The 72,089-nt window shown below is 38.6% G+C and overlaps 2 protein-coding genes across 3 annotated transcripts in view; one reads left to right on the top strand and one right to left on the bottom strand.

Moving 5' to 3' along the window:
• The window catches only part of ATP6V1B2 (ATPase H+ transporting V1 subunit B2), a 24,939-nt gene extending 12,337 nt beyond the window's left edge, over positions 1-12,602 (bottom strand). Inside the window, exons 1-4 of the mRNA XM_026006365.2 lie at positions 12,310-12,602; positions 6,016-6,071; positions 841-939; positions 1-81 (exon numbers count right to left, since the gene is read on the bottom strand). The exon at positions 1-81 is cut by the window's left edge and continues 13 nt beyond it. Coding sequence (XP_025862150.1) covers positions 1-81; positions 841-939; positions 6,016-6,071; positions 12,310-12,445 — 372 coding nt within the window. The 5' untranslated portion in view covers positions 12,446-12,602. The remainder of the gene's footprint in view (positions 82-840; positions 940-6,015; positions 6,072-12,309) is intronic.
• A 19,866-nt stretch (positions 12,603-32,468) lies between these two features.
• SLC18A1 (solute carrier family 18 member A1) lies at positions 32,469-58,181 on the top strand. Of its 2 annotated transcripts, none has more exons than XM_026006166.2 (16): positions 32,469-32,718; positions 34,723-34,943; positions 35,650-36,007; positions 36,627-36,685; positions 39,731-39,814; positions 40,893-40,985; positions 43,193-43,282; positions 43,751-43,794; positions 45,809-45,869; positions 45,962-46,057; positions 53,151-53,229; positions 54,172-54,223; positions 55,808-55,871; positions 56,330-56,449; positions 56,667-56,800; positions 57,619-58,181. In XM_026006166.2, exons 2-16 carry the CDS (start codon positions 34,820-34,822, stop codon positions 57,730-57,732), a joined length of 1,572 nt encoding a protein of 523 aa, XP_025861951.1. In that variant the 5' UTR covers positions 32,469-32,718; positions 34,723-34,819; the 3' UTR covers positions 57,733-58,181. The 2 variants fall into 2 exon arrangements, with proteins under 2 accessions (XP_025861951.1, XP_072575521.1); XM_072719420.1 differs by having other exon boundaries at positions 32,636-32,718; positions 35,800-36,007.
• Positions 58,182-72,089: the final 13,908 nt, after the last annotated feature.

The following is a 72,089-nucleotide window of genomic DNA, read 5'->3' as shown; positions in this document are numbered from 1 at the left end:
AGACACTGGTGTTCGGAGAATATCCCCAGTAAACTCACAGGACGTTTTCTTGGCATCTATACCTGATGTTCCCTCAAATACCTATTGAGAAAGACAAGTAATCAGAAGGGCAAAAGGAATTTAGACTGTAAGTACTTAAATGTTATTTGTCTGTTCAACAGCCCATATAAAAAAACATAAAGGGATACTATTTTCATTATAATGAACAAAGAGATGTCCATGGTGATGAACCAAACTGCCAACTTATAGACCAAGGATCATGACTAGTCCACCTCCATAAAGCTAAGAATGTTTTCACATTTTTAAAGGGTTTAAAAAAACAAAAAAGGAAAAGGAAGAAGAATATGCATCAGAGACCTTAAGTGGCCTCACAAAGCCTAAAAAAATTACTATCTAGCCTTTTAAAAATCTTGCTGACCCTTGCTCTAGATCACTTTTTAGGGGAATACGTATTTGAGAAAACTGGCATTTCCTATAATTCGTAACATTAAAAACTAGGTATTATAAGAGACAACTTAAGGAAACAGACTCAGACCTTGTTTTGTTTTCATCCCATAACCTATAAATTCTGCCTTTCATCTCTCTCCTTCCATGTGATTATCTGCTTTGTTTTACCCATTTAAAAAAAAAAAAAAAAGGTTATTTGCCAGTGGCAGTGGAGCTGTTGGGCTAGAATGGATACAGGTAGCCAACATTAGGTAAGACAACAAGAAAAAATATTTTCTCCCCACAGCCAGTAATCAGTCTCTAAAGACAGACTTACGCTACGATCTCTAAAAAAGGCAAGAGGTGTTCCTTATGTTTTTGTTCAACTGGCCAGGTTTTGAAAGTGATACTTACCTGAACCACTGCTTTGGAACCACTAACTTCTAGAACTTGCCCACTTCTCTTCGTGCCATCTGGTAATGTCAAGTGGACAATCTCAGCATATCTGGGAAACTATACAGGAAAATATAAAAGATCAATAACCAATATTTTAAAACTCCCCATATTACTCTATATGCTCCCCCACCCCCCCAAACCACACAGATATATACTAAGAGTCTATAACATCCACAGGTAACATCTTTAAAATACTTAAACACTGGCACATAAAATGGTAAACACAGCATAAGGTCCAGAGAAAGCTCCATAAAAAGAGCAATTAAATTTTTCTCCCATGTAGATGTTTTAAACTCTGAGACTAAAGAAAAGGCATAAAACTTAACAATAACCATGTTCCCACTACTCAGAACTGATGTTTGCTTCTGGGCGGTTTGTATACTCACCTGTATACTTTGTGGGGAGGCAATAAAATGCCAATTAAAAATACAATAATTGCTATCATAAGATAAATGCTCACCTCTCAAATTCTCCTAACCAAATATATATTCCTCTTCCACTTTTAGTATTTTAAAATACTAAAAGGTTTTCAAAAATAGATTTTAGTGTTCTATTTACATAAATGGCAACATACTAAATATATCATCCTGCAACTTTTCTTTTTCTTCACTTGGCATTTTATAGATTCTGTTATGTATGGTAATATTTACCTCATTTTTTTCAACATAATCTGTTGAAAAGTGCATCACTACTTTGAGTGATATGAGGGAAAATACCTGTCAATTAAAATACGGTGCACCACTGTGAAACTTTTGATTGTGGAGATGCTAAGGTGAATAAATGGGTATCTTAGAATTAATGTTAAAACAAAACAAATGTAGTTGAAATCAAATGACACATTTTATTTAATTGTTCTCTACCAATGGAGTTCAAGGTTGTTCCAAATTTACACTATACAAACATGCTACGAGAGCATTCTAACACGTGGCTCCTCATGCCATATGTGTTTTCCCTAAGGTATCTGGTTACCAAGTGGTGGGCTACATAAAGGCTATGCCCGTTCTTTAAATTTTCAAATTACTCCGCAAAGGAACTGTATTTACAGTTTCCTGAGCAGTATACAAAATCATCTTTTCCTTACATTGATGCCAATCTTGTATTATTAAACTTTAATTTCTGCCACTTTGATAAAATAAAAAAAAAATAGCCTCTATTCAACTTGCATTTTCCTATTTTTCCTAATACTGAACAGCTTTTCATGCTCACTGACAATTCAAACTTCATTACCTACGACTGGCTTATATCTCTTATTCACTTTTCAAGTGGATCTGCTTTTTCTTTAATGTGTAGGAGTTTTATAGATTCTGGATATTAATCCTTTTTGTAAAATATGTGCTTCCACCGTTTCTTGTCTTTTAATTTTGTTTATAGTATCTCATCATACAAAAGTTTCAAAACCTTTTATGTAATAAAATGACTTGTCTTCCTTTATGATTTGTGCCTTTTGTGCCTTGTTTAGGAAAACCTTCTAATCTAAATTCATACAAATGGTCTTCAGTTTTGTCTTCTAATAGGTTCTTCAGGTTTAGGCCTTTAATCCAATTGGCTTTGTTTGTGGTATGCAATTTTATTTTTCTCATTTTCATTCTTTCTCACATAGGAAGCCAATCACCCCAATACTATTTGCTAAGCAGCACAACATGTCCCCCATTGACTTGTAATGCTGCTTTTACCATTTACCAAGTCAAATATCCAGCGTGACAAGACCCGGTTTCAGGGTGCTTAATTTTGCTCCAGTGATACAACTGCTTATACCTGCACCACATCTTTAATCTTAATTACTTTATCCCTAACTGATTCTGTTGCCTAGTGGAATCAATATATTTACCACTCAGTCTTTTCATTCATGAAGGAATCTCCAATTATTTTAAGTCTTCCTTTTGCCTTTCAACAAAGTTTTATGGTTTTCTATAAATAATGAGTTACGGTATACACAACACTCCTGATTTCTGTAGACTGACTGTGTCCAGCAACTCTGTGTTATACCATTGTTTCTAATAGTTTGCCCACTGAATGCCTTGGATTTTCGTTAATTTTAAGACCAAGATATGATGACAGCTGGCCCTTTTCCCTCCTAACACCTTTATTTGGTTCCAAATACAAAGATGGACAGTGGTGGTGACAACCAGACATCCTCATCTTACTGCTGATTTAAAGGAGAACGTTAACCAGAGTCTCTCCTTAAGTATGTTGTTTGCTATAGGTTATGGCTGGATATCTTCTAAGAGGTTAAGGATATTCTACTCCATATTTCCAAAAGATCTTTTCTTTTTTAAAGAAATGAGTAACTTTATCAGACACTATTTTTATCAAGACCACAAGCTCTTAATGAACTGAATATTAAGCTAAGTTACTGATATATTTCCTAACATCAAATCATCTTTGTATTACTAATTCTATTTGTCATAATTCCAGTGATTTTTTTTTTTACATAGTTATTTTTGCTTAACTCCAATATATGGCTGTACTTTTATTAAGAATTTTGGAATCTGTGTCTCTAAGTGAAGATAATTGTCTTTCTTTTCTAGTACACCCTTTGCTTTGGAAAGCAAAGATACGCCAACTTTATAACATGAATTCAGTAGCAATCTCGGTCTTCTACTCTGACATAATTTGTGAAAGATTATCTACTCCTTGATCTTTTAAGTCAAAAACAAAGCCACTCTAAATCTGGTGTTATAAAGCCATTCCTACAACTATATGTAATTTATTTGTGAGTTTTCCTCAGCTGGAGCTGTACTCCAAGCAAACATTCAACAAAACTTTTTAAGCACTCTTAAATGTTTTCTAAAGTCCTTCTCACTACTCTCACAGCATCCCACACTTAGCCTTCATAGCACTTGCTTATTAGACGTGTTTATCTGCATTATATTTGCTTCTCCACTACATGATGTTCCACTGGGGGAGAGTCCACTGTTAACCATTATCTTCTATTCTAAGTGTTTAACATAATTGAAACATGAATATCTGGGGGGCACGTGTGAGGCTCAGTTTGACTCAAGCTAAGATCCAGATCTCAGGATCCAGGAATTTAATTAGCCTGTGCTAGACTAAGCAGGGAGTCTGCTTGTCCTCTCTCCGCCCATCCCCCTGCTCGTGCTCTTTCTCTTCTCTCTCAAATAAACAAAATCTTTAAGATTTCTGCCCGGTGCTGTGAAGAAGCAGGGCTGTACTTCCCCACATCCAGGAAAGTGCCGGAGCTGAGGTCTCCAAAATATGGTTTAGACGTCGTTTGAAGTCAACCCTTAATCAGTAACACTGACCGGGTACCTGCCATTCAGGCGTCTGATGCCCAGTGATGGGCGGTTGTCTCAGTGAGGTTTTTGTTCTGTTTTGTTTTTTCAGTAGAATCTTTTTTATTCAGAAAAAAGAAATCCAAAAAACTAAAAAGTTTTCCAACCACACACAGGAGGGGTTTGGGTAGGGGGAGGTGTCTGTCCATCCAGCCCCAGCCCCCAGCCCATGTGGTTTTGGCAGCAATAAGGGGTGTGGGGTAATGGCCCAAAAAATAAAAATGGTGTACGTGTGTGTCTGGGGAGGAGAGGGGTGCAAAAGTAGTGGGGAGTGGTAGAGGGCGGGGACGGACGAGGTCAGTACTGGGAATGCCACAGGTGGGAAGCCATTTCATAACATTTCTTGTTGATCATACCACCGTGGACACCTTCTTTGCCCATTAGCAGGACTAGCATCTTGGCAGTCATGGTGACAGTGATGTTGAAAGTGGATGCTTGTTGAAAGTGGGGAATATTTTTGTTTTCAGTAACATACTAACAAAAAAGTTTCATGTTTTTAAAATATGAACCAAAAATGTTATCTAATAAAGATTATAGGAAAAAAAGGAGAAGGATTAAAAAAACAAAAAAGAAAGCTTCCTATTTTTCCCTCAAAATTAAAAGTGTAGGATCTTCTCTCTCACAAAACATTAATGTACACCTGCCTAAATCTTGCACAAATTGCACTATATTAAGACTTTGAATCAAATTGTAGACTAGTTGGAGACTGTGGTCAGGAGGTAAATTTGTTCTGTTTAATCCTGAGGTTAATTTGCATAGGTAGCTCGTGGGGGTTTTTTGTTTTGTTTTGTTTTAAAGATTTTATTTATTCATGAGAGACACAGTGAGGAAGGCAGAAACATAGGCAGAGGGAAAGGTGGGTTCCCTATGGGGAGCCCGATGGGTGACTTGATCCTGGGACCCCAAAGGCAGACGCTCAACCACTGAGCCACACAGGTGCCCCTGTATAGGTACCTTGTGATACACAGAAATATAATCTTAAGTGATAAAACTGAAGAGACAATGCACTTTGCCCTTTCTTTTTAGAAATGTTTTTCATTTTCTGATTCCAGAGGAGTCACATCTCAAACATACTTCCATCATTACTTTTCTCAACAAACTAATAATTGTGTGCCTTTCCCCCTAACGCACCCCAACACTAATCAGTATAGAATTACTGTTCTAGAGAGCATAGTATATAAACTATTTTTTCCTGAAGATATTTTGTTCATAGAGCTCAGGTAGGAGGCTTTTCCTAGGGTATTCAATTATGGTCTGTAATCTATGATAACAGCAATAGTGTTTATAATTCTTATGTATAGGTGAGGCTAAAAAGCCAACATATAACTAAGGATCCTTACAACAAACTAAGTAAAAACTGTTCTTTGCGTGAAGATTTTTAGTTACTGTTGAGATAATTTCTTCTTGTTTATTTATTATTTAAATTCCAGTGTCAGGCCCTCAAAGATAAAAGTAACTGTTCATTCACTCAAAGACCTTAAAATTTAGTAAAAGGACAAATACTATTAACAAATAATTAAAACTCATGGCAGTCTGTGACAAGAGCCATAAGATGCCACATAGCTATATAATAACCTAAAAGTTATAAAACACACTCACAGATTATTATTGTTTTTCCTCAATAAATCTATGAAGTACAACTGACACCCCCCCTCAAATTTTTATAAATTTGCATATCCACTACTGGAATACAGTCTTCTGACTTTCAAAACTCATCTCCTATATAGCACTGACATTCAGACTAAAGAGTGGGTTAAAAATCATTAACATGAAATTTAAAGGACTTAGTGCCATGTTTTTAACTACATAAATGGTGAAATGATAATCATAGTGGTATTACCTTAACATGATCTAAGATCACTAGTGGACCATTGACTCCTGATACTGTCTTGTATGCTGGAAAGAAACAGAAGAATCAGCTTTAGTCAAACAGGACAACAACCTCCAATTATCTCTGCAGTATTACCAAAAAGCTCCTCTCTCTACCGCACCTATTATAAAACAGAGAAAACAAATACAAAAATTTTTTATTGAATTTATAAAGCATGCCTGTACCTGTACACCTTTTCACCATCTACCCTCATCCAACCAAAGCATTATGCATTCTTACCATACGTCAGTCAGTCTTAAGGACCCAGGATACAAAAACAGAGGCACAGAGGGGCAGAGTTATTTTAAGAGTTCCCAGTTTTATATGGAGAAGGGGGACAGAGTTAAGGTCTGCTTAACAGTGGTATAGAGGGTTTGTGGAGCAGAGCAAAATCCTAGCAGTAGTTCTTACCTAGAAGAGAAAAGGAGATGCTTTAGAGGTGACACTTAGCAAAGTAGGTAAGGGAAAGGAAAGCCTCAAAAACTGTAAGCATAAGTGACAGAACTCACAAAGGAAATCTGAGAAAATGTCGAAATCTGAGAAAATGTCATCTGTGAGATAAAAAGCCATCATTAAATGAGGTCATAAAAACCACAGGGAAAAGAGCTTTAGGAGAGGGGAGTGAAAAAAGAATGAAACACCAGAGGTCAAACAAGATCCTTTAAAAAAAAAAAAAAAAGTGTTACTGTCAGTTCAGAGGCTTCTATTTTCACTGCAAATTACTCTCTAGCAATAACTTATCTATTAGTCTATAAGGAACTACCCAAATCCTTCATTTTAGAAAGGAGGTAGCTATCCTGCAATTCTACACCTACAAACATGTCAAACATAATGGTGATCAGGTATAAAACAGAAGACTCAAGAGACAATCTAACAGCATCAGAATTAACCACACTTCATAATCAGAACCGCTAAAAAAAGTAAATGTCTAAAGAAAACTTACTAGAAGGCTTTGAATAGGTGATGAAAATCTGTCAACTAATTGAGAATTTTTCACTTGTTTGATTTCTTATGAGGTCTTGGGATAGAGATTTCTGGCACAAATGTAGACTCCCGAGAATGAGGAAACCATTTACTATAACCATCTGTCACTCAGGGGGCTTACGAACTTAAAAACAATTTCTCCATCCAGGAAGCAAGTGCCCTGGTACAAATGTGGGGAGTAGGAAAGCAGTATTGGGGCACGCACTTGTTATTCACACTCATAGGACATTTAAACTTAATACCAAATATTTGCTTGAATATCTGTAATTGTAAATATCTCAACAGAGGCTCCCAAATTATTTTTTAACCTAGATAATAAAAGGCAAGTCACAAATTTAAAAAGTACTTGAATGTATGGTACTGTAAAAGAATTAATCATTTGTTCCCTTTAAATTATAGAAAAATCTAAGCTGTTACATTTACTTTTATGAAAATCCTTCCCATTGCATGAAAATAATCTAATACTTTGAAAATAATTCCCACCTCTAAAAAAATTTATTTGTTATTCTCATTTTTAGTGTGTTCAAGCATTCAGTTTTTAAATGACTTTCTAAAATTGCTATATAGAAATGCAAAGGGATCTACATTTGAAACATACTTTCTTAGAACCTAGTTTTTAAAAATATAGAAACAACATCTCAAAACCTTCACTTAAACAGTCAGGGATAAGAGTAGGGTGTGGGCTGGTGAGGTTGGGGAGAGGATCTACCTTTGAGATTTAGAGGCAATTGTCTTGAATAAAATCTAACCAACAAAATCCTTCAGGTTCTGAGAATTCTACTTTTTCCACCATGATTTGCACCTCCTTTGAACTTTAACCTCTACAACAAAGATGCTTCAGAATCTCATGTTTAAATTCAAGCTCATTTAAATTATGAAGTTTTGCCAGTCACAAGCAAAAGCATGACCAAGAGAAAGAAACTAGTCATTGTCTTTGCTGGAAACACTGAATCAACCTGACTCCTATTACAGAAGATTCTACTTCAATCAAAAGCAGTCTCTAAATTTGCAACAATGTATACAGCCCTTAAAAAGCCTATAAATAATCATCCAAATTAACTGATTAATACCTATACCACTAATATATATTTAATAAGTATTTGTCAGGAATTCTCACTTAATCTCCATAACAGATCTATGAGTTAACTAATATTCCAAGTTTTAGAAGAGAAAAATGACTCTCAGAAATCAAGTAACTTGCCCAAGGACCTGAACTTACATAGTCTGGCTCCAAAGTCACTTGTTCTTTTAACTCTGTACTACAGCTCAAATTCCAAAACTGAACTGGTTGTTTTTTGTAGTCTGGTACACTCTTGTAATTATTTGCAAGAGTTATGTAGCTATACCACTCAAGATTAATTTCATGAGTCTGCAACTTTAGCTATGAAAAAAGAAAAACTAACTAATGCACTGGACAGTATTTCTCTTGTGTCTACATTTTGTCACTACTGCTAAACAATGTTTCTTTAATGGTAATATAGTTGCTGGAAGTTTTTAAGCAGAAAAGGGAGAACCTAATGGAGATGCTTACTTCAGCAGCTTCCCCTCACTGCAAAGCATGGAAAATGCAAGGAGACTACTTCAGATACAAATCAGAGCTTAAGCAACACACTTGATTTAAATTAAACTGACAAAACACAAACTGAGCCAATGTTATAATTCAAACTAAATAAAAAATATCACCAAACTTTACATCTGAAGAGTGCTTTACACTTAACACAGAGTATCTTCAGACAGATTACCTCATTTCAGTTTCACAAACTGCTGGGAGGTAGGCAAGGCTAATACACCACTCTACAATAAGGCTCTGAGAAATCTGTTACTAAATAGGAGAACCAGACTTAAAACTGGTTTTTTGTTTGTTTGGCTTCTCCCCCCCAATTCTAAGGTTGCTAATCTATGACCTTATAATATTTCTGAATTTAGTTTACAATATAATTAAAAATATAGATGACACAGTTCCTAACATTTGTATTACAAACAGGTACTAGAAGACAGTTTATATAGCAACTACAGCTCTTTTTCATGATAACAAAACTATTTAAAAAAATACAAGAAGAGAAAATGATATCAAACAATACTTTTTAACTCTCGACAATATTGATATGGACTTTCTCACCATTACCATTAACAGCCCAAAGCAGAGAGAACAGTTTCAAGTAAGGCAGCCAAAGACATTAAGCTGCTCTTCTAAAAAGTCAAAACCCATTCACAAAATATACAAAAATTTCTATTTACCAAAATAATGACCATTCTTCATTATGAAAATTTCCAAAGAGTACGAAGTTAGGTCTGCAAGGAATATTCAGAACTTCTGACAACAATGATACGTATTTACTTTACATGTGAACACATTTTACAACCAAAAAGTTACATCTTTGATTCTGATCAAGGAGACAATAAATATTTATGGACTAATATTTCAAAACCAAAACCTACAAAGGTTTTAAGAAGCACATGTTTTATCAGATGACATCCTCTTCCTCCTGCAGGATATGAGATTGTTCAACACTAGAAACACCACTTAATGATTGTGAAATTTTCAAAGAGAAAATTAGGCGGTTATTGCACAAGAAGAGATTCAGTGCTCTAGCCTCCACCTTATTAGCAAAACAAAAACCCCAAGCAATCATCTTCTATTGCACAAGAACAGCACAGACCCACACCCTGACAGGTGGGCAATGAGGGAGAGGTTCTAGAAAAAGTAGGCCTTATGATTTACTTGACTTTTTACTAAGGCTTTCTCTGCTTCATGAAATAAAAAACCTAAGGTTAGTTCTGATCTAAGGTCTCAAGATTATCTGATTCAAACTGTTCAGTGTCTAAAAGTTCTATATGCATTACTGAATTTTGCTCAAAGTTTAAATCACAATTAAGTTTTCTTTCCTTATAAATTTAGAAATTCAACTAAAGTGCTCAAGATTATTTTAAGCCTGTGGATCTCATTTTCCATTTCTTGTTAACAGACTATAATCATGAAGTTGTTTTAAAACAGGATCCAGTTTGTACAGTGGTACTGCCAATATTATTTGTCCCATTCCTTCATTCAAAAGCTTACATTAAACAACTACAATAACGTACCACCTAAGATGGTATAATCAATCTTTAGAAAAATTGAGGTTAAACAAGATTTACTCAGAAGCAATGAAAACTGTGGAACTAGAATCAAGAATGTGACAAATTAGAATGATATTCAAATGTAGTTAGCTGTTAGTCTAAGTAGAGTATCATTTATGCTTTTTAGAATAACCAGGATACAGAAAGGCAACTCAACCAAGTGTCCCAACTCCCTATTCTGATTCCATCCACATTAAGAATAAATTATTAGAACAAGGGGTTTAAAGGCAAGTGATAAAACAATTACAAGACACCTTCTATGTGTCAAGCGCTGTACTAGGCACTGAGGATACAAAAAGGATTCCTGACTTTCAGTATGAAACATTGTATTGCAACAACTCTGTCAGGAGCAATCTCATCTGGAATTCTTTAGCCACCGGCTAAACACGCAAAGAATGCTGAAAAACCAAACTCACTTCTCTTAAGGGTTAACAATCATAGAGTACTACTTTAAACAATTGTATTATTTCAGTTGATACTCTCTGAATTGACACAGGATGAATAATTATAGGGAAAGTGGCTACTGCACCCTTATCATCATCTCCTAGAAGCACCACTACGTCTATCTATTCAACCCAAAGAAAGGCAAAGCATGCAAATGCAATTCATAAAAGCAAATATGAATCGTTAGTTATCAATTTATTGTCAAAATCTATGTAAGAATGCAACATCTGCTCATTTTCCTGAAACATTCACTTCAGCTTATATAAGCCTCCAGGAGGCATTCTCTCAGATAATTCTCAGTGTAAAAATCACATCTCAGCAAACCATGGAATCAACTGTGTTTTCCTTCTTCCTCACGCTGCAGTGCTGTCATATGACCCAGTGACAGATCAGGATGGGATTAGTCAGACGGGAGAGCGCCTGGACTGAAACCCTTCATCTGAAATTCTTTTTAACCAGTTTGCCACCCACAAACCGGCATTCTGGCTACTAACCAGAGCAAACATAGTCTCACCACCTGGGGAAACACCAGCTTTCCCAAGTTTTGAAAAGAGTCTATTTCCAGGGCTCATCCCCAATTCCTTAAGGAAGCTGCAAAGAGAACCGATGCCCCACAACTGTATTGTTTGGTAATAAAAATCCATTTCTTTCAGAACAGCTGGGGAGCCCACTTAAAAGGCTTATTTATTAAGGTAGGGTTTTTTTTTTTTTTTTTGGATTTTTTCTTTAAATAATCACAACATTTAAACAAGCATATGATAAGTTTTGCATATAATAATACTGGCAAAGCTGCTTGGCTTTCCCAAGACAGCCTTGCATTTAACTGTGATAGGTTGAACTCCTCTGTAAATGAAGAGTCGAAGGTTAAAAAAAAAAAAAGTGATAATTAAATGGAATTTTAGGGGCCCCTGCTGGCTCAGTCCATCGAGCATGTGACCCTTGATCTCAGGGTCGTGGGTTGAAGCCCCGGGTTGGGCTCAACGCCCAGCGTGGAGTCTAGATTTAAAAAAAACAAAAACAAAAACAGATTTTTAGTTTCTGCTCTGTCAATAATTAAGTGTTTAAAGTCTGGCAAGTCCCCGTCCCTCCCAGAACCTTAAGCTTCCCAATGGTAAAACGAGAGGGTTAGACTAGATAACCTGCAGGGTACTTTTCAGCCGTAGCTTCTCTGCTATCAAGGTGTGCTCCGGCGCAGCGGCCCCTCCGCGGAACACCTCCCTCGGGCTGCGGGCCTGGCCTCCGTCCACGTCAGCGATCGCACCACGCCGGCCCCCCCGCAGGGGCTCCTGCCCATCCCTGGAGGTCCAGGCCGGTGGAGGGAGATGGGAAGGGGCGTTCCCTCGACCCCACAGACCCAAATGAGGTCAGGGGAAGCTTGAGACTGAAGGGGCCAGGCCGCGGCCTCCCCTCGGAGACGAGAAGCCACAGGGCCCAGCTCTAGGCTCCAGCCCAGGGAAGTTGGGGAGGGCGGGGCACGGGCCGGGAGCCCACCGACCCCGGGAAAAAGTTCTCGCCGCGGCTCCTGCCCTCGACCCACCGAGGTTTACGAAAACACCAGGTACACTCAGATCTCCTCCTAGAGACAGACTAAGGGGCAGGGTGGGCGGGGTGAGGGGGGGAGAAGCAGACCCCCCTCCCCCGCCGAGCAAGTGAATGGGGAGCAAGAGGCTGAGCTAAGTAAGGAGCAAGGCAGGAATCGTCTCGTTCTCTGATACTCACTGAGGCGAGGCTGGGAAAGGTAGTTCCGGCTAACCGCCAGCGCTTGCTCCCGAGATCCCGCAACCGGCCCACTGGTGGGCACGGGTAGCTCGGGTGCGGCCCCGTTCACGATCCCCCGCATCGCCCGCAGCGCCATCTTGTCTCCTCCGTCCCGACTGGCCCCGCAGCTGCGCCGCGCAGGCGCAGATATAGCCGCGGTGGCCTAGGCTCCCGGCTCCGCCCATGCGCGCTGCGGAGCCTCGGCCTTGCCCCGCCCCTGCCCCGCCCATCGCCCCGCCCATCGCCCCGCCCCCTCGCGGCTCCCCTCCTGCAGCCTCGTGACTCCGACTCCGGGTGGGCGGGGCTGAGTCCGCGCACTGGCGAGGGGAGCTGACCAGCGTGCTGCGAGGGAGGGCGCGGGGCCAGGGCGGCAGGGAGAAGCGTTGCGAGGGTCCCGGGAAGGCAAGACTTAATAAGAGAGGAAGAGAAGGAAAAAAGGGAGGCGCATGAAGGCACGGAGGGGGAAGAAAGGCGAGCGCAGAGAAGAAAAGGTCAACTGGTGTCCATTTCCATGACCTTGAATAACGAAACCTCAAAGCACTTTGTAAAAGAGAAAGATGCTCTAGGGGCACCTGGGTGGCTCAGTGGTTGAGCATCTATCTGCCTTTGGCGCAGGGGGTGATCCCTGGGTCCTGGAATCAGAGTCCCGTATGGGGAGCCTGCTTTTCCCTCTACTTGTGTCTCTGCCTCTCTCTCTCTCTCTCTCTCTGTCTCTCATCAATCAATAAATAAAATCTTTTAAAAGAGAAAGAGAAAAAAAATGAGTGAATTTGTTCTAGTGATTGACATAGGGCACTTTGTGCCATCATTTCTTGCACTTTACTAATCCAATGAATTCATTTATGCATCTATTCAGAAAACAGGGTGAAATATGTAGGGTACTGATAGCAGTGTGAAACAAAGTGTGACATATGTCGATACTATTTAAGAGATAGAACTCATATAAGAATGACTAGGTGGTTGTGGAGGTTGACAAGCCAGGCTTAGGTAGGGCCTGAATGATTGAATTGATTGTGGTGCTTTTTTAAGGTGGGGAATAGAGAAGGAAGTGAAGAACTTTGCAGGTGGTGGTGGAGGAAAAGTGAAAAGCTAATTGGGGATCTGTTTAGTTACGTTTCCAGTGGAGTATTCTGAATGAGATTTCTATTTGATTATATAGGTAAATGCCTCAGGAGACGATACCTAGGCTGAATGAGATCAAAATTCATGACTTATCACCATGTAGGTAATATAGAAATAAAAGAAATAAGTCAGAGAATGGGTGTACTGTGGGGAAGTGCTAAAGGCCACTTCTATGGGATCACTAAGATTAAGGGATGAACAAATGTAGAGTATCCTGCAATCAAATTTGGGATGATATTAGAGTTGGAGAAAACCTAGAACACATGTCCTAGAAGCAAAAGGAAGAGAAAAGCTTTAGGACAGATTATTGTATAATGCCAAAAACCAAAGAGAAGGCAAGTCATAAAAGTATTACAAATATTCATTGTATTTGGCCATTAGAAAACCATTGTGATGTGATGAGACCATGGATGCTTAAGAATGAAAAGCTTATGCTTTTTCACATATGCGAAAATTTTAGGATTTGAACCATATGTCATGATGGTATATTACAAATTAAGTGAATGTTACTTGGTTATTTAAAGTCTATTTTAAGTGAATCTCATTTTCATGCCCTTTGGTATAAATGCCCACAGCTCTTTTGAACCATACCACTGAAGCAAGTGTTCCTTAATTTTGAGTGATATTGAGCATCATTTAGTATGTCTTAATAATTAAAGAAAAGAAAGAGAAAACAGTATGACACATAATGTTGCTTTAATTTCTGAGAATGACAATAATTAGGTTGGCAAAAACATAAGGAAACAAGAATTTTCATATTTATTGCTAAAAGTATAATTGGTATGATATCTAAAAAGCAATTTGGTGGTGTCAGACTCACCTATTTACCTATATCAGTATATATGATGAATATTTTCAATTATATATGATAAACATCACATAGTATTATATGATATGTGATCTATATTGATATACATATACATGGATATATACAGACATATTCATTGAAATATTTTAAAATAACAAAAATCTAGAAATAATCTAGATGTCCATTCCTAAATTATGGCCTATCAAGTCAAAGGTACTCCTTAACCTTTGAAGAATTCAGCATAGACTTAAGTGTTGAAATTAAAAAAATATATATATATATATATCAAATTAAATTAGTAAGTTTTTTAAAAAGCAACTGCAAAGTAGATAAATTTGTAGGCATTTTAGGTAGTATATAAATATGAAGTATTATAAGTATATATATGTTTATATAAGCACAAATGTAGAAAAGTACATATATCTACATATAAGTATGTATGTATATATGTACATATATAAGTATATATGGAGATATATGTGAGAGAATTCTACCTCTTAATTTTTTTTTATTTTATAAAATACTTTCTTTCTTTATTTTAGAGAGAGAGCATGAGAAGGGAGGAGAGGAAGAAGCAGGCTCCCCAGGAGCAGGAAGACTGATGCAGGGCCCTGAGATTATAACCTGAGCCAAAGGCAGGAGCTTAGCTGACTGAGCCATGCAGGGGCCCCTCTACTTTTTTTTTTCAGGATTTTATTTCTTTATTTGATAAAGAGAAAGCACAAATGGAGGGGGTGAGGGGGAGCAAAGGGTGAGGGAGAAGCAGACTCCCTGCTGAATGGAAAGCTTAACATGGGGTTCAATCCCAGGACCCTGAGATCATGACCTGGCCTAAAGTATTTACCTCAACATTTATTTAAAAATTTTTTAATTTAAATTCAATTTCATTAACATTAGCATTACATTACATAACATTAACATTCATTAATATATATAATATATATATTAGTTTCAGAGGTAGAATTCATTGATTCATCAGTTGCATATAACACCCAGTGATCATTACTTCAAGTGCCCTCCTTAATACTCATCAACTATTTATTCCATTCCCCCACTCATCTCCCCTCCAGAAACCCTCAGTTTGTTCCCTATAGCTAAGAGTCTCTTATGGTTTGCCTCCCTCTCTGTTTACTTTTATTTTATTTTTCTTTCCCTTCCCCTATGTTCATCTGTTTTGTTTCTTAAATTGCACATATGAGTGAAATCATATGTACTTGTCTTTCTCTGACTGGCTTACTTTGCTTAGCATAATACCCTCTAGCTTCACCCACATTGTTGCAAATGGTTCATTCTTTTTGATGGCTGAGTAATATTCCATTCGATATATATACCCTTTCTTTATCCATTCTTCTGCAATGAACATCTGGGTTCTTTCCATGTTTTGACTATTGTGGGTATTGCTGCTAGAAATATCGGGGTACATGTGCCCCTTCAAATCACTGTTTGTATGCCTTGGATAAATGCCTCATAGGGCAATTGCTAAGTCACAGGGTAATTCTATCTTTAACTCTTTGAGGAAACTCCACACTGTTTTCCAGAGTTTGCATTCCCAATAACAGTATAAGAGGGTTCCCCTTTCCCTGCATCCTTGCCAACATCTGTTGTTTCCTGAGTTGTTAATTTTAGCCATTCTGACCAGTGTGAGGTGATATTTCATTGTGGTTTTGATTTGTATTTCCCTGAAGCCTAGTGATGTTGTGCATTTTTTCATGTGTGTGTTGGCTATCTGGAGGTCTCCTTTAGTGAAATGTGTGTTTGTGTCTTCTGCCCATTTCTTGACTGAATTTTTTGTTTGTTTTTTCGGTGTTGAGTTTGATAAGTTCTTTATAGATCTTAGATATTAGCCCTTTATCTGACAAAACATTTGTAAATATCTTCTCCCATTCTGTTGGTTGTCTTTTAGTTTTGTTGCCTGTTTCCTTTGCTATGCAAAAGCTTTTTATCTTGATGCAGTCTCCATAATTCATTTTTGCTTTTGTTTCTCTTATCTCCAAAGACTTGTCTAGCAAGAAGTGCTGTGGCCAAGGTCACAGAGGTCGTTGCCTTGTTCTCCTCTAGGATTTTGATGGATTCCTGTCTCATATTTAAGTCTTCCATTCATTTTGAGTTTATCTTTGTATATGGTGTAAGACAGTGGTACAGTTTCATTCTTCTGCATGTAGCTGTCCAATTTCCTCAACATCATTTGTTGAAGAGACTTTTTTCTTTTTTTCCCATTGGATATTTTTTCCTGCTTTGTCAAAGATTAGTTGGCCATAGAGTTAAGGGTCCACTTCTGGGTTCTCTATTCTGTTCCATTGATCTCCGTGTCTGTTTTTGTGCCAGTGCAATATTGTCTTGATGATTACAGCTTTGTAATATAGCTTAAAGTCTGGAATTATGATGCCTCCAGCTTTGATTTTCTTTTTTTAATATACCTTTGTCTATTTGGGTTCTTTTTTGGTTCCATACAAATTTTAGGATTGTTTGTTCCAGTTCTGTAAAACATGTAACCTCAAAATCTATTTAACAAATATTTGGACAATTGATTTTTATTTACATTTAACAAATATTTGAACAAATATGTACTGGGTACTGTTCTAAGCCCTAGACATATACCAGTAAATAAAGTCTCTGTCCTCATGGCACTTATAAGAGTGGGAAAGTCGGGATGCCTGGGTGGCTCAGCGGTTGAGCATCTGCCTTTGGCTCAGGACGTGATCCCAGATCCTGGGATCGAGTCCCACATCGGGCTCCCTGCATGGAGCCTGCTTCTCCCTCTGCCTGTGTCTCTGTCTCTCTCTCTCTCTCTCTGTGTGTCTCTCATGAATAAATAAATAAAATCTTTAAAAAAATAAAAGAGTGGGAAAGTCAGAAAACAAGCAACAGATTAATAAAGTGCCTAGTGACAAGTATGATGAAAAATAACAAAACAAGGTGAAGGATAGAAGATTTTAAGTGGTATAGTCAAGGTCTCAGCCATCTGAGACCCAAATGAAAAGAGAAAGGATGTCATGGGAGCCCAGAAGATGTGTGAATCACGTAGAGACAATAGTAAGTAGAAAGTCCTGAGGTAGAATTAAAGTGCAGCCAGAAAGAATTTAGCTAAACAGAGAGTAGTAGGAGAGAAGGCTGGGCCAGGTCAGATAAAGCTTTGGAAGATATGGATGGGGGTTTGAATTTTATTAGGGTTAGCAGAAAGTTGTTTTAAGGAATAATGTTATCCAATTAGACTTTAAAACATCTTGTTCTACTGGGTGAAGAACTGAGACAAAAGACGAGAAAGAAACTGAGAGATCAGTTAAGGTGTTATTGAAATGGTCTGGGTGATCAGGAATGATTCAAACTAGACTGATGGCTCTCCTGCAGCACTTCCACAGCACTCTGGCTTTATCTCTGTCACAGAACTCAGACCTCTAATGACAGCACTGATAAGTGTCCATTTATATTTTTCTCCTCTGCTATACCTTTCAGTAATCTCAGATACAGAGCAAGGGGATTGGCAATGGGGTTGAGAAGAGTACACTTAGGGGAAACATTATGAAAGGAAAAATAATAGAGATAAGTCTAAGATTGCTGTAAAACAGGTGTAATTATCTGGGAATAGAATCCTTATACAAAATAAACATTATGCATATGAGTATTTTTCATGGAAATGACTCATAAATTTTTATCAGATTCTCAAAGGAACCTGAAATTCTTTGTTTTTTTTTTAATTTTTTTTTTTTTACCAAAGGTTTCTAATTTTTTTTTAATTTTTTTTAAATTTATTTATGATAGTCACAGAGAGATAGAGAGAGAGGCAGAGACACAGGCAGAGGGAGAAGCAGGCTCCATGCACCGGGAGCCCGACGTGGGATTCGATCCCGGGTCTCCAGGATCGCGCCCTGGGTCAAAGACAGGCGCCAAACCGCTGCGCCACCCAGGGATCCCAGGAACCTGAAATTCTTAAAGAAAAAATAATTAAGCATCACTGAGTAATTGGATAAATGAGATATCCATTTATAGATTCACAGGTGTTAAATTTCTATATGATTGTGTCAGGTAGTTGGTATTACTTGGCACCATCTCCAGCTTCTTGGACAATTATAGTTATTTTTATTTTAAAATTCCTTAGGTTTTTATGATATAATTGACAGATAACTCAAAAATATTAGTCAATTGAAATTGAACATGAGAGTTCCTCAGTTCATTAGAGTATTAATATTTAGACACTTGTCCTCATGTTTTAAAAAACATTTTCTTCATATAAAAAAACAAAAGCCAAAATAAATATTTTACATATAGAAAAATAAAGATAGGAAAATCCAGAAAAGTTTTAGTTTCCCTAATAATGAAGAAATTCAAACTGAAACAACCATGAGGTTTCACTGCATCAAAGTTATCAGAACTAACCAAATGATTTTTTAAAATGTTGACAGGATTAGGGACTAAGAGGTACACCAACACTTTTCTCCTAGCTTTGTAAATTGGCCATTCCTTCTATAGAGCAACCTGATATGGGTTAGGGAATCACAAAATTGTTCATGGTGTTTGATCCAATAATTTGTTTCAGTAATCTCAAGAATGTGATTATTAAACAAAGTTAATACAACCATGTTTATAGCTTGTTACAGTAATACTATTATTCATCATAGCAAAAATGAAATAATAACCCAAATGTCTAACAATAGTGAACTGGACAAAGAATTTGTATTTATATCTGTGTATGGCTATTAAAAATTTTATTTTTTTAATTGAGATATAGTTGGCACACAATGTTACATTAGTTTCAGGTGTACGACATAGAGATTATGCTATTTTCACCAAAAGTGTAGCACCATCTGTCACTTTACAATACTATTGCAATACCATTGACTATGTTCCCTATGCTGTACCTTTCATCCTCATGACTTATTCTTCCCATAACTGGAAGACTGTACCTCTCACTCCCTTTCATCCATTTTGATCATACCTATACCCCCTTCTCCTTTGGCAACCTCTGGATCTGTTTCTGCTTTGTGTGTTGCTTGTTTTATTTTAGATTCCACATATAAGTGAAATAATATGGTTTTTTTTTTCAGTCTAACTTAGTTCACTTAGCATATTACCCCTTAGGTCCATCCATAATTTCACAAATGGCAGGATCTCTTTCTTTTTTATGATTGAATAATATTCTGTCTCTCTCTCACACACACACATACACACACATACAAATCATGTCTTCTTAATTCATTTACTGATGGACACTTAGCTTGCTTCCATATATTGGCTGTTGTACATAAGGCTGCAATAAACATAGGGGTGCATATAACTTTTTGAATTAATGGTTTTATTTTGGGGGGTAAACACCCAGTAATGGAATTGCAAGATCATACACTATTTCTATTTTTAATTTTTTGAGGAACTTCCATACTGTTTTCCACAAGGCTTCAGCAATTACATTCCCACCAACAGTGCACATGGAGTTTTTCTTCATATCCTCATCAACACTTGTTATTTCTTGTCTTGTTGATACTAGTTATTCGGACTGGCGTGAGGTGATACTTCATTGTGGTTTGATTTGCATTTCTCTGATAATTAGTGATGTTAAGTATCTTTTCATGTGTCTGTTGACCATCTGGATATATTCTTTGAAAAAATATCTAGGGGATTCTTTGAAAAAATATCTTGGGGGGAATCGGTGTTGAATTTTATAAGTTTTTGTATATTTTGGATATTAACTTGAATACATCATTTGCAAATATTTTCTCCCAATTTAGTAGGTTGTCTTTTTTGTTGTTGTTGTTGCTGGCTTCCTTTTCTGTACAAAAGCTTTTTTTTTTTTTTTTATTTTGGTGTAGTCACAATAGTTTATTTTTGCTTTTGTTTCCCATTCCTCAAAAGACAAATCCATGAATATGTTGCTATGGCTAATGTCAGAGATGACTGCCTATGTTTTCTTCCAGGAGTTTAATGATTTCAAATCTCACATTTAGGTCTTTAATCTATTTTGAGTCGATTTTTCTATATGGTGTATGAAAGTAACCCAGTTTCATTCCTTTGCATGTAGCTGTCCAGTTTTCCCAACACTATTTATTGAAGAGACTGTCTTTACCCCCACTGAATATTCCTTCTTCTGTTGTTGTAGATGAATTGACCTTATAAGTGTGGTCTTATTTCTGGGCTCTCTATTCTGTTCTGTTGATCTATGTCTATTTTTGTGCCAACACCATGCTGTTTTGATTTTATAGCTTTGTAAGATATCTCAAAATCTGGGATAGTAATACTGCCATCTTTATCTTTTCTCAGGATTGCTTTGGCTATTTGGGTCTTTGTGGTTCCCTACAAATTTTAATATTATTTGTTCTAGTTCTGTGAAAAGTGCTATTGGTATTTTAATAGAGATTGCATTGAATCTGTAAATTGCTTTGAGTAGTATGGAAAGTTTAACAATATTAATTTTTCCAATCTATGAGCATGGGATATCATTTCATTTATTTGTGTTATTTTCAATTTCTTTCATCAATGTCTTACAGTTTTTAGAGTATAGGTCTTTGACCCCTGTGATTAAGTTTATTCCTGGCTGCAGTTGTAAGTAGAATTGTTTTCTTAATTTCTTTTTCTGCTACTTCATTATTAGTGTATAGAAATGCAACATATTTCTGTACATTAATTCTGTGTGCTTTAGTTTTAGTAAGTTCATTTATTACTTCTAATAGATTTTTGGTAGAAGGATTCTATATTTAATGGATACTGGTATACATATATAGCTAGTGGATTTTAAGTATATGGAACTATTTGTACAAAATAATAGTGAATAAAAAGAGCTAGACATAAATATAGACCAATTGCAATAGCATAAAACACTTTTGTACCCTGATAAAAATCAGGAGACATTGTGTAGTGAAATAAATAATTGATAATTGCAGTTTTTTAGGGGGTATCTTTTTTTTCCCTTTTAAGTGGACATTAACTATCCAAACTCACATTTACTCACACAGGGAGTGTAACTTCAGGAATGGTTTAGAGGCTCTGGAGCCAGACAGATTTAATTTAAGTCCTGATTTTATTAGTTCTATGATCGTGGACAAAAATTTGTTTATTTATTCTTTCCAAGTCTCATTTGTAAACTGAGAAACATGAGACTACCTTCCTCATAAACTTGTAAGCCTTAAGAGATATTAGTGCCTTAAAAGGGATTAATTTGACAAACAACAAAAGCTAAATATATATCAGCTGGCATTATTATTATATACTTTGATTGATCAAACATTTACATATTAATTGCTATGTGTCAGGTTCTTTTCTAAGAGTTTTTATAAATGGCATGTCTCCCTAACTAGTTTGTATTAAGCAGACATTGTATGTTGTAATTTTCCAGTGTCTTATATCTATAGTACCTAGCAAGGCAAATTGCACATAGCATTTAATAAATGTCTATTAGATGAACCAAAAGTGTCACTCCTTTTCTAAGGATGAGCAGCTTTTCACCAATCTCATACTTCCACGTGGAAGGATTTTTTTTCTCCCCTAAGGTATATTCATCCTGCATGCTGGTTATTGTTCCTTTATTATTTGTTGAAATCATGTCCTTACTTTATCCCCAAGGAATGCAAGACCAGCCGGCCCCAGCATTAGCGAATGTGGTCAAAACATGAGATTCAGAGTCACCAGCTACAGTCTCAGTATGGACTATCTTCTAATGCACGGCGTGACTCAATCCCTTCTTGTCTCTGAGCATCCAAATGTCAGTTGGGAAGATTTTATGTGATAGTTCTCTACGATTTAAAAGAAGGTTTCTAGAAATCAACATCTCAAAAAAGAAATGCAAAAGCTTATTCTTTTATCACAAATGATTTTGGGGGAAGAAAATCAGAGAAGGGAAGTGAAAGAAAAGCTCATGCCAGTGATCTAATTTTCCCCATATGCAGTGTTTCTCTCTTGACTTGCTGGAAATTTTTGATCAAGGAAAGCATTATGAAGACAAACCACAGCAGTTTAAATAAACAGAGCTGTACATTTCCCTGTAACATGGCAAAAAACCAGTATAAAATCATCAATATAAAATTTTTGGTAGCAGTTGGGAAAGGAAGCTAATTAACTCCTGCATGTGTGTATGGGTGTGTGTGTGTGTGTGTGTGTGTGTGTGCATTTTCTCTTTGTTGTTGATGTGTTGGTTATTTTGTGTTTCTGACTATCAGACAGAAAAGTGAGCTTTATAGGCTGAAAATTGTATTGACCTCCTGAAAATATATCTCTAATTTTATTCTATGTTATTTTCATTGTCACTGGGGTCGTTGATGTGTTTGGAAAGAGAGAGAACAATAGAGGGCCCCCTATAATCAGTACAATGGCTACTGAACAAATGGTACAAATGTTTAAACATGTAAATCCATGAAAAAGAAATGAAATTCTTTTACCAGGTAGTGGCTGTATCATGCCTTCTAGTGTGAAGTGGGAAAAAGTTTGAAACTCTCGATGCCCTTTGTCAAAGCCTTTCTTAAAAAAAAAAGCCTTTCTTTTTCTGCCCTTTGTCAAAGCCTTTCTCATCCTATATGTTCCAAACAAAAGGAAATCAGTTGGATAAATGCTGATGTGTCTATGTGTGGGAGTACTATTCAAACATTAAGACAAAGAGAAATATTTTAACCATAGGAAATTTTTCACAATACAGTATTAAGTTGAAATTCTACATGAAATGGCATGTACAGTATAATCTCTATTATCTACACATACCTTCAGAGGAAATATTGGAAAGGAATATGAACACATATTATCAGTGGTAGTCTCTGAGTTATGGGAGGTTTTGTATTCCGTCAATATTTTTCTTTGCATGAGCCTTCATTACATTTTTAATCAGCAATAAAATTAAGAATGTTAAGATGCTTCTGGTTAAAATGGTAGAGTTTTTATTTTAACAGGCAGAGGGTGGTAAAATAAGTATACAATCAGGCAAGTGGAAAGTTCTGTATTACAGAGACCTGGAAGTAATCTGGGTTAAAGTAGTGACATGACACAGAATCAGCATTTAATGAGAACTCACTGTTTTACCTCTAAGATTAGTTCATGATTATTTGGCTTAGAATAGACCTTAGGAATCAACTAGACTTTACTCTCCATTTTTTAGGTGAAGAAACTGAAGTTCAGGGAAGTACAGTGATTTTCCCAAATTCCAGAAGCAAGATAGTAGCAGGGCTAAGAAGACAATCTAACCTTCCTAAACTTTAGAATCTTTTTTTTTTTTTTGTCCATAGCTTCCATAGCTGCTCAGTTCTAGCTCTGTCACCTATGTATACATTTCTTTAAGTCTGGGAAATTACCTCTGATGAAGGGTAATTGTAGATGGTCTATTCCATCCCTATTTAGGGATCCTTTGAAAGACTAAATTATTTCTCAGAGGGGCGGGGGATTCTAATTCTCTAAAATAAGAATCCAAGGCCCAGGCACTGAATTAATGTCTGCCTAAAGCTCCTACTTTGGCTGCAAAGATGACTTGGGGACAAGCTAGACTTAGAACATCTGGGATTCTCAGGAAAAATTCTAAGGATTTATTCTGATCTGGACCATCCCTATTTTCCCACTCGTTGTCATGACAACATACCTGTACTATCTCAATGTCTGAATCTGACCATCCTAAATGGGAAGGCCTTAAGTCCTGATTTACTTACAATGTACTCATTAAAGAGGTGCAGTTAAAGCCTGAATAAAATTTTCTATCAACAAATGCATATTGAGTGAGTACTGATAATGAACTCAACATGGTGCTAGGCACTGGAAAGCCTTGGGAGAACTAGAGGACATGTTTCTGTTCCGAAGTGGTAAGCAGACTGGACTCCATTGAATCAAGCCTTGTGCTTTCAGGCAGACAGTTTCTTTGGGCCAGTGTCGCATTAAAGTAAAGGTGACGTATCTAAAATCTTATTTCTAAGAAGCTTAAGTTTAAATGGTGGAGACAAGGTTAACACATTTGATTTGACAAAAGAACGTGCAAAACAGCATAAAATGACACACTGATTGTCTGTCTAACTGGTAAGGGAAAAGTCACCTAAGATTTACTTAGGTTACATTGGTCTTCATGGAAAGGCAGATCTTTCCAGTTAGAATTTGGAGAGCATTTGGATTAGAGGAACATTAATTCAGTGTCTGATGACAGTCTTGAGCGAGGCATGTAAATTATCATGGTAAACAAGAACTGCAGTGAAGCAGTTCATGGTGGATGGTCCATTAAGAAGAGGAATTTATTTTAGGGAACTTAATTGTTTGTAAATTCTACTCCAAAATAGAGTTCAGTTGGAGCAGGGTCAATGTTTTACTGTTTCTCTGATAAATAAGTTCACAGACTCTAGTATTATATGACTACTATGTGCTAGGCAGTCTCACAGGTACTCCTTGTTAATCTACTCGTTGAATCTCCACATGAATTCTATAAGTTTGTGAACTGAGGCACAAAGAAATCAAGTAGTTTATCCAAGGTTTCATACCCGGTGAATAGCAGAAGTAGGCCCCAAACTCTGCTAATTCAGGTGCTTCTTTTCTGTTTCCTGGTATTTATAGAAAGATATTTATGGAAAACATGGCCCTTGTTTTTAAGAGACAATACCATTCATGAATATTTCTACAGACTCTGATCCACTGCAGTTGTGCATGAGATGGTAGATTTTCCATCCCGGCTCTATGAATTATGGCTAGTAAGGAGCTATTGCTGAGGCTAAGATCCCAAGAGCCAGTGATAGATGTCAATACTCTCAACTCTGCTTGTGGAATTCTGCTCATACAGTCAAAGTGAGTGAGATTGGGAGCTGAATTCCATATGGAAGGTGGAATTCCCTTATTTCCATTCTTAAGCAGTGAGGTTCTGAAAAGTGCAAGTCTCCTTCAAGGCATCTAATACCTTGCCAGTCTTAAGTGATACTCAAAAAGGCAAGAAAGTTCATCGTCATTGTCATCATCATAAGAACAATAACAACAAATAGTTATCAGTTACTTCTACTGAGCAAGATGCCAGGTGCCACATGGAATGCAAAGATGAAGAAGATAAAACCTTGCCCTTAAGTAGTATACAGTCTAGAAGCAGGTAACTGCGATCAAAGAAAAATGCCATAAGTGTTATAAAATATCATATCTCTGCTCTGGCTTTTGGCCAGTCTTGTTCTTAACCAACTCCTGCATAACTCCAAGGTAGGCACTAAAGAAAGGAGATGGAAACACTGACTGGTAAAGGTAGCTGGGGCTGCATTTCCTAAGCATGGTGGGCATGAATCTAGGCATAGAGGATGCACCCTGATAATCAAGGGGGAAAACAGCAGGCTGAGACTTGATGGGAAGATTTTTGAAATGACATACTAAAAAGCAATAAGAAACTAGAAAAGGAGAGACATTACCAGGTTAAGGTAAAAGTATGTAAAAAGTACAAGATAGGCAGGCCTGTGGGTATGAGGCTTAGGTCTATACTGAGGAAACAAAGGAAATAACTGAGATATCGTTGAAAAGCCACAGCTAGAAAAGCCCCCTAAGGGCAAATTCTACAAAGGCACTCTAGTATTGTCAAGGGACAGCTAGCTGCAGGCTCCTCTGGTAGGCCTGGCTAAAGGCAAGGCAATTTGAAGGCACCTGGCTCTACGGATAAGGAAGCTAGTTTCACAGGGGCTAGATTTTATATCTTCTTTGGTTTTAAACATTTCTGAGTTTGCTATCTCCATAGGCAGGGCTATGTCCTCAAGAGCACTAGGGATCAAGAGACGTCGGTTGGGAATGGGGCAGTGCTGAATTTTCCTAATCTCAAGTCTACTTATTCGTTGATTATCCAGTTTGCCACCAGGGTCCCTACAATACAATTATTCAATGAAGTTCCAGCTTATTTTGAGTTTGGTTTTAAACTACCTCATTTTCCTTCATCTGAAATGAGCTCTTTTACTAGGCACAGCAATTTACTAGGCACAGCAATTCCCTGCCTTTTGGGACATAAATCCGCCCCTATAGGGTCTACAATGTCATGTAAGTCATAGCCATAAAGTAACATCTTCCTGGCCTTCTTTTCAGAAGCCTGTGACAGAGAACCAAACCCCTCTAGTCTGAGGCCGGAACACTGACATAGACTTGATATAAGAGGAAGTCTGAACTGATTGTTCAATATTTCAACAGTGAGGAAAACAGGAAACAATGAGAAACAAAAGCACCCTCTAGGTTTGAACTACAGGACCATCTGCTCTGGCAGGCCATGTCAGTCATAAGCAAAGGTAGGTATAATTAGGTTATACATGTTATTTGATCTGGAGAAAAAACTGTCTGATGATGCTGTGTGCCAGCCACTTTAACTGGAGTGATAACAGAACCACTATCAAAGGGCCTTAAACTTCCATTTCAGTCCCAAATTGCTCTCAATAGGCTGCTCTGGCTAGAAATCATTAGTCCATATCAGGGACTCAGAGTTCTCTAGTCCAAAAATATATAGACTGAGCTATTATTTTTTACTGGCAATTTTTTATCTTTACATTTTCCACATAACTTAGATAATAAATTATCTCCCATAATTTGCCATTTAGCATAACCACTAATATAAGTGTATTTATCCTATTTGAGTGGAGTTTTTACGGGTATATAATTACAGTATACATAAAGTTTTGAACATTTTTTAGTTGTGGTCAAATATACATAAAGTTTATTATCTTAAAATTTTTTTAGGTATACAGTTCAGTGGTATTAAGTATACTTACATTGTATACTTATACACCTCCAGTTTTTCATCTTGCAAAACTGAAACTCTATTAGTTTAGTCTATGAATTAATAAGAATTCCTCATTTCCTCTTCTCCCCCAGACCCTGGAAACCACCATTCTACTTTCTGTTTCTATGAATGTCACTACTCTAGATACTTTCTATGAGTGGAATTATACAGTATTTGTCTTTTTGTGACTGGCTTATTTTACTTAGCATAATGACCTCAAGATTCGTCCTCAAGATGAGCATGTGTCAGAGTCAGAATTGCCTTCCTTCCTTTTTTTTTTTTTTTTTTTTTTTTAAGATTCGTTTATTTATTTAGAGAGAAAGAGCATGGGGGGCGGGGTAGAGGGAAAGGGAGGGGAAAATCTCAAGTAGATTCAGAGCTGAGGGTGGAGTCTGACTCTGGGGCTAAGTCTCCCAACCTACAGGAAATCTTCACCAGAGATGAAACCAAGACAGGGTTGCTCAACCTGCTAGGCCACTAAGTGCCCCAGAATTGCCTTCCTTTTTAAGGAAGCACTGTATGGATATATCCCACTTTTGATAGCCCATTATATGGATATACTACTTTTTGTTTAGCTATTTATACATCAATGAATATTTGGGGCTACCTCTACCTTTTGACAATTGTGCATAATTCTGCCATGAATATATATAAAGTGTTATGTCCTACCTTTCACTTTCCATTATAATATCTATGTATATGCATAAATTTTTCTAGGTAGTCTTCATAATAATCTTTTCTTCTCTGTTTTAATAGCAACTAAAGTTCTTCAAGCCCACATACTTACACGATTTTTTATAGTTGGATATTTGATGTTTGATATTTTTAATTTTTCCCTAAATGCTAAGATAAGAATTTTGTACCTATAATATTCCCTGCATATTTTAGCTTATTTTCTTAGAATAGATTCCTAAGAAGTGAAATTGCTGGGTCAAAAGTTATGAACATTTTATGACTTAAAAGACAAAAGATAGAAACCCAAATTGGTTGATAAAAGAATTGTATCTGTTTGTATAGCTACTAATAGCATGAATAGTACATTAATTTGCATTTCATTGTATATACACCAGCTTTATTTTTTTTACATTAAGAAATTTAAAAAGAGGATGAAAAATTGATAAATGAATTCAGTAAGGTTGCACGATACAAAATCAATGTACAGGGGACCTGGGTGGCTCAGTGGTTTGAGAATCTGCCTTCAGCTCAGGTTGTGATCCCAGGATCCTGGGATTGGTTCTGTATCAGGCTCCCCAGGGGGAGCCTACTTATCCCTCTGCCTGTGTCTCTGCCTCTCTCTGTGGGCCTCTCATGAATAAATAAATAAAATCTTTTAAAAAACAATTTAAAAAAAACCAAAATCAATGTACAGAAATTCATTGCATTTCTACATGCTAACAATGAAGCAGCAGAAGGAGAAATTAAGAAAATAGTTCCATTTACCTACATTGCACCAAAAATAATAATATGTCTAGGAATAATCTCAACCAAAGAAGTGAAAGACCTGTATTTTGAGAACTGCAAAACACTGATGGAAGAAATTGAAGACAACACAAAGAAACGGAAATCCCCAGTTGAGGATTGGAAAAACATATATTCTTAAAATGTCTATACTACACAAAGCAATATGCACATTTAATGCAATCCCTATCAAAATACCAACAGCATTTTTCACGGAGCTAGAACAAATAATCCTAAAATTTGTATGAAAAAAGACCCCAAATAGCCAAAGTAAACTTGAAAGAGAAAAAAAAACAAAAAAACAAAACTGGAAGTATCACAATTCCAGACTTCAAGTTATATTACAAACCTGTAGTAATCAAAAGAGTGTGGTACTGGCACAAAAGTAGATGCATAGATCTATAGGACAAAAGAGTGTCTATAAATAAGTCCACAATTATATGGTCAATTAATCTCTGACAAAGGAGGCAAGAACTATGCTATGGGAAAAAGACAGTCTCTTCAACAAATGGTGGTGGGAAAACTGGAGAGCTATGTGCAAAAGAATGAAACCGGACCATTTTCTTATACCATACACAAAAATACACTCAAAATGGGTTAAGGGGGGGGATCCCTGGGTGGCTCAGCGGTTTGGCACCTGCCTTCTGCCCAGGGTGTGATCCTGGAGTCCTGGGATCGAGTCCCACATCGGGCTCCCTGCATGGAGCCTGCTTCTCCTCTGTCTGTGTCTCTGCCTCTCTCTCTCTCTCTGTGTGTCTCTCATGAATAAATAAATTTTAAAAAATGGGTTAAGGACCTAAATGTGAGACCTGAAATCATAAAAATCCTAGAAGAGAGCCCAGACAGTAAATTTTCAGACATTGTTCATAGTAACATTCTTCTAGATATATCTCTTGAGGCAAGGGAAACAAAAGCAAAATACACTATTAGGATTACATCAAAATAAAAAAGCTTCTGCCAAGTAAAAGAAAACAATCAACAAGACTAAAAGTCAACAGACTGAATGAGAGAAGATATTTGCAAATGGCATATCTAATAAAGGGTTAGTATTCAAAATATAGAAAGAACTTATAAAAAAAAACAAATAATTCAATTAAAAAATGGACAGAAGACATGAACAGACATTTTTTTCCAAAAAAGACATCCAGATGGCCAACAGACACATGAAAAGATGCTCAACATCACTGACTATCAGGGGAATGCAAATCAAAACCACAAAGATATCACCTCATACCTGTCAGTATGGCTAAAAAAACCCTCAAGAAAGTGTTGGTGTAGAGAAAAATGAACCTTCATGCACTGTTGATGGGAATACAAAGTGTTGCACCCACTGTGGAAAACAGAATGGAGTTTCCTAAAAAAGTTAAAAATAGACCTACTCTGCTATTCAGTAATTGCACTGCTGGGTATTTTCCCAAAGAATATGAAAACACTAATTCAAAAACACTAATTCGCCAATGAGGAGAACCACAAGTGGGCTTGTGACACAACGGGCAAAGCCAAGAGGAGCAACCCAGCGTCTTTGGGTGGGGGCGCATTGCAGGCATCAGAAGGGGGTGAGAAGTGGCTGCTGCAGAAGTCCAAGGTGGAGCAGAGTGGCCCAGCCTCTTTTGGTCTTTATGGCAAGAGGAGACATGGACACTGGAATCCTATATATATGGACCCCCTATATATAGGGATATATATATATCCCTATGTTTATTGCAGCATTATTTACAATAGCCAAACCATGGAAGTGGTTTAGCCCAAGTGTTCATCGACAGATGAATAGACAAAGAAAAGATGGTATGTATATATATGCAATGAAATTGAATGTTATTCAGCCATAATAAATGAAATCTTGCCATCTGCAACATGAATGGATCTAGAGAGTAAAATGCTAAGAGAAATAAGCCAGCCAGGGAAAGACAAATGCCATATGATTTTACTCATATGTGGAATTTAAGAAGTAAAACAAATGCACAAAGGGAGGAAAAAAGAGACAAACAAAAAAAAATAGACTCTTAACTATAGAGAACAAACTGATGGCTACCAAAGGGTAGGTGAGTAAGGGAATGGTTGAAATAGGTGAAGGGGATTAAGAGTACACTTATCTCGATGAACACTAAGTACTATATGGAACTGTTGAATCACTATATTGTACACTTGAAACTAATATAACACTATATGTTATCTACACTGGAATTAATATTTAAAAAATTAAACAAGAGGAAGATAAAAGCTCATTCCTATTTAATAGACAACACTCTGAATATTAACAGTGATGAGCATTTGTGAGAAAAGCCCAGACTTGGCTAGCCTGTGAGTACTAATATTGTCACAATCTATATAAATACAAATATATACATGTATTAGAAACGTACCTTACATTGTAGATGCTCAAAAAATGATAACTATTATTATTATTATTGCTGTTGTTTCTATTAGTGCACAAAGTATGATGATTTTTAACCTGTACCTGCTTTCTCAGGCCCTCAGCTTTCATAAGCCATGGCTTTCCAGTTATGTGGGGCATCCCCGGTTTTTTGGGAAAAAAACTCAGAACAGTTTTTTCTTCACTGTGGAGGTGCTCCAACCAAGCCCTCTGCTGCTGGTGTTCACTATTAGTCATAGCTTTGCTTTGCTGGTAGCTTTCCTAAGCCCTCAGTGTACCAGAATTGCACTTAGGGTAGACATCATGGTTGCAGAAGTGTCCCCTGGGTTTCATGTAGGACACTACCTTATGCCTGGAGTCTTGTAAATGTCTAATAAAGACATTTTAATAAATATGTCTCCTCCATTTTTTGGCCCCAACCCTCTCTCTTCATAAAGACTCAGGCCACGGCATGTGTGAGGGGGTAGTATGCTATGCTCCCTATAGTAGGCAGAATAATGCCCCCAGAGATGTCTACATTCAAATCCTGGAACCTGTGAATGTGTTGCCTTATGTGGTAAAGAGCCTTTTTTGGATATGACTAAGTTCAGGATATTTAGATGGAGAAGATGATTTTGGATTATCTGGATGGGCTCAATGCAATTACTTGAGTTCTTGTAAGTGAAAGAAATAGACCGGAAGCTAAGAATTAGGGAGCTAGAGAATATGTGTTAAATGAGCTGACGCCTTGCTGCTGACTCGAAGGTGGAAGGGAGCTGCAAGCCAAGAAATACAGGTCTCTTCTAGAAGCTCAAAGAAAAAAGGCAAGGAAACAAATTCTCTCCTAGAGCCTCTAGAAGAATTGCAGTTCTGCCAACACCTTGATTTTTTGCCAATACAACCTATTTTGGAGTTCTGACCTCCAGATCTCTAAGATAATAAATTTGTATTATTTTAAGCCATTAAATTTGTTACACAGCAATAAGAAACTCATATGCTCCCTTAATTTCCTTGCCTCTTCCCCTTATTTCTCTTTCTAGGTTTCTTTTAAAACTCCTTTCTTGGCCAAAAGTAAAAGTCTCCAAGTTGTTTAAAACAATTAGGAGGGGGCATAAGTTGGAAACCTCTACTGCTGCTCTTGTTCTTTGGTGAATTGTTTATGTCCTTTGCCCCACTAATGATTCTTTTTGTTTGTTTGGTTGTTTGTGTTTTTTTGTTTTGTTTTGTTTTGTTTTGTTTTTTGCCCACTAATGATTCTTAATCTCAGAAAAATAAAGAACTGTAGTGGTACTCCAAGAACCTAACGATGAGCCACACTCTCTCCTGTAGCCATTAATTCAGTCATTCATACAAGGAGTATTTACTGGAGGCTACTATGTTCCAGGCAATCAGCTAGCATTGAGATGCAAAGATGCAGCACAATCTATGCCTTACAGAGGATATAGAGCTTGGATTTTTATGATTTGAGAACAACATGCATAGATTTATTTTTTTTTTTGTTTTTTCTTGCTTTTGGTCTGGTGGATGTTTTAAGATTTGTTTCTTCCCGGAAAGCAACTGGAGTACATTGAAGTCTCTTCGACTAAATAGCAAGGGATAGGAACTGTACTCTGGCTTCATTCTCTCTTCCAATTTATATTCAGACCTATGCAAGAGTTAATGAATTCAATGATAGATAAGCACAGATGAAAAACAACCCAGCCCAGTCCATCTTTGGTTAGAATAATTTCCCCCTCTCTTTATCCTCTCCAGTCCTGCTTTCCTGCCTCTGACGCAGGGAACTAAGGCTCTGAATGAAACCTGTTGGAAGTTCCAATTAAATCATTGTGGACAAAGGGCACACATGACATCTTCAGATAACAGGTGGCAATAAATCCATCAGCACAACCACTCAGAGAACAGAGTCCCTGCTATACCGCTAACAGCTGCCAATATCTGAGTACCTCACACAAGATGGGCTCTAAGGTAAGATGTTTCTTTCCCTGGACACATTTAATTCTTCCTTATAATTTGTGTCTCTTAACAGAGAATTTTGACTCTACGGTAAAGTTTGGTTGGCAAATTCTTGGTTTGGTTTTGTTTCGTTTGGTTGTGGTTTTTTGATCTGTCTTTATCGTACTTATCCATTTTACATCTTCTAGTTGCCTATTGCCTTTTTTTTTCATCTCTTATTTTCTTCCTTATGTATCCGAGGTAAATTTGCATTTAGAAACACCTTATTTTTATAAAGAATTAAAAGATCTGAAATCACTGCATGCATTTCCCTGGTTAAAACTTATCTGGGATTTTGGTTCGGTGGGGACCACTTAGTCACTTACAACTGTAGTGTGGATGATGTTTCTCTCCTAGCTCTGGTCTTAGAATAGAACAGAGTAACCCAGGGCTTAGGACACTCCCAACAAGGCTCACTATTGAACTCCAGTGATAATCATTTAAAATTATTTACTACTTGTATTAAAATAGTTAATTAAAGAATATTTAGAAATTACCAGAAAAGCAAAAAGAAAATAATTTAAGCCAGTGATTATACTAGCTGATTCTTGAGTGTATATTTTTTTAGCCTTTTAAAGTATACACATAATTTTTTTTATATTATTCAGGTCAAGCTGCAAAAACAGTTTAATACCCTTTTTTACCTTAATATTTTATTGGGTATTTCTAAGACATTGAAATTATTTTTAAAAATTGATTTTAAGAGCTGTTTATATTCCACCACTAAAATGTTTGCTTTTACTAATATAAATAATTATAATTCTAATATACTAGTTACTAATATAAATAATTCAGCAATTCATAATTTTAAACATAAATCTTTGGCCATATTTCTGAACTTTTCCTTAAGATATGTTCTTAGAAGTAGAGTTATTGAATCAAAGGTTACATAAATTTTAGAACCTATGCATTTCATGACAGTAGTATATTTTAAAATGTATATGATTAGTATTGTTGATACCACAACAGAAGCCAAAACAGAAATAGTCTTCCCTGAAACTATTACCTGAAGGTTTTTTTTAAAAGACCTTATGTATTAATTCATGAGAGACACAAGAAAGGCAGAGACACAGACAGAAGGAGAAGCAGGCTCCTCACGGGGAGCCTGATGTGCAGGGGCTTGACCCCTGGACCCGGGATCGTGCCCTGAGCCGAAGGCAAACACTCAACGGCTGAGCCACCCAGGCATCCCCATTACCTGAAGTTTCACAAAATACTGTGACTTAATGCTGACTAATGACATGAAATCCTAAGTAGAGAACTAATTATGATAGTATTTCATTTACACACAGTAACACACCTTCCTGAGCAGGGATTTATGGTTCAGACAATAGAGAAGTGTTTTAAGTACCACGGAACAAGAGAAGGTGGTGGAACATAACCCTGCAAGTTAAAAAGCTTGGAGTCTCATTCCAGTCTGATACTAATTGTATGAAACAGCTCTTCTAGCATTCTGAGTCTCAGATTTCTCATCTGTGAACTGACAGTGTTGGTCTAGCCCAAAGTTTCTCTGTGGGCAGCACAAGTAACACTTGTGGCACATGACATGTTTGGGGGTGATACAGACCATATAGGCTATAATTTTGGGTTGGTGCATGCACACAAACCATAATTTGTTTGGTATGGCACATTTATTTTTTAAAACAACAGTATTTTGGTTTTTAAAAAGAATGGATTTAGAGGAAAGGTTGAACAAGTAATAATACAAGTAGGCCTCAGATATCTACATAAACCATTGAAATGATAGGCATTTGAGACACAGAGCTAGGTGAACAGGGCTAGATTCTGCTTAGAATTCCAGATACAAAAAGCTGGTAAGTGGTGCTTTCTTAGAAGGCAATCTGAGAACCAGGTGGAATTATTGAGATGTATAAGAAGTGAGCAGAGACACAGGCATAGAAATGGTTCAACACCATCCTAGTATTTGCAACTACTTGTACCTTTCACTCTAATAGTGAGTTTCTTTTGTCCCAGCAGGATTTCTCCTTTCTTCTATAAAGGCTGCAGAAGACCTATAGCTGTAACAGGACCTTTCATAAGAAACTGGAGAAGACGCCCCACCCCAGCTGTCACCATGCTCAGGATGTTTTTGGACACTCCTCAGCACTTGCTAAAGGAGGGGAGAAAGTCACGGAAGCTGGTACTGGTGGTGGTGTTTGTTGCTCTGCTCCTGGACAACATGCTGCTAACTGTAGTGGGTATGTTTGGGTGTTTTTGTATCAATTCATAATTAATAAATTATAATTAATTTGGGTTAATTTGCTCTGGGCCCCAGCAGGCAACAAACACTTTGCTAAAACTCAGCAGCAAGTGGACTTGAGAATTTCTATTTTTATGCTTAGAAAACTCAAAATAGAAAATGAGGTTCAGAAATGTTATGTGATTTGCCTTAGGTGCCAAGTTGGGGTTCAAGTCCTGTCCAACTGACCCCAGGGCTGGTGCTTCTTGCACTATACTTTCTTGCTTCTACCATTTTCATGCTGTCATCTCTGTATTAGAGCTGAAACAGTAAGACAGAGCCTACCTTCTTTGCCCTCGGCTGTGGAAGTAAACATCTGATGACTTGAAATTTCCCCTATTCTGTATGTGTGTCTAAGAAAAATTATGAAAACTCTGTGAGTATTGATTTGTGATTACAACTAAATGTTAGCAAGTAGCTGATTGGCCAATACAGAATTTTGGAGAATGAGGATCAATTGTATACAGGTTGGAATTTGGGCAATCTTTTTTTTTTTATTTAAATTCAACTTACCAATATATTGGCACAGTCTTTTAATAGACTTCAAATCATGTCACTTAGACACTTTCCTTGACCATGAATATAAAGCTCATAGTAATCCCCCTGAACCAATTAGTGTTAAAAAGTATCCTTAGTTCTTATTACTTGTTCTTCTTGATTTTCAGTGCCCATTGTACCCAACTTCCTATATGCCACAGAGTTCAAAGAAATCAACACTCCTCTGTACCTTGGCCCCACCACAATTTCTCAGCATGTCCTTACTTCTGCCTTTTCCACCATCTTCCCCTTTGATAACAACACCATGACTGTTGAAGAAAGTGCACCCAGTGGCACAACATGGACAGATGACAATTCTGGCACCATCCCCCCTCCAGTCACTGCAGCCATCCCAGTACAACAAAACAACTGCTTCCAAGGCACAGAGTTTTTGGAGGAAGAGAACGTACGGGTTGGTGTTCTGTTTGCTTCAAAGGCTCTGATGCAACTTCTGGTCAACCCGTTTGTGGGACCTCTCACCAACAGGTATTTCAAGGGTGCAATACTCTATATGATACTGGCTCAGGAATAAGAAATGATGGGCTAAGGTATCATAAAGGTAGTTATAAGGGAAAACTCATTGTCTCCAGGGAAATCAGCTGTTTGGAAAGCTGGCTGCCCAAAAGATAACATGATATTGATGAAATGCCATGGGCTTCAAATTTTCTTGGTAATATAATGACTGTTGAGGATCCCCCACCCCACCAAAAAAAAAAAAAACAGTGATCAGAAGTACACTGCTGATGTTATTTCAGTACTCTGGAACATGGCTTGAAGGCAGGACTACTACAATCTAGAGCAATGGCTTATTAGCAGTGTTTGAGATTATCCTGATGTTTCAAAGGGATATACACTCTGACTAGGCCATCCTTTCTGGAAATGAGGATTTTGATCCTGGTCTATGGGTAAATATGCATGTTTGTTTGTTTATTTACTTATACACATTAATGTTGTCATATCCCATCTGCACACTTGCATTCAGAAATATATTTTTATCATGTACTCAAATAACTGCATTTCTGCTCCAAATTACATGAAAAAGTATAGTTTCAGTATATGCATGCCTATTGGGAGTGTATCCTTTTTCTTTTTAATTCTCTTTTAGGATTGGATATCATATCCCCATGTTTGCTGGCTTTGTTATCCTCTTTCTCTCCACAGTTAGTAAGTAATTTGCTTCCTCTTTTATTTCTCTCACTGATTACCTTTGATTTTATCACATGCACTACAGTGAAGAGAGTAGGGTCAAATTAGCTAATTAGACATTTGACTAAATGGCCTATGACACTGATTTAAATGGTTTGCAGTTTGGGATATGGGCATTAGAACACTAATGGCAAATCAGTCTAGTTGGAATTTGTATATTCTGCTGTAGAAGAACAGCTACTTTACTTCCTTCAGCTGGGAAAAATTGTAAAAGCTGTCTTAATAGATATGACTCTGTGTGTGTGTGTGTGTGTGTGTGTGTGTGTGTGTGTGTATCAGTAGTCCCTTGAATGAGGTTAGTACAAACATCCTATCTTTGGGAAGAAGTTTTATTATTTTGATACACAGAGGTAAAGAGCCACCAACAAAGAATCTAAATTGGATAATAGCAACTGGGTAATACCAAAAAGTCTACTGCCTTCAAGTAAGGACATTAAAGGTTATAGCTTAGAGAAATAAATTTGCTAAAAAAAAACAAAAAAAACAAAAACAAAAACAAAAACAAACAAGACAGAGAAAGACAGTCTATCCAGTATCAGATAAATGTCCTAATAAAATGCAGATGGAATAACAACAGTAAGTAAACATATTGTTTGGAAATTGACCCTGAGAATTAAAATACGAAGGAATGATGTGGGGGGTTAGAGGTTAATTGAAAGAGAAGGCCGCATCTGGAGCCATTAGTGGCTCCCTGATGCCTCTGCTGACTCTGCTCCCAATAACATACCTCCTGCTTTTCTTATCATCTTTTCGTTACATTTCTGCTTTTTCTATTCCTCCTCCTCAAGTTTTCTTCCCTTTCAGTGTACAGCTTTGACTCTTATCAACCAATGCTTAACAAGAATCCATTGCATTCAGGGCTGGAAAGAGCAGAAGCTTGATGTGTAAAGTTCTGAGAACTGCAGCTTACTTGTGAAAATTCTAGGTAAATCAAAGAAAATGAGGCAATTCAAGTTAGAAATGATCACTGAAATTCTAAAATCTCAGCCCATGCCAAACAGTAAATTAAAAACTAATAGGATTCTCCGTTTCATCAAAGAGACTCGAATTCTCTCTAAAAAACTTTATGAGGCACGCATACATCTTGATGGCAAAAGTCACTGGGGAAAGATAAAGAATGAAATGACTTGGTTCCAGCCTAGGAATTTATGATACTTGCCTGGGGAGATATAACAAACACCCTGCAAAATAAGTTAATGCTAGAGTATCCCAAACTCTTTAGCTTGAAGTCCTTGCTTAAGTCTATGCAATTACATTATTTCTGCACCATAACCAGTGTCACTATACTGAATTGGCCTAATTCTAACAAATGTTTGGTCTTTAGGGAATCTTATGTGGCATGTCTTTAAGATTTTTAAAATACTAAAAAGGGACAGCCCAGGTAGCTCAGCCGTTTAGCACCGCCTTCAGCCCAGGGCGTGATCCTGAAGACCTGGGATTGAGTCCCACATCGGGCTCCCTGCATGGAGCCTGCTTCTCCCTCTGCCTGTGTCTCTGCCTCTCTCTCTCTCTGTGTGTGTGTCTCTAATGAATAAATAAATTAAATATTTAAAAAAAAAGAAAAAGAAGTTGCTGATGTCCATTACTACCCTTAAGGGCCCCCAGCTGAGAGCCATAAGTAATGTAATTAAGAGCAAAATGATAACCAATGTTAGGGGGTAAAGTGAAAAAGAAATTGTTTTGGTTTTCCTAAATAGGGTGACCAGCCATCCTACTTTGGAATTCAGGGACCTCCCAGAATGCAAAGTCCTTGGCAAACTGAGACAGTTGGTCACACTATTCTCAAAGGACATAGAAATAGGGGCACCTAGGTGGCTCAGTCAGTTAAGCAACTATATTTGCCTCAGGCCATGTTCCCGGGGTCCTGAGATCAAGTTCTGGGTTGGGGCCCCTGCTCAGGCAGGAATCTGCTTATCCCTCTGGCTGCTGCTCCCTCTGCTTGTGTTCTCTCCCTCTCTCTGTCAAATAAATAAATAAAATATTTAAAAGACATTTAAAAAAAAAAGGACATAGGAATAGCTAACCTTGAGCAGACTGGAAATCAGAAGTCCTAGGAGAAAGCACTGGAAGCTCAGCAGAGAGAAACCAAGCATGTGCATGTTTGGGAGACAGTGTGATCATGTCAGGAAGTAATGGGAGAAGATTATAAGACATCAAACAACCAAATACATCTGTAATGAAAGGGCAAAGGGATTCAAACTCTGCTGATTCAGATACTTTGGGAGGAATTCTTCTTTCTTTCGAGGGCATTGTCCTGAAATGGAGATGAGACATGTCTGGATTTACCAAGCTTACCACCAATGCCCTGTAATTTAGTTTTTGATAACATATTCCTGTTTGGTACTTAGTCTTGTGTATGCTAGTCTTGAGTGGATGGAACATCTTAAAGAGCATGAACTGAATATTCTCTTTATTTCACATCTTCTAGTATAGTTCCATGTTTGATATTACTTGCTACATACTCACTGATCTGATTTAGCTAAAACATTTTCCAGTATAAGATAAGAGGAAATATCTGATTGGATCTCAAGATACTGTTTTCTACCCAATGCCTGTGGTCCTTCAATTACATATAGTTTTTGTTCCCTCACTGTAGATGACCCAATGAAGCCCAACAATGGCAAAGGTCAAATTGGAGTGTTGAATATGAAGAATTGAGAAGTAGGGTCTAAGGGCGTTGTACTTTTCAGACAGCCATGATTCCAGTGGACAGGATGTTGTGAGCTTTGGGCAGGAAATGTGAAAATCCAGACTTCCATCCACTGGAAGTGATGAATTGGCTTATGCTTCTGTGGTTTCTCTGTCTTCACGTCAATTAAAATGCAATCCTGATTAAGGTGTGGGATATTAGAAAGACAACTCCAAAAACAGGAAGCAGTTATCATGCTTTATTAAAACATATGATGGTGGCTCATATCTACAATATCATGGGCATATTTTCTGGTGGAAAGGGAATAAAGACAGTTTGCTAACTGGAGCATTCTTACTATTCTCTATACACAGTGTTTGCTTTTTCTGGTACCTATACCCTACTGTTTGTGGCCCGAACCCTTCAAGGCATTGGATCCTCATTTTCATCGGTTGCAGGTAATGCTGACATCTTGCACACACACACACACACACACACACACTTGCACACACACATCTCTTACCATATCTTACTACCCTCTAAGATTTGTATGAATAGATAGGAAAGTATTCTGGTAGGCAGAAATTATGATTCAAAAACAAGATAATTATAGAGTTGTCATCAGTGTTCTAAATCCCTAAGTCTGACATAACTTCCTCTGATAATATTTAGATACAGCCAGCTAAGGTCAAGGCAAGCCCAAGGTAAAACCAAAAAGTAAGCCCAGCTTTTATTTAATGCCCTTCTATGACCTTTTCTCTTCCTCCTCCTTAACATTTTATAAGAAGAATAATGCTAATACTACCAGTAACACTATCACATTTTGCAAAGTATCATCAAATACAATATTTAATGTAATCCTATAAAAGTAGCTATTCTATGCCATTTTACACATGAGTAAATGACATGAGAGCCCAGTCCATACTGTCTTGTACATGTCTTCTGTACTTTCTTCTTCATTGGGCACCTCCATTGAATAGAACAGTGTTCTGTGTTTATAGAATTTCCTTTGACTTACTCCATATCCATTCATTCAGGGAAATGTGCTAGGAAATACAATGAAATGCTGAAACAATGGACAGCGGTATTTTATATTACCCTTGCCAAGGACTTTTGCAGTTCCAACAATATTGCGAACAGGAGGGAGCAATATGGGTGTTGGGGGGGCAGCCCGGGTGGCTCAGTGGTTTAGCTCCACCTTTGGCCCAGGGCGTGATCCTGGAGACCCAGGATCGAGTCCCACATCAGGCTCCTTGCATGGAGCCTGCTTCTCCCTCTGCCTGTGTCTCTGCCTCTCTCTGTGTCTGTCATGAATAAATAAATAAATAAATCTTTAAAAAAATATGGGTGTTGGTGGGTCCAATATTTCTAAAATACTATGGGTTAAGTTTTACAAAATCCTTCAAACTGCAACTGTATCTAAGATGATCCCTGAAGACATAATAGGGATGGTGGACTAAGGACTAGCAGATCAAGGATTCAGTGAGAGAGGCAGACAGAGGTCTCCTATATGCTAACTCCATACTCTCCTTTCAGGTCTTGGGATGCTGGCAAGTGTCTACACTGATGACTATGAGAGAGGGCGTGCCATGGGAATCGCCTTGGGGGGCCTGGCTTTGGGAGTGCTGGGTAAGTGGCACCTGGCTGCAAATCTAGGTTCAGAGGGTAGGATACTACATATTCTTCGAAGATGGCTCCAGGAGACCAGTGTCCCTAAGGTTCATGGAAGGCAGTATTTTCTTTCCTTTTCTGTCCAATCCTGTTTTGAGTCCTTCTGAAATTTTTTTCCAGGAAAGGAAAAATCTCTTTCCCCTTAAGAAGCAAATAGCCCGTGAGGTCCTGGGAATGGAAGAAACCTAGTCTATTCCAGTGAGCAGATAGCCCCATATTAGCAGCCACTGTCTCACCTCTACTTCCACACATGGTCAGTGCTTTCAAAATGAGAGGAGTGCTTTGTCAGGTTTTATGCTAAGTACATTGCTGATATAATCTTTTTAAATCCTCACATCATTATGAAGGAGGAATGATTGTCTCTATTACAGAGATGATGATTAAAAAGGTTAAATAGCCATCTAAGTTTACATAGCCAAAAAATGTCAGAGCCAGGATGTAGACTCAGATTTTCTGGACTCAAACCCCAAGCTCTAAACCATAACACTTTCTTTGAAGTTCATCCCTCAGATATATTGACTGACTATACCAATAAGTAACATTTTGTGGAGCACTTATTATATGCCAAGGACAATGTTAGCACACAGGGGATATAGATAAAAGGCCTCACACATGGTTCCTTCCCTCTAGGGGCTCCACAAGCTAGTGGAGGAGAAAACACCAAAGGTCTCTTTCCCAGTCCATACCCACCCACCCCTCCACCACAACCATGGGAGAAGAGGGAACAAAATTCCTGCTCTTTGTTAATATCCATTTTCCCAAACACCCAAGCTAAAACTTTGGTATGTCCTTGTCTCCTTTATCACTTCTCACTCCCAGATTGGCAAACCCATTATATTCTCTACAGCCACTTCCTCAAGGTTGGCTCCTCATCACATCTCAGTTGGAACCAGCCTACTGCCTGATCTCTTGTGCCTTGACTCCTTCCCTCAAGGTGCCACCAGAAGAAGCTTCCTATGCCCAGAGCTGGTGGTATTTCTCTCTTGCTAAAAGACATGTTTCTCCATTGCCCACACAAAGCCAAGTAGATGCTTTATCTAGATATACAGGGCCCTTGACTATTTGGCCTCAACATTCCCCACCTCTACTCTCCCTCTCCCAAATACTTATATTCAGTGACTGAACACCAAATCCTGATTTTCTTCTATTTGTTATCCAACCACACTCTCTCTTATAAATTTTTTATTTAAATGCAATTTAATTAACATATACTGTATTATTAGTTTCAGAGTTTCAGAATTCATTGATTCATCAGTTGCATACAACACCCAAGTGCCCTTCCTAATGGCCCTCACCCAGTTACCCCATCCCTCCCAACCCCCCCTCCAGCAACCCTTAGTTTGTTCCCTATAGCTAAGAGGCTCTTATGGCTTGCCTCCCCCTCTGTTTTCCTCTTATTTTATTTTTCTTTCCCTTCCACTATGTCCATCTGTTTTGTTTCTTAAATTCCACATATGAGTGAAATCATATGTATTTGTCCTTCTCTGGCTGACTTATTTTGCTTAGCATAATATCCTCTAGTTCCATCCATGTCATTGCAAATGACAAGGTGTATATATATATATATATAGATATATATATATATATACATACATATATATATATATACCATCTCTTTTGTCCATTCATCTGTCATTGGGCATCTGGGCTCTTTCCATAGTTTGGCTGTTGTGGACATTGCTGCTGTGAACATTGGGGTGCATGTGCCCCACAGAATCACTATGCTTGTATCCTTTGGATAAACACCTAGTAGTGCAATTGCTGGGTTGTAGGGTAGCTGTATTTTTAACTTTTTGAGGAGCCTCCATATTGCAACCACACTCTCTTTTATGATTCCTCAATGCTCTTCACTTATACTTCCTCTCTACCTGTCATATCCACTTGACAAAGTCCTTGTGGCCATCTGAACTCATTGCACTGTAATCTGCACAGTACTTTGCAGGTTGAACCTTTATTGTTGAACTCTACTTTTTACCGTGGTCTAATTATTTGCATCCTACCACATGCATTTTCTCTACTAGAAAGTGAGCTCCGGGGAACCAGGTCTTCTTCGTTTCTGAATCCTCAGAACCTCATGTGGAAGTTCATTGGGTAAATGGGGACAAGTCACACAAATTAGGAATTTGTGCTTACTCCTGAAATCTGTACCTGTTTTGCTTTTCCAGTGGGAGCTCCTTTTGGAAGTGTGATGTATGTGTTTGTTGGGAGGTCTTCACCTTTCCTCATATTGGCTTTCCTAGCACTACTGGATGGAGGTAAGTCACCATAAGAGGTCACCAGACAGGGACACCTGGGTGGCTTAGTGGTTGAGCGTCTGCCTTTGGCTTGGGGCATGATCCCAGAGTCCCAGGATCGAGTCCCACATTGGGCTTCCTGCATGGAGCCTGCTTCTTCCTCTGCCTATGTCTCTGCCTCTCTCTCTTTGTGTCTCTCATGAATAAATAAATAAAATCTTTAAAAAAATAGGTCACCAAAAAAAAAAAAATAGGTCACCAGACAAATGATAGCTGAAGTCAGGTTGGGAATGCACTATGCTGAGTGTCTTGACATGTGTCTTGACATGCTCAAAAGATCGAGGACTCCCTCATTCTGGGAAAGAAGGAAGAAACTCAGGGAGTTAGACCTGTGCATGATAAGGTGATATCAATGTGCCTGTTATTGGAGCCTCCAACTAATCAGTAGACAAACTAAGCTGTCTCTTTCTCTCCCATTTTCTTTCTTAGCACTCCAGCTGTGTATCCTACAGCCTTCCAAAGTCTCTCCTGAGGTAAGTAGACACAAAGCTCCATTGTCAAAGAATATATAGAATGGCTATGTACTAAGACTTCTCGATTATCCCTGTCAAAGCATAAGAAGAAAGGTGAAGAGAATGGAGTCAAGGAAAGTAAAAACATACTTGGAATCCCAGATGGTGTCGTATTTAGGGTAGCATCAGGGATGATGGGGGAGTCTGGCTTGATGTTGGACAAAGATGGAGGAAGGGCCTTTTGAAGAATCAAGGAAACGTTACAAAATTTATATATATAAACTCAGAACCAGAAGACAATGACAGTGGGACTTGTATGTTCATAGTCATAATACCTCAGAGCTAGAGAAGACCTTAGAGGATGTTTAGATAATGTCTCCCCCAAGAATATGTTTATAGACTATCATTCTATCATGGTTAAATGTCAGAGTTGGTATTTGTCTGACTCTAAGCCAAAGATGGCTCTGGGAAATCCATATCAAACCACAAAGAATGAAAGATAAGGAAATACAGAAAACAAGGGAAAGTTTGATCTAAAAACCTTGTTTTTACAGCCAAGTCAGACAGAAGTCTGGGTAACCTGGGAACCCATTATTTGCAGTTAGGATCTGGAAGGGGAGCAGCCTTGGGGGACTGAGCCCTTAACCTGTGGGGTCTGTGCTAACTCTAAATAGTCAGTGTCAGAATTGAATTACATTATAGGACACTCGGTGCCCACAGAGAACTGAAGAATTTCTTGGTGGAAAACCCCCCACATTTAGTACTAAAAGTGTTGTGAGAGGAGAAATGATTTCCCTTTAATATCTTTCTGAATAGTTTTGACTTTGATGGTAGTGTTCTACGTATTCAAAAAATCCAATTATTATTTTTCTGGCTCTATGAAACACCACTGTGTCCATACCATATTTTATTCAATCCTCTATGTTTGAACATTTAGGTAGTTTCCAGTTTTTTGAAATTACAAATAGTGCTGCAATTAATAACCTTATGTATATGCATTTTTTATAACATTGGAGGTAATCTATAGAATAAATTCCTAGAAGTGAAATTGTTGGGCCAAAGGGCTAATTGGACTTCTTTATTTGTATTTTGTAATTTAGATCTATCTCTTTATTTTGAATTATATATTTAATTTGAATATTTTAATCCACCCCTGTGGGTATGCAGAGAGGGTAATCATATCAAAACTATTAAATCTATTGCCAGATAGAATGTAGTTAGCACCACAGATTAGAGTACAGTACTCAGAAAGTTTGAAAGAGGGAAAAGTTTCAGCTACTGAGTCAGGGAATACAGTGGAAAAGAAGGAGCCATTTTAAGGCTGACTTTGAAGAATGGGTAGGAGTTGGACCTGTAGAGAGAAAGAAGGTAGTTTAGGTAAAATTAACCATGAACATAGTTTAGGCAAAAATAACCTGCTGGAATGCATGGGAAGAAGGCAAAGTGATTGAGTTTAACCGGAATAAAGATTTTCTGAGGGGAGAGGGAAATTAGAACTGAACATTTAGGCTTACCTTCTAATCTAGATGTTCTGCTAGACTTGCCAATATAGCTCAAAATGGTCAGAATAAAGCCTTCAGAATGCTTGCGGAGACTTCTGAGCTAATACCTCTGTGCTCACCTTTGGGATTCAGCTCTCTACCTGTGGTTCTCCAAGGGCAAAGTTTAGTGCCAGCAAGATCTAGTGGCGAGACCCAAGACTGGGAATCCAGATAGCCATTGTCCGTTGCTGGCTTTGCTGACAATCTACTCTCATCTGGTTGATGATCATTTGAAAGCAGGAAGCATGTCTGGAATATGTTGTCCTGCTCTTTATGACTACCACAGTGTTTGCCTTGCACACAGGAGGTGCACTGCCCGGTGACTCTGTGACATTGGGCAAGTCACTTTATCTCCTTTGATTTGGGTGTCTGGCCTCTTCAGTAAAGGAGTTGATATAGTCTCTAAGGTCCTGTCTGCATATTCTCACATTCTTTGACAATAGGAGAGATGTAAACTGTACAAATGGAAGTTTTTTTGTTGTCCATGTTCTCAGAGTGCCAGGGGGACTCCTCTCCTTACACTTCTCAAAGATCCTTATATCTTGGTGGCTGCAGGTAAGCTGGGAGAGTCTGGGCTTCTGGGCAGGTAAGCTGGGAGAGTCTGGGCTTCTGGGTAGCCCTGATGGCTCACAGACCTGTCTCTCTAGGCTCCCTTTGCTTTGCTAACATGGGAGTGGCCATACTGGAGCCCACACTGCCCATCTGGATGATGCAGACCATGTGCTCACCCGAATGGCAGTTAGGTAAGTGACCGTGTTCCCCAACTTGGGCGTGGACCGAGGTGTGTACCATGAGCCCTTTCTCAAGTAATTGAGAAGCTCTGTGGGACCTGGGTCTTTGGAGTCACAGAGGCACATTGGGCTTCCTTTGTAGAATTATCTTCTCTGTCCACACTTGTAAATCAAACCTGAGTGGGCAGGTAATACCTCCAAGAAGCAGCCCAAGAAAGGCAGGGTGGAAGGGGTTGAGAGCAGCTATGGAATGGCAACATACCTCACTATGTGGTAGAATGATCAATAAATTTTTAGTCAAAATACCTAGGTTTTCATTTCAGCTCCATTGGCCATGCAAATTTGTGCAGCCATATCAATTTTCTTTTTTTTCAAGGATTTTTAAAATTTGAATTCAATTAGCCAACATATAGTACATCATTAATTTCAGATATAGTTCAATTTTCTAAGGCTCAATTTTCTTATCTCTGAAAGGGACATCAGAATACTATCTAGTTCAAAAGGTAATTTGAGGAAATAAATGGCAGGATATGTGGAAATGCTTTGCACCTATAGAATATTAATATGTACCACCATTACCATCCATGCCTTTCTCTCTTCAACCACTCTTTTCCTAGATTGCCCTTTTGCTATCTTTTTTTTTTTTAACCTCTAACAAGGTGCTTGTGGAGTATGTTATTCTGAGAGAAAGTCCTCCAGTCTCCTCTGCTTTATGGAGACATGTCCTTGTGACTCATTTGAGTTTAGAGAGAAGGCTCTGGCCCTTCCCAGGAAGCCTGAGGAAAGAGGACAGAGAAGGCTATGAGCCATTCAGTCACTATTGAGAGAAGAGGCTTATGCGGCCAGAGGGGAAGTTGATAAGGACCTGATATGGCTCAGCATGCAATGAAAAGCATTAAATCTAATTTTTATTTTTTTTTAGGGGACAATTCTAAGCAAGTCTCCAAGCTGTACTCCTAGCCTCAAATTGAATTTTTCTGGGCTGCAACTGCCTCTGACCATAACAATTAATTGAGTTAGCTGGTGCTTGGTGCAGAAAAGAATCCTCTGCCCCAAGGCTCTGACAGCTCAGGCTCTTGGTACAGGTGGACAAACACAGCTCAGAACAACTCCTCCCCAGCCCTTCTTCAGGAGAGAATATTAAAAGCAAACTAGCCTTCAGTAACTGGTGAATTGTTGACTTTGGCTTTAATTATAGTTGTTATGACAATTTCTAGTGGGCAGCACTGTTTCTTCTAGGTACAGAAAAGCATAGAGAAGCTAGTGAAACCCAAAGAAACTCACTGGGCTGTTTCTACACAGTCCCTTATGCAGGTGAGGTTACAGTAGAAAGCCCTCAGGAGAGAAAGTCAGAACGTCAGAACGCTGAAAAGGCTTTGTCTCCCACCATCCTTTACAACTTTCCTCAATGCTATCTGCATCTCTAAGTCTAGCTTCAGGAAGCTCTCACAGCACCTGGAGATGCTTGTTAAAACTCAGAGTGTTGGGCCTCACCCAGAATTTCAATAGAATCAAATTTACATTTTTTTAAGTTTCCCAGTGATGCTGATATGGTATCTGTGACCACACTGAAAAATACGACTAAATGCAGACAACCTGTCACGGGTGTTTGAAGGAGAGGAGACAGTATTTTTGAGAGTGATTTGTAATCCGTGACTGTACTTTCTAAGTGACCCATTTTGTGCCCAATCTTGATCACATGATTGTGACTTTGGATGAGTTATTTAACCTCTTCAAACTCCACTGAAGAAATGGAGATGCTTTCAGGGTTGTTTTCAGGATTAAATAGAGCTATGTATTCTTTTTTCTTTTCTTTTCTTTTCTTTCTTTCTTTTTTTTTTTTTTTTTTTTTTTTTTGGCTTGAGCATTTTTTTATTCTGCATTTTGGGGCCTTCTTGCCCCTGAGCTATGTATCCACAGGAGCACCAGAGTGTATTAGTCCATTAAGCATCTGACTCTTAATTTTGCCTCAGGCCATGATGTCAAGGTCTTGAGATCAGGCCCCCCCATCAGGCTCCATGCTCATTGTGGAGTCTGTCACTCTCCCTCTGCTCCTCCCTACCCCACCCCCCACACACTCTTTCTCTCAAATAAATAAATAAAATATTTAAAAATATGTAATGGGATTAGCACAGTGCATGGAATACAGGATATACTCCATAAATAAAAATTGTTACTATTTTCATCATTGTTTTTATTGAAATTATTTTATTTACTTTTAAGATTCTATTTATTTATTCATGAGAGACACACACAGAGAGTCAGAGACATAGGAAGAGGGAGGAGAAGCAGGCTTCTTGCAGAGTGCCTGATGTGGGACTTGATCCTGGGATCCCGATATCATGCCCTGAGTCAAACAAAGGCAGACGCTCAACCACTGAGCCACCCAGACGTCCCTTTATTGAAATTATTTTGACAGTCACAACTATGTGTAATTTCCTGCTCCTTGGGAGATATGCTGTGAAAAATATATGTTTGTTTGTAGACATATTGAAATACCTATTTTCCACAAAATGCTACTGAAATGCAAGCTCTATCTCGGTCTTAAAGAACAAACAACATGAGTTGAGGAAAATCTCATTTAGGAAATTTCCCATCATTTACAACAATAGTAAGGAGATGTATCTAAGATGCTAGTGCATTTCCTGGAGATGCCTATCTCCAGATCTCAGGTAAACAGTGGAGTAGTTATAGTTCTAAATTTTTAAAAGCAATTAAACAAATGGGTACGGTTCGAAACAGATTGCAGCCCTGTACAAATAGACAAATACACTAAGATACGCTTAACTTCCACCCCATGGAAGAGAATATTAAAATCAAACAAGCTATCAACGAGTAACTGGTGAATTGTTGACTTTAGGTTTAATTGTAATCATCATGGCAGTTTCTATTAGGCAGCACTGTTTCCTATAGGTATAGAAAGGCCTAGAGAGGCTGGTGAGATGAAGAAACTGGCACTGCTGATTCTGTAAAGTACCTTACGTCAGTCAGAGACATCTGTGCTGTCACACTGCTGGTGTGGGTAGTGGAGATATGAAGTTGGAAGGAGAAGGCCTGGGTTCAAGTCCTGTTACTCACTGGTTATGATGATAATAGTTAAGGCTGATGCTCAGAGGGCACTTATTCTGTGCCAGACACTGTGCAAAATGACTGGCAGGCATTACCTCATTTAAGGCTCACAATCAGCCTAGCTGGTAAGAATTATTATTATCCCCTTTTCTCAGAAATTTCTTAAACTGACCCAATTTCATATCTCCCCCTCTAAAAATCCTGGGCCTTGTGGAACCTCTTGTCATTGACAAGTGTCCCCATGTCCTCAACCTCTTCTCTAAACACTCCCTTCATCTTCTTAGCCCTGAGAGTCGAATGTTTCCTGAAAACACTGTTTCCCAGCCATCTTGATGGAAATCTATGTTCTTCTAGACTTTGCTCCCTTTGCTGCTTCTGAATCATTTCTCCTTCTTCTTCTTCTTCTTCTTCTTCTTCTTCTTCTTCTTCTTCTTCTTCTTCAAGGTTTTATTTATTTATTTAAGTGAGAGAGAGTAAGCACAAGCAGGGGGAGGAGCAGAGGGAGAGGGAGAAGCAGATTCCCCTCTTAGCGGGGAGCCCAACTCCAGGCTTGATCTCAGGACCCTGGGATCATGACATGAGCTGAAGGCAGAACCACCCAGGCAGACCAGAATCATCTCTTCTTAATTCTTCTTCAAAGACTCCAACTCCCTTGAAGATCATACCATTACATTGTACCCCCCTCCACCTCTCTTCATTGCAATCACTTATTGACTCATAGTTACTCCTTCTCATTCATTAAAGTTACCTGGATCGTATTCTTTTCTCCTTTACTCCTGTCACCACTTTTGGTGGCTTCAATATTCAGGTGGATAACCCTACCAACATTTTGGTCTAGCCCTTAATCTACTTTCTTGCAATAATCTTTTACAATGATCTTTTTCTCGTCTCCACTTTAACCAATCAAACCTTTATCTAATTTTGACCTTGACATTAACTGTATTATCTCTTAAATTTCAATTCCAAGCAGTCCACTTATCAACTCACATATTCCCTGCTCAGATATCCTAATATCCCCATATCAACAAATTTGGGCCGCTCTGAGGTCACCAATCCATTGGCCTCAATTCTTTTTCTATTTCCATCCCCTCTCATGTCCTAACTTCTTTATGTACTCAATTTGGATTCCATCATGATGTCACTCCTTTGAAACCATTGTTAATTCCTTTTTTTTTTTTAATTTATTTATGATAGTCACACAGAGAGAGAACGAGAGAGAGGCAGAGACACAGGCAGAGGGAGGCAGGCTCCATGCAGCGGGAGCCGGACGTGGGATTTGATCCTGGGTCTCCAGGATCGCGCCCTGGGCCAAAGGCAGGCGCCAAACCGCTGCGCCACCCAGGGATCCCCCATTGTTAATTCCTTTGCCCTACTCTCCCCCTGGGGTTGTCAGCTGGCAGAGCATTATTTCTGAATAAGCCAATCTGATCTCCCACTCCTTGCCTATGCATGAGTGGTGGACTGGGGCTGTGGGAAAACACACAACTGGACTATCAGTTACATGTTATATTTATAGCTACAAATCTAAAGTAGGTCTTCACATTGCCCAACAATCTTCCTCTAAGTCCCCAATTATGTTCTCCTTCTTATTTTCTGAAATGACAATTTTATACTTGCCCACTCAAACCTCCTCCATACCCTCATCCCTTTATCTTCATCATTCTCAACTCCTAGTCATTGAGAAATCAGAAGCAATGAGATGGGAATGCACGTGTACCTGTCAATAAGTATACTCATTTTCCTGTGTTTGTACCTATATTCATTGCCTTCTTTTTATGGTTGAAGCATCTCAACTTCTTCAGAGGCCAAACTTCTTCCTCTCTTTCTCCTCCTCCCCTTTTCTTCCTCTCCCTCCCCCTCCTCTTCCTCCTCCTCCTTCCTCCTCCTTCTCCTTCCTCCTCTTTTCTTCTTCTTCTTCTTCTTCTTCTTCTTCTTCTTCTTCTTCTTCTTCCTCCTCCTCCTCCTCCTTCTCCTTCTTCCTCCTCCACTTCCTCCTCCTCTTCCTCCTCCTCCTCCTCCTTTTTCTTCTTCTTCTTCTTCTTCTTCTTCTTCTTCTTCTTCTTCTTCTTCACTCAATCCCCTCTCAACTATTTCATTGGCTACTTCTTAACACCTTTGTTATCTTGTTTTCCTTTGCTAACTTTTAAAGGTAGGAATTCCTGAAGGCTCACAACATGGATCTCTATTCTTCTTTCTCTGATGTTTCAGAGGTGATCCCAGCTCTTCTTATGGCTTTAAGAACCATATATAAACCAATAGTCAATCATTTGTATCTGTGCTTAGGATCTGTCCTTGGAAGTCTAGACTTGTACACTCACTGCCTGACATCTCCAATTGGATATCTAATATGCATTTCATGTTTTCCCCAAGCTCTTCCTCCATCTCCAGTGACCCAGTTAAGAAAAAAATGAGTAATACCTGTTTTCTCTCTGTCTCATTCCCACTATGCCCATACCCAATTCAACAGAAAATCCCACTGACTCTACCACCATAATAATACCTTTTACTTTATTTACTTCTTTCCATCATGACTTCAAAGATGAAACATTTCTTCCTGGCTTCTGCAAATAGTCTTCTGGCTTCTAGTCTTGTCCTGTGAACCCTTCATCTAACCACAACCAGAAGACTTTAAAAATATATAAATTAAAATATGACATTCCTCTCCAAAGTTTTCCATTGCACTTGGAATAAATTACAAATTCTAAATTCCAGGCCTACGCTTTCCATTACTTTTCACTTTGTTCCTTGTGCTTCAGCTACACAGACTTTCTTTCTATTCCTATAACAGACAAATAGTTGGTTCTTTAAGGTCTTTGTATTTGCGTTAGATGTTTTTGTTTGTTTCTGCTTGGAATGCTTTGTTTTGGTTATTCAGATCTCAGTTGAAATGCCATCTTCTCAAAAAAGCCTTACCTGGCCCTGAATGGAAGTTAGTTCTATTCCTGGTCATACTTCCATGATACAACATTAAATTTTTTTTCACAGAACTCATCATTTGTCAAAATTATCTTTTTCCTTCATCTGTTTACTTATTTAATGTCTGGCTCCCTCCCTTGGAATGTAAACTCCCCGAAAGCTAAGATTTTGTCTAGTTTATTTACCCCAGCACACCTGGCACATAGTAAAAGCTCATTAAAAATACTGAATGAATGAATGAATGAATGAGACTCAGAAAAAGTAAGTTACCCAAAGTCAGAGCTAAAAAGTAGCCACACCACAGTTTGAATCCAGAACTGTGCGTCTTCAAAGCCTTTGCTTTAGAAAAAGCAATGTGACCAGTGCTTCAATTTATAAAATACTTTTATGAACGCTATTCAATTTCCTCCTCAATGTAAATTGGTATGATAGAATTATAGCTTTGTTGTTTGTCAGATATGGATATTAAAACTCAGAAAGATTTAGTAACTTATTCAAGATCATTACCAGGGCAATAGAAAGAAGGGTGAATAGCAAGGCAGGAATTTCACTCCCCCCCCCCCACCAGGAAATATGTATTTCTTTCTGTAAGGCTGGTGATATTCTTATGCTGATAATCATAATGATTTTACACATGAGAATGTCTCATTAGGGTCATTCTTTAGGAAGTCTAAGTAGAGAGCTGGGAGTACATCATATTGAAGCTAAACAAAGCCCTGCCTCTGAGGAAAATGGAAGTGTAGAGCCCTATGCCAACTGTTCTGGGTTTGCACAAGGACCTCCAACACCTAAAACAAAGTGGTTTGGAATCCTTGAAGGTGACAGAGGGACTTCACTATCTTTTTTTTTTTTTTAAGATTTTATTTATTTATTTGATAGAGAAAGCACAAGCAGAGGGAGTGGCAGGCAGAAGGAGAGGGAGAAGCAGATTCCCCACTGAGCAAGGAGCTTGATGCAGGGCTCAATCCTAGGACCCTGGGATCATGACCTGAACCCAAGGCAGATGCTTAATGAACTGAGCCACCCAGGTGCCCTGACTTGACTTCACTGTATTGTAGTAAATAAGGTGTTTTATAGTAAACTTGGCATGTCCTCATCTTAGGACTGTGTCTTTCTACAGGTCTAGCTTTCTTGCCCGCCAGTGTGTCCTACCTCATAGGCACCAACATCTTTGGTGTTTTGGCCAACAAGATGGGTCGGTATGTAGCCTGAGAATCTGTGGATAGTAATAGGAATGTAAGATGGGAGAGGCTTTTGAAATTGTTCTGCATATAGCATAATGAACAACTTCTCTGAGGTTGAAACTTTAGGACACATGGATAAAAGCTGACTACAAGGGAGGATAGGAGTGGGTAGGTGTTAAGGATGATATGGACAAAGGATAGTTGTCCTATCCTTTGTCCTGAGCTGGTTGTGAATATATGAGGGATAACCTTTACTTTTCAATATTTGTTATCTAGTTGAAGAGCTAAAATAACCCCACAGAGAATAGCTATGAAAAAGCTCAGTACTTTGGGGGCAGTGTGGTGAAACTGTGCTCCCTGGAGCCCTAGAGAGTTCTAAAGAGGTATATCAGAGGCCACCAAGTGCAAAGGGTTGAGGGCTAAAAGGTATGAGTCTGGATTCTGTTCTACTGCAGTGAGAACAGCCTCAATTTTATCTTTGAAGCTCAGCATACAGATTTTTAAAATAAGTTTAAAAACCTTGTAATAGGAAATAAGAAAAGGAAGAAGTTTGGTATTTTTTGTGGGTTTGAGATGCACTTCGTAGACCAGATAAAATATGAATAGGTGAGAGATAGTCTGAATTGGGAAACAGCATGAATTAAGTTTGAGGGTTACTTCCATGGGGGAAGTATCTTCTAAGCAAGCTGATTCCTTTGCTAGAGGAAGAAAGAATATGTCCCACTGTACTTCCTCTGCTTCTACTATGGAAAGTGATATGGAGACAGGCAAGGAGAAGGGCAAGGGAAGGGCTCACCTGGTTACAAACAGATCATGCAAAGATGTCTTCACCTTCTCACATCCTAAGGGGTTCCTGGAATTAGGGGTGGTAGGACTGGCTAGTATGGTAGAGATGGGGTGGCAGGTGAAAGGGATGTCTCCCTTTAGCATTATTTGCTGATGGCTCTTTTCTTCCAGGTGGCTGTGCTCCCTGATTGGGATGATGGTAGTAGGCACCAGCTTGCTTTGTGTAAGTATAACAAGGTCTAGGTGAGAGAGAGAGAAAGAGGGGGGGGGGAGAGACTCAAACATTTAAAGACCATTTTCCTTGAAAATGAACAGAAGGTTAACCTGGCAATGAATGACTGTTGGAAAAACCTTCTGCATAGGTAAGAATTTAGCTCTGGGAGAGATGCCACTAGGCATCCCATTAAAAAAGGTGGGGAAGGAGGAAAGGGCAATGGAGCAGCTATAGACAGAGGTATGAGGCCCTATGTATGGGCACATGAAACAACTCATGTTGGTATATATTTATGAAGCTATCAAATTTGTTTATGACATAATTTTCTTATCCCACCCTGACAGGACCCCATAAGCCACCAGGGGAACCATCATCTGAGAGGTAGTCTCCAATGTCAGTATGTTTCGTAGAAAAAGAAAAAAAAGAAGTCCTTTCCTATATTCAATAACCCCCTTCCAGCTCTCTAAGCCTTCATTTCTCCTCCCCATAATGGGGACCATAAGCACCTTACCTCCTAGGCTTAAAGGTGATAAGACTAGAGCTGTAAAGCACTGAGTACAGTGTCCAAGAAAGGCTGGAGGTCTTGATCAGGAGCATGAGTCCCACATTGACTCCCAGCTTTACCACTCGCTGCCTGTGTGATTTTGAGCTAGATCTATCACCTCTTTTTGTTTAGTATCTTCATCTGTGTAGAGAGGGTTCTGATAGCCTCTCACAGGGTTGTCCATATAAACTGCAGCAATGTCTGGCACACAGTAAGCCCACTGTAAATCCTAACCCAAACTATTACTAAAATATAATTACCTTTTGGGGAATAATCCCTAAAATTATTAACCACTAACCTCTAGCCTCTGAGGAGTAAATGTGTTCGGGTAGCAGGTTTAGGTAACAGGTACTCAGGGAGGCATGTAAGGAATCCACAAAAGAGGAAAGGAAGTCTTTCAGTGGAGGATTGGGATGGCAAAAGAATGAGTTTCACAAGCTTGCTGATGCAGGACCCTAAGACATGCCACTTGTCCCTCTAGACTATAGGTAAATGGTTGTTGGTGTCTTTTGTCTTTTTGCTCCAGTAGCTACCAAATTAGGATTTAACTAAAACCTTTGAACGTTGCTAGTAGAAAAGAGGGGAAACTCCATTCAGGGAAGAGTGAGGACAGAGTGTGTCTGGGAGGCAGGTTAAGGAAGGGGAAGAAGAATTCATGCAATAGAAGAGGACCATTAATATATATAATGGAGTCAAATCTGAGATTTACACTTCATCTTGCCACTTACTAGCTTTTTAACTTTGGATGGGGCATTTAACCCAAATGGCACCAATCTAGCTTTCATATCTTTAAAATAGAAGTAAAGGGTTTTTTTAGCCTTTCTTTTTTTTTTTTTTTTTACTTTTTTTTATTTAAATTCAATTTGCCAACATATAGTATGACATCCAGTGCTCAAGGATTCTTCTTCATGAGGATATGTGAGAATCCAGATAGATAAAACGTGTGGTATATAGCACATGGTTGATAATTGCATATCATGTGAAAACCCTTTGTTTTTGTGGTGACTCAGTTGGACTCCTAATGAACTCTTCTTCCTTTCCTGCTGCAGGTTCCTCTGGCTCACAATATATTTGGTCTCATTGGCCCCAATGCAGGGCTTGGCTTTTCCATAGGTAAGAGTACTTTTAAAGGAGACAAGAAGGGATGCCTGGGTGGCTCAGTGGTTGAGCGCCTGCCTTTGGCTCAAGGTGTGATCCTGGATTCCCAGGTTCAAGTCCCACATCAGGCTTCTTGCATGCAGCCTGCTTCTCTGTCTGCCTGTGTCTCTGCCTCTCTCTCTTTCTCTCATGAATAAATAAATAAAATCTTTAAAAAAAAAAAAAGGAGACAACAAGCCCCTGAATTTTGCCTTTGGGTCAGATCATAAGAGGTATATGGAAAGACAGAAGGAGGAAGAGGGTGGCTGACAAAGGTGTGGGCTCCTAACTCTTACCAGGAATAGGTGTTAGTGTTGAATGGGAGGATAGCAGGCAAAGGGAATAGACTAAAGGGAGGAGGGGAAGGAAGGGTGCCACAAAAAGGGAACGGACTGGTGGTAGAGCTGACAGTGTTCTGTTTCCTTTGGCCACAGGCATGGTTGATTCTTCTGTGATGCCCATCATGGGACACTTGGTGGATCTGCGTCACACCTCAGTGTATGGGAGTGTCTATGCCATAGCTGATGTGGCTTTTTGTATGGGCTTTGCTATAGGTATGTTGGCAGGGGAGAGAGCACCCAGGACCTGGTGTCCCATTTTCTCTTATCTACTGTTTACCAGCTGGAAGTAAACCCAGGAGGCTGATTCTCCCAAGGTTCTGAAGATATTTGACTTTGGGACATCCTTTGGGTCACCCATTGCCCCTTGCATGGTGTTTTCTATGTGATCATGGGTAAATAAATATTGTGAATTTGGTTTTTTTCCTCACAGGCCCATCAACTGGGGGTGCCATTGTGCATGCCATTGGCTTCCCCTGGCTTATGGTCATCATTGGAGTCATCAACATCATCTATGCTCCTCTCTGCTACTACCTGAGAAGCCCTCCAGCTAAGATGGAAAATCTTGTAAGGGGCTCTGATCATTGTTAAAAGAATAATAATCTATCTGTTTGTTTGTTTTTTCATCTCTTTCTCATTGCTTTTCATTGTATGCTATTTCCTCCCTCTTTGGATGTCTTTTTCCTTTACCATATTCTCTGATCCAATTTTCACCTTTATTTTTCATTGGTGCTTTTCCTTATTTTACCTTCTCTACATAATGACTTCACTTCTTATACTGGGTGGTTAAGAAGGGCCCTAAATAAGGGGAAAAAATGAGAGGCTTATAAAGAGTTGGGGGCAGGGCCATATTTTAGTTACCAGCAAAATGTGAGTTAACAAATTATCTCCCCAAGGTAGGCAAAGCTCTACTGGGTTCATTCATTCATTCATTCATTCATTCTTTTCCATTACCCTCACCAGGTCATCATTTAAGTATAAAATCCCAGGGAAGAGAACCATAACATGTGATTTTACTTAATAAGATACTTTCCTTTTATTGTAGCATGAGCACCCTAAATGGTTTGGGTAGCTTAGCAATGGACATAGGGGCTGGTACCACAGGGATGGTACCAGTTTCTGACGGCTCCCTGCTATAGCTTATACTACCACTGTTAGGATTCAATTAAGGATATACCAGGTATCTGTCTTAACTAGGATTGCTACACCTAGGTGCCTTGGGAGGCCTGTGCCTGTACATGAAGCAAAAAAAGAATCCTATGCTTGTTTCTTGAATCTTTCCTGAGCAACACTAGACTTGGATGAGCTAGCAAGGAAAGGGAACAGGGATACGCAGTATCCTGTAAAAGATACGCAGTAATTTCTCTTCCTGCATCTTGCTTCAGGCAATTCTGAGCCAGGACAGCGTCATGGAGACTCGGATGTACGCAACTCAGAAGCCCAAAAGGAAATTTCCACTGACGGAGGATACAGATGAGGAGCCTGGCAATGAGGAGTAGTAGGAGAAGGTGGTCTCTGAGCCTTGTCACATGTGGATCCATGAGCCTTGAACTTCAGTGACCAAAGTGACCACCTCTTTCCCTGATCACTAAATCACTATGGGCTGCTCAATGGGTTTCACTTCTCTTTCCCCTGAGTATCTCCTTTCCTCCCTTCCCATAAATACCATTCCTTGATTCTCTCCTTACCTGTGTATAGCTCTTCCTCTAAGCTTTGCTGCCTCCGGTGCCCATCTTTTACAGGAGATAGTGATACTTTTCCTAGGCTGTTGTAAGGCTGATTAAACTTGAGCTGGTGGGTTCTTCAAGGAGTGATTCATTCCATGGAAACTGCAGTGAGCACAATGTGACCCTGAAACCAATGGGGTGACTGACAAACCTCATTTCATCTGTTGTCTGATTTTCTTTGGCACACTCCCAACAGACCATAAAGCTTTTGTTCTCTGTTCCTCCGTGTGGTCCTTCCTGAGTTTTCTCAGCTGAGTTGAGAAAGTATCCTCAATATTATCTTGCTGCCAGATTACCAATTTGGGAAATTGTTTGCCTGGTTTTTAGAAGCTGAGTAGTTTTTCTGTGGCTAAACCTATAGCTGTTAAAGTGATTTTGCCCTCTGCAAAGGAGGGCTGGGTTTATACCTTTCCAAAATCTCTGTGACTCTTAGAAATAAATGGAGAAGGACAGAAAAAAATTATTAACTCCAAGATTTTATTGAAGGAATTTTAAAATCCCTCCCCATAGTGGATTCCCTAATACAGGGATTATGATGAGGAATTGTTCTCACTTGTTAGTGAATAAGTTATACCTGATTCAGACACGGTCGATTAAATGCTCTCTCATAGCAAAAGAGAATATGCGGGCAAATATATAGGTACTCTGAATATTTTGACATTTTATTACTTTTTAGGAACATTTATTAAATGTGGGGTTTCAAAGAGATGGGGCCAACCCACTTTTAACCACTCATCTACTTGAGCAATCAGGATATACATGGCATAAATATGATCAATACTGCACGTGAGTATACACTGTATGTTCAAGAACGAAGAGGCAGGGATGCTTATGGTCTGGATGGAGAATAATGGGGGAGATGGAGGCAGAGGTAGGAATGGAAAGACCCGCAATTGCAGGTTGTGGGGATATCTGGATATCACATTGAGATGTTCAAACTTTGCCCTGGAATGCTATCTGGCTTTGATCATTGCACTACTTTGCAGAATTTTGTTGGGCTCAGTGCAAGTATCAAATCACTGGAACACTTTCAAGCTGAACCTCAACGAATCCTTATCACTCAGACAATGGATATCTCATTTATGGATATGTTTTAGAGGATTTTCAAAACCAGATGTGTTTACGTTGTCATTTAGCCAAGATGATATTTTTCTCAGAATTTGAAGAACCCAGGGGTAAAATCAGAAAATCCTTTGTCAAAATATGTAAGCTGTAACTACAAATGTAGACTGAGTGAATGGCCACTGGATCCCATACAAGAGTGGGAGTGAGGTAAGGTAGGATGCCGAGGAGTCAGGGGTACTGATAATGGTACACTGCTTACTCTTACAGGGGGAGAATTTATAATAAAGAATGGCTTGTTGCAAAAATTGTTAACACATTTTAAAAAATAAGAAGAATTTTTAAAAGAGTAACTCATCCCTGACTTGCCAGTTAACACTGTTTAAGCAGTATAAAACATATATTTGGAGGAAAACAATGGGTATAATGTATAATTATAATTTATTATAGAAAAGTTAACACTACATACTACAAAGTAAGTCAAGAATATTTTTTAAATTTTAGTTCACAAATAGATCATAAACATAGTCTAGGTATGGAAAAGTATTAAAAGGAGAATCCCATAAAAATAGAAAATGAGATTAGTTTTTATTGGTGATTTTATAAATGATATGAAGAGAAGAAAGTGTTAAAAAACTTCCCACATTCACAGGTGACACTAAGTTCTTCGAAAAGTGAAAATATCAATCCAGTGAAAATGAGCCACCATAAATTGTTTGGGGTTTTTTTTTTTTTGTTGTTGTTGTTGTTGTTGTTGTTGTTGTTTTATGTAGCATAAAATGTCAGATGACCTCCAGATAAAGAAAATGCATTTTCCCCTTTGGAAAGAGAAGAGTTGAGGAGGCCATAAACATATTTATAAGATGATAGGCTCTGGGGACACCTGGGTGGCTCAGTGATTAGGCATCTGCCTTTGGCTCAGGGCATAATCCCAGGGTCGTGGGATCGAGTCCCGTATAAGGCTCCCTGCAGGGAGCCTGCTTCTCCCTCTGCCTGTGTCTCTGCCTTTCTCTGCGTCTCTCATGAATAAACAAATTTTTAAAAATCTTTTTTTAAAAAGATGATAGGCTCTAAATTATCAATTATGATCCAGCAGAGAAGACAGTAGGACTGATAAGACATTGTGTTAATAGGCCAAAGAGAGAAATACTGGGCATTCTCAGAGGGAGTATTAGAAACAAACCAGAAGATATTCTGTTTCCAAAGTACAAAACTGGGTGAAATCCACAGCACCACAAATTAAGGCAGTGACTGGAGGTGGAGAAAATGCAGAGGAGGCACAGGAGCTGATGAATCAGTGGCAAGGAGAGTGATGTAGAGAGAAACAGGGAAATTCTTATAGGGAGAGACCCAAATCTGAGGGGATGTGATTAAAATAGCTAAAATATTTAAGTAATTCCCAGTCTTGGTGATCAGGTCTTAGAACACTCCCACAAAGGGCCACTCCAAAAGCACTTGGGAGCTAAGATGAGAGCTAATATTAAGGGATATTACACCCCACTATCTTGTCTTACTTACAGAATTCATTACTCCCGGATATAGCCCAAATCAAATTGACTCTATTCCTGGAGGCAGATCTGTAACGCAGGAATAAGTCTGTCCTCTGAGGCTGACACGAAGAAAGGGCAATGCAGTCCTTCCACCCAGCATTCCGGGATGTCCCTGGATAGGATGTGGCCAAGTCCCTCTGTGGTCTGTAACAAACCTGTTAGTTCTCCCCACACAGGTTGAGCTTCATGGGCAGCACACTGGAGCCCCTGTTACACAGCTCATCCCTACAGTCTTGTCTGTAGGAGAAAAACTGTTTCTGGAACAAAGAAGGATTGGAATGAGGTAGCTTTGGAACACAGCACTCTCCATACTTATTGTCTTGAGGGTCTTTGGAGAGGAATGATCGTCGGTCATAAGTGATAGGAGGATAAAGCCAGCAGTAGACCTAATCCTAATATTTTAGGCCTAATTCTGATGTTTTCATCTAGCTGTGTGACCTGGTACAGATCATTTCATATCTCTGGGCCTTTGCATCACCATCTGCAGATCTTTCTGTGTTTCCTTTTCACCACTGGCTCATTTGGGGCCATCCCTTCAGTGAGGGCCAGGGGTAGGGCCTTGGGAGGAGCCTGAGTCAAACATGAGAGGTCAGTCCAATGTTCCACATCACTCCAGAAATACAAATGTTGCTTTAGTTTTGAATTTCTGCTTTCAGGAAATTACTGGAAATAAGATGTGTTGCTTCTTCCTCCTCCTTCTCCTCCCCCTTTTTTGTCTTTGTTCTTTTTCTGGAAGAGCACAGTATTAGCAGAGGCAGGAGGAGTGATCAAGGACTATTTGCATTTATCTTCCAAAGTGAGTCATCATGCAGTCGCCTGAAATCACAAGGGAGAAGAGTGAAGTTGGATCGAATCTTTCTTGTGTTGGTTACTCAGACTCCTTGCCCAGTTCAGTAACTGGCAACTATTTCCTAAAGGAAGGGTTGCAATGTCCTGAGTGTGCTGTGGGTCAGCAGACAGGGTGGATGACACAACAGGTGGCTTAGCAAATCTTCACCAGAAACAAAGGAAAGTGAAGTATGACAATGTTCAGGTGACATGGTGCTCAACCTCAATCTACCATGGGATCATATCATAGAATGTCAGGGGTCTGGGGAGGGGAAAGCAGTCTTACAAAGTGAAGCACAGGTAAAAGTCCACGACATAAAAGCAATGTCACAATAGAAACTTCTTTATTTGTAAGGTTGGAATACTAGTAATGCCTTCATAACAGAGTTGTAATGAAGATTAAATAAGATAATAAATAAGTAAGAACACATTTTATAAACCATAAAGTTCTATTCAAGTGCTACTTTCTGTTATCAGTTATTCCAACTTTCTTATCTCAAGGAGTAAACAAAGGTCCAATAAGGGAAAATGAGCTGCCTAAGATCACACAACCAGAATGAAGCATATTCTATATTCAAATCCCTTACAGATATATGATTGGCAAATATTTTCTCCCGTTTTGTGGGTTGTCTTTTCATGCTTTTGATAGTGTCCTTTGAAGCACAAATAGTTATAATTTTGATGAAGTCTGTGTATCAATGTTTTCTTTGTTCCTTGTACTTTGGCATCAAAGCTAACAAATCACTGCCTATGTTATGGTCATGAAGACTTATATCTGTATTTTCTTCTAACTGTTTTTAGGTTTAGCTCTTACATTTAGATATCCATTTTGCATTTGTTTTTGTATATGGTGTGACTTCATCCTCTTACATATGAATATCCAGTTGTCCCAGCATCATCTGTTGAAAATACTATTTTTTCTACCATTGAATTTTCTCAAAACCCTTTTTGAAAGTCAAATGACTGCATGTGTCAGAATTTATTTCTGAGAATTTATTTCTATTCCATTAATCTATTTTTACTCATTAAGCCAGTATCTCCCTGTTTTGATTAAAGTAAATTGATTAATGTAATCTTTATATCAGCATCTCTCTGTCTTGCTTAATATCCTGTCTTAATATATCAGATACTTAAAATGAAAAACTAAATAAACAATTCCACAAGTGTATAATTAAAAAAGTACAAAATCTTTTGCTTCCTGCTTCCTCACTCCTGAGTCCATTATACTCTATACTCTGGTTTCAAATTTTAGGTAATTTATTTTAGTTAGTTAGTTTTTGTCTTTTTGTCTTTTTGCTCCATGCAGGGACCCCGATGTGGGACTTGATCCCAGGTCTCCAGGATCATGCCCTGGGCCGAAGGCAGGCACCAAACAGCTGAGTCACCCAGGGATCCCCTCTTTCATTCTATTATTAATCAGATTATATATTTGCTGCTCCCATGTTAGGGGTATAAATATTTAAAATTGTTAGATCTTCTCGTTGAACAGACCCATTTATTATGATATAGTGTCCTTCGTCATGTCTTATTACAGTCCTTGCTCTAAAGTCTAGTTTGTCTGGGATAAGGATTTCTACTCCAGCTTTCTTTTGAGGTCCATTAGCATGGTAAATAATTCTCCACCCTCTCACTTTCAATCTGGAGGGTCTTTGGGTCTAAAATGTGTTCCGTGTAGACAGCATATTGATATGTCTCGTTCTTTATCCATTCGGAATACCCTATGTCCTTTGATTGGAGCATTTATTCCATTTACATTCAGAGTAATTATGGAAAGATATGAATTTAGTGCCATTGTATTACCTGTAAATCACTGTTTCTGTAGATGGCCTCTGTTCCTTTCTGGGCTTTGGTACTTTTGGGCTCTTTCTTTGTTCAAAAGATCCCCTTTAATATTTCTCGCAGGGCTGGCTTGGTGTTCACAAATTCCTTTAGTTTTTGTTTGATCTGGAAACTCTATCTCTCCTTCTATTCTGAATGACAGTATTCTTGGCTTCATATTTTTTCCCATTTAGCACACATCATGCCAGTCCCTTCTGGCCTGCCAGGTCTCTGTGGGTAGGTCTGCTGCCAGCCTTATGTTTCTACTTTTGTAGATTAAATACCTCTTGTCCTGAGCTGCTTTCAGGATTTTCTCTTTATCTCTGAAATTTGCGAACTTCACTATTAAATGACCTACTTTTATTGATTTTTGAGGGTGATTCTCCGTGCCTCCTGGACTTGAATGACTATTTCCTTCCCCAGATTAAGAAAGTTATCAGGTATAATTTATTCAAATAAACCTTCGGTCTGTCTGTCTGTCTGTCTCTCTCTCTCCATCTTCTAGGACCCCCATTATCAGGATTTTATTTTGCTTTATGGAATCACTATTTTCTCAAAGTCTTCCTTTGTGATCCAGTAGTTGTCTTTCTCTTCTTTTCACCTTATTTTCCATCATTTTGTCTCATGTATCACTGACTCTCTCTCTTTTACCTTGTTTATCCTCGCTGTTAGAGCCTCTATTTTTGACCACATCTCATTAATAGCATTTTAATTTCAGCCTGATTATATTTTCGTTCTTTTGCTTCTACAGTAAGGGACTCTCTAGTGTCTTATATGTTTTTTGCAAGCCCAGCTAGTATCTTTATAATTGCTGTTTTAAATCCTAGTTCAGACATATTGATTAAATCCCTGGCATTGAGTACTATCTACTGCTCTTTCTTTTTGGGTGAATTTCTCTGTCTTATCATTGTGTCCAGAAAAGAAAGGTAGAAAGAAAAAAAAAACAGAAAAACAACAGTAATAACAATAATAAAAACTTCAAGAACTGTTTCAGGTGTATGCCACGTATACTCTCTGCTGTTGGGTTTAGGCTGCTCTTTCCCAATGGTCTTTCTTCTACAGAGTTTCTTCTTGCTTATACTGGGGAATAGAAAACATTTTTTTCTTAAGTGAACTGTCAGCAATTTTACACAATATACCTTTGTGTACAAATTGCAATATTTATTTGTTTCTCTCTAGGTGAGTTCTCCAGAACTCAGAAACTCTCAGCAAATATTCTTATATTTTTATGACAATATATTTATTTGCGTAAGTTCAATTATAATCTGTTCTCTTTCCAACAAGATACAACTGGAAACACTGGTTATGTTACCTGGCTTTGACCATAATGTCATATTTGAGAAAGACCTACATAGACTAAGATATGATCAGACAGTTTTAAGGAACAAATGTTGACTTTATGGAGCCAATAAAGACCCTTTGGAAATATTATCCTGGTACTTTGCTTATAGAGTTCCCAACATCTTTATCAGATAAGTAAAGAATGTCACTTCTTGCTAGGTGTAGGAACCTCAGGATATTTTGGGGACCTTGAGAAGAGAATAATTTGCTAAATCTATAGGTATTACAGGCAAAGTCTGATGGCAAGTGTTTGGCTTGCTTCTGGCCTGAGGAGGCTATTATGCGTTTCATCTAGAGCTTTCTTATGAAAAGTTCCAGCAAACAAATTTTTTATTTTTCTTTCTGAGGTTTTATTTAATTCCAGTTATTTAACATAGTATAATATTATTTTCAGGTGTAGAATTCATCACTTATGTACAACACCCAGTGCTCATCACAAGTGCACTCCTTAATATTCATCACCTATTTAACCTATCTCTTTGCCCATCTCCCCTTCAGCAATCCTCAGTTTGTTTTCTGTAGTTGAGAGTCTGTTACTTGGTTTAACAGACCAAATTCCAAATATAAGTGAAATAATACGGTATTTGTCTTTCTCTGACTGGCTTATTTCTCTTAACATTATACTCTCTAGATCAATCCATGTTGTTGCAAATGGCAAGATTCCTTTTTTTTATGGCTGAATAATATTCCTGTGTGTGTGTATACCACTTCTTTTTTATCCATTCATCAGTCAATGGACACATGGGCTGTTTCTATAATTTGGCTGTTGTTAATAATGCTGCTATAAATATTGGAGTGCATATATCCCTTTGAATTCATGTCTCTTGTATCCTTTGGGTAAATACCTAGTAGTGCAATTGCTGGGTCATAGGGTAACTCTATTTTTAACTTTTTTGAGGAACTTCTGTACAGTCCTCCAGAGTAGCTGCACTAGTGGCATCCCTACCAACAGTGTAAGAGGGTCCCCCTTTCTCCACATTCTTATCAACATCTGTTGGCTTCCTGAGTTGTTAATTTTAGCCATTCTAATCAGCGTGAGGTAGTATCTCATTGTGGTTTTGGTTTGTGTTTCCCTCTTGATGGGTACATGTTGAGCACTTTTCATGTGTCTGTTAGCCATCTGGTTGTCTTCTTTAGAAAAATATCTATTCATGTCTTCTGCCCATTTTAAATGGATTATTTGTTTTGGGGGGCATTGTATTTGATAAGCTCTTTATAGATTTTGGATATAAAACCTGTATCAGGGATCCCTGGGTGGCGCAGCGGTTTGGCGCCTGCCTTTGGCCCAGGGCGCGATCCTGGAGACCCGGGATCGAATCCCACATCAGGCTCCCGGTGCATGGAGCCTGCTTCTCCCTCTGCCTGTGTCTCTGCCTCTCTCTCTCTCTGTGACTATCATAAATAAATAAAATAAAATAAAATTTAAAAAAAAAATAAAAAATAAATAAATAAATAAAACCTGTATCAGATACGTCATTTATAAATATCTTCCCCAATTCCCAAGGTTGCCTTTTATTTTGTTGGTTGTTCCCTTCATTGTGTAGAAGCCTTTTATCTTGATGAAGTCCCAAGGTTTACTTTTGCTTTTGTTTCCCTCAGCAAACAAGTTTTAAAGAGTGTATATTGTCAACCACTATTCTTGCTGCACTTACGTAAATAAACAAGTTTTTCTGAGACTAGACTTATTTTGCAAACACATTAGTGTCAATTTGGCTATCTTTGGTAAAAATAAAAGTGATTATAAAAAGAAAATATATTTCAACAATAATCTTTTTAGGTGTTAGATTTTAATACTATTCATTATAAACTTGACTAGATCCTGATTTCTTCTAGTGTCCTCCAGTAGTACCTAACTAACATTTTGATAGCAACTTTCTGACTTGAAATCATTTGGGAACTAAAATTGCCCATTATTTTTCTGAGGCCCTGCAAACTAAATATCAATAACTTTTAAAAAAATATTTTATTTATTAACTTGAAAGAGAACAGAGAGGAGGGAAAGAGGGAGAGGGAGAAACAGACTCCCCATTGAGCAGGGAGCCCAATACAGAGCTGGATCCCAGGACCCTGAGATCATGACCAGAGCTGAAGGCAGACTCTTAACTGACTGAGCCACTAAATATCAATAACTTGAGGTAAAGAAATCACCATAATAACAAATTCATAGACAATCTTTGTGCCTGTTGCTCTATGGGCTACTCACAAGATCCCCAGAAATATTTGAACTACAAACCAGGAACATCTGTCAGAGTTCCTCAACCTGCCCTCACTCTGTGTGAAGATGCTTAAAGTCTGACATCTAGAAATCTTCTCAACTGGCTACCCTTAGAACTCAGGCACTGGCTTAACATTTAATCCAATTAATAATTATTGGTGTTCTTTTATTTCCATAGAAATGTCTTTCATTTAATATCTGTTTACTTGAACCATAAGCTTAGCTTTGAGAATACACCTGCACCACTGTTTCCTGAAAGGAGTTTAATTAAACTGATCTATTGTTAGGACAAAAAAGACTGAATCAATGAGTGAAACAACCTACCAGCCCAACTTTTATATGTGATACTCCCATGGAAGTTTCAGATCGGGGGACTGATGGGGTTCAGGACAGCTTCCCTCTCCCCTAGCCACGAATGTGCCACTTTGGCATATGGATTATTTTGAGCTGAAGTCACTTGAGACCCTCTGGGCTCAAAAGAAACTTCTGACCCTCCCTTAACCACACAGAATAATCTAAATTGGGAGTCTTTCCCAGAATAAATGTTATTCATGGAGATAAATTTTATCTGAGTGGTCCATCTGTATATTAGGGCAAACATCTAATTATCAAACATCTGCACTTCTTTTCTTCCTGTCAAGTGTACTCTTTTCCTCTGAAATCCCAGACCCCATCCATTTCTTTTTAGTTCAGAATGACTATAATCTTATTTTGTCTGATTGTCTTTGGTATTTGCATGTGCATTTGGAGTCCCCAAACATATGCATGTTAAATTTGATTTTTTTCCTGTTAATCTGTTTTATGTAAACTTGATTCTTAGTGCAGCTAGAAGGACCTTTGAGAAGACAGGTATTCCTCCTTCCTGACAACCTAGAGTCTCAATTGCCTTCAGCTCAAAATAATCTTTCTGTAAAGTGGCCCATCTTGGGCCCTTGACCCCTACAGAACTATAAGATAATATATTTATATTGTTTTAAGCCACTACATTTGTGATAATTTGTTACAGTAGCGGTATAAAATTGATATACATACAATAGTTGATGAAGACAGAGAATGCTGAATAAATGGGTAAGAGGATGAAATTAGGAAAGATTCATTATATAGAGATCCACCAGGAGGAGCCCTGATCACACTATGGAAACCTAGCTCCTCTCCTTGGAAACTTCCAGGTTTTTCAATTTTAGGGAGTTTTCTTCAGGCATAGAAAACTGTCACTCCACAAAAAGGCCCAAGGGAAAGTTGTGAAGAGTTTGTTTTAATCATTTTTCTATCTTCTTTCAATTCAGAATGCACAGGCATTCAGAGACTGGGTATAACCATTCCCATTTTTAGGACTGGCGGTCATCTCTCTACTGATTCTTACCTGGCCTGGGGTTCCTAAGCAGCCTCTAGTACTAAACTGCCAGCTGGCTTCCTGTGATATAAAAGTCATTTCATTTAAATATAGCCTTTTCATTTAAATATAGCTGGTAAAATATAAATAAATAAATAAATAAATAAATAAATAAATAAATAAAGCTGGTAATCTGGTAAACTAAGGTATGCTGCCCTGTTCATTGCTTCTGCTTCCCCTTCTAGCTACCTCCATCTCTTTTTCCCTCCTTCCTGAAAGCCCTTAAAATAAGAATTTAAATTCATAGTTTATTCACTCATGTATTTTAATGATCATGATTATCATTTATTTGGTTCTTATGATGTATCAGTTACTGTATTAGAAAAAATAAAGTTAAACAGAACCTGGCTCTTACCTGTCCAACAACTCATTAAAGAAGGCTTGGGGGCTGGGATGAAAGTGCTGTGGATGTACAAAGGGCACCTCAGTTCCATCATTCTTGGGGGAAGGAATTTGGGGAGAGAAGAGGGACTTGGCCAGAAGAGGTGATATTTGGATTGGACCTTGAGGGGTGGATAAGAGTGTGCTCCCACAAGGGGGAGGTAAGCAGCACAAATGGAAAGGCATAGCTTTTCAGGAGTGACAAGTCCTTCTGAGAGTCAGGAGAGCTATGTAAATGGTGGAAGTGGTTGCAGGCCATCTAGCAAACTACTCTGTAACAAAGCTAATCCATGGAATTCGGACATTATCTTATAGCGAATCAGGGTTGTATAAAGTTTTCATTCATGTACAGATATGACCATGTTTATACAGTCGAAGAATCTCTTTGACAGCCATGTAGAGGTTCCACTAAAGTGGGGATATGTGATGAGCAGAAAGATCCACTGGGAGTCTCTTTATTATGAGAAAAACAAAGACTCAAAAGGGGCAGTAGCAGAAATAACACAGGAGACAGGATAAGTAAAAGAAAGTAGAATTTATAGGACTTTGTGTGGGTGAATGCGGAGATTGAGGAATAAAAGGAAGTGTCAAAAAACATGGTCTCCTCCTTGCCTGAATGGGCAGCCCTGGCTTTTGTATGTCCCAGAGGACAGTATCGCATGAAGGGTTTGATTTCTGGGAAAGATTTGAGAGAGAGGTGGAGTCAGACAGTCTTGGGTTGGCATCCCTGTCTACAGTCACGTGAAACAAGCAAGGTCACCTCTGTGCCTCGGTTTTCTCCTGTGGGAAAATGAGATTAACATCTGTTTTTCAGGGGCTGTGGTGAGGCTTAGCAACATTGCACCTGAAATGTGGCAAGCAAATTCTAAGCTTCTTATTTTCATACTTATTCTTAATAAGGGGTTCCTGACAATAATATTTCTTCCTTCTCAAGTGTTGCCTGCAATCATGATGGTGTTTGCTCATTTCTATTTATATGTACCTGTAGATCTTCTCTACGCACATCAATGTCTGGGCTCTTCTCAGCCAGGAAATGGAGCCTCTAGTTGGGTACTGGATATTTAGTACAGAGTGAGGCAGGTTGAGCACTCAAAAACCTAGCTAATGAACTGTCTTATTCAGTAGGCTTAGGGTGGGAGTTGGGTGAACTAGCCACAAGAAAAACAGCATGTTTGCCATTAGAAAAATACTGGTCCTGCCATCTTTCTTAGAAAGCCCTCCCTGGTGAGTCAGTACATTGGCCCGTATTGAACTCCCACAGGAGCTGAGCAGCAGATTCTCCTGGCACAGGCCCTGCTGCAGACAATTTCCCTGCCTGTACACAGTTCCTGGTGCCTAGTAGTATTTAGCTAACCCAAACTTCTATTTTCAAGTTGAAAAACCTGTCTACTGGTTTCAGGAATCTTGTTTTTCCTCTTCCTGTAAGGGTGTCTCCAAAACGTTTCCTATTAGAGACTTAAACTTAATTCATCCAAGGAATTATGGATAGAGGAAGGGGAATAGGTTATTTGAACCTAAAGGGTGTTGGCAGTGAGAGGGGATGACTGGGAAAAGAGAGTGGCAGCTGGCAGGGCTCATGGGTGCCCTGGGAGTCATCTCTGAGTCCCTCACAGCACCTGCCCAGTGCTTTGGATATAGAAGTTACTTAAAACATGTGGATGAAGAAGTGAATATGTGAGGGTATGAATGAATAAATTTGACTCATTTACTCAAGAGACAAAGACCAACATGGAAGAGCAACTGAAATGGGCTGAGAAAGAGATATACTGATGGAACATAGTACTGGGAATGGAGCAAGGTGAATAAACAGGCTAGCATGTATGCTTCAGTGTGTGTCTAAAGCCGATCAGCCTTGGAATTTGGTGTGCTCCACTTCATAGAGTGCTTGTATCATTCACACTTCATATACACTGATGTGATGTAGGAAAAGTAGAAGTTAGAATATTGAGAAAATCTTTCCTAAAGAGACTTCTCAGGGCTTGTTCTTGGCTTGAGAGGCCATGTAGGGGTTTATTCTAGAAAAACCACCTATCATACTTGCTCCCTTGGGACATGTAAATGCAGTCTGTCAGATGTGGGATTGAGAACGAGAGCATTCTGGTGACTTTCTCTGGGAATCTGTAGAATTGGCTGATGCAAAGATTGAATAGAGCAAGTATAGTGTTAACCCAAATTAAAGGCTATTGTAACTCTTTCATGGCATTGTGGTTTGTTTGTCTTGAGGAATTTCCAGGCTTAGCCCAGTGAGTTGGGCTGCATGCTTTGGCTGTATCAGCAGTGGCCACCAGGAAGCTATGTCACATGGCCAAAAGAGTCTGTGATAGGTGTCCACAGCAAGCAACAGCAAACTGTAACAGAGTTTAAAAGATGCTTCAATGCTTCTTGGACCTAGAAGCAACAGGTTAGTCACAGTGCTTGACTTGGGGGAATTTATCCTCAGTTTTATTCCCCTGTGTCCCTAATTGAATATTTTAAGATGTAGGCTATAAAACCTTATAAGCTGCCACAAATAAAAAGGCCCACATTTCCTTCCTTTCTTCCCTGGAGTCTAGGAATATTTCACCTTTAGGGTGGTAGAGAGGTCTCTGAGACCATTTTACCTAGACAGTTACTCAGCTGTTAATTTATTCTCTTGGTTTAAAAATTTATTTCCACTATTCTGAGTTGCTTTAATTCATAGCAACTTAATTTAAGCATGCAAAAACATGCCATCAAACATATGGAGAGATGTTTTCAAATTTCCTGGAGAATTACCAGTAGGCCCAAAGACTTTCAAATCAGGGACAGTTGCACCTTGGGCTGCACTAGGGAAGATCTTCCCCCATAATCTGGGGAAACAGTGGCCTATCCCATTGAGAGATATTACCCGGAAGAAAGAGATCAGTGGAAAGCATCAGGAATAAGCACAAATATAAGAATCACTAGAAGTACTGAGCCCAGGCATAGTTATTTAGCAAAGAGAGTAAAGAATGTGGGCAGCCTACATTGTGGAGAATCCCTCACTGATCTAATGGGGAAAAATGGGAAGAGGCTCATTGGAAAGAGACACTAACAGAGAAGAGTAGGAGGCCGTTGGGAGGCTTGTCTGAGCTGTACATTTACACTCCAGTCTATAATGAGACTACTTTCTAACTAATATCCTCAGAACTTCAGGAACCAAGTTCCCCTCAGTTGCAATAAGAGGATTTATACTAAGTTGTATTTTACAACAAATAATATCTGAATGGGATTTCAGGTCAGAGGATTAGTATTTGTTATTTAATCAAACCAAAATTCATTGAATAGTTACACATGCAGAGTGCTGTGTTAAGCACAGCAAAGAATATCGAGATGAAAAAGGCGTGAACTAACTTCTCTAAGAGCCCTCAACTGGTAAGTGAGCAAGATCCACATGCCAATAACCTGGAAAAGAGCAGAGTAGTTAAGACCAAGACACAGCCCAAGCAGCGTGCTGTAGAAGTATGATGATGGAGAGAGATTCCAATGAATGCGATCTGCTAAGGCTTACTAGAGGAAATAGCATCTAAGAGCCCTGTTTTGC

This window comes from Vulpes vulpes, chromosome 9, assembly GCF_048418805.1.
Source record: "Vulpes vulpes isolate BD-2025 chromosome 9, VulVul3, whole genome shotgun sequence".
Classification (NCBI taxonomy): Eukaryota; Metazoa; Chordata; class Mammalia; order Carnivora; family Canidae; genus Vulpes; species Vulpes vulpes.
The sequence above is the reverse complement of the archived record's forward strand: the minus strand, read 5'-3'. Positions and strand labels throughout refer to the sequence as shown.

Bases quoted from the DNA above. Each gene is read 5' to 3' on its own strand.
- SLC18A1 (XM_026006166.2), top strand. From the start codon at position 34,820: ATGCTCAGGATGTTTTTGGACACTCCTCAGCACTTGCTAAAGGAGGGG. The intron at 40,986-43,192 runs GTAAGTGGCACC...TTGCTTTTCCAG, and splicing joins CCTGGCTTTGGGAGTGCTGG to TGGGAGCTCCTTTTGGAAGT. The intron at 54,224-55,807 runs GTAAGTATAACA...TTCCTGCTGCAG, and splicing joins TAGGCACCAGCTTGCTTTGT to GTTCCTCTGGCTCACAATAT.